Source organism: Salvelinus sp. IW2-2015, linkage group LG11, assembly GCF_002910315.2.
Source record: "Salvelinus sp. IW2-2015 linkage group LG11, ASM291031v2, whole genome shotgun sequence".
NCBI lineage: Eukaryota > Metazoa > Chordata > Actinopteri > Salmoniformes > Salmonidae > Salvelinus > Salvelinus sp. IW2-2015.
Genome location: NC_036851.1, coordinates 20911109 through 20981508, shown reverse-complemented (window position 1 = coordinate 20981508; position 70400 = coordinate 20911109). Strand labels below are relative to the sequence as shown.

General features: G+C 43.2%; 5 protein-coding genes and 5 non-coding genes across 14 annotated transcripts in view; 6 read left to right on the top strand and 4 right to left on the bottom strand.

The window, feature by feature from the left end:
- Window positions 1-3985, bottom strand: part of LOC111969964 (ankyrin repeat and SAM domain-containing protein 1A) — a 45973-nt gene extending 41988 nt beyond the window's left edge. For 2 of the 3 annotated variants that reach the window (XM_070445588.1, XM_070445591.1), the window contains exons 1-2: window positions 3802-3985; window positions 1663-2142 (exon numbers count right to left, since the gene is read on the bottom strand). In XM_070445588.1, coding sequence (XP_070301689.1) covers window positions 1663-1953 — 291 coding nt within the window. In that variant the 5' untranslated portion in view covers window positions 1954-2142; window positions 3802-3985. Of the gene's footprint in view, window positions 1-1662; window positions 2397-3801 lie in introns of those variants that run through there. The other variant, XM_070445589.1, reaches the window with a different exon arrangement.
- A 32537-nt stretch (window positions 3986-36522) lies between these two features.
- On the bottom strand, window positions 36523-36595 carry trnaa-ugc (transfer RNA alanine (anticodon UGC)). The gene has a single exon. It is a non-coding gene; the product is annotated as a tRNA-Ala (tRNA).
- A 3159-nt stretch (window positions 36596-39754) lies between these two features.
- On the top strand, window positions 39755-45389 carry gnl3 (G protein nucleolar 3). The gene is made up of 15 exons (XM_023996385.2): window positions 39755-40172; window positions 40382-40440; window positions 40780-40920; window positions 41044-41160; window positions 41240-41332; window positions 41501-41636; window positions 41743-41846; window positions 42037-42187; window positions 42582-42669; window positions 42950-43127; window positions 43443-43585; window positions 43790-43926; window positions 44019-44161; window positions 44402-44477; window positions 44758-45389. The coding sequence occupies exons 1-15, from the start codon at window positions 40160-40162 to the stop codon at window positions 44859-44861; spliced, it is 1683 nt and encodes a 560-aa protein (XP_023852153.1). The 5' UTR covers window positions 39755-40159; the 3' UTR covers window positions 44862-45389.
- On the top strand, window positions 42286-42360 carry LOC111970805 (small nucleolar RNA SNORD19). Its single transcript, XR_002878171.1, has one exon. It is a non-coding gene; the product is annotated as a small nucleolar RNA SNORD19 (small nucleolar RNA).
- On the top strand, window positions 42743-42818 carry LOC111970809 (small nucleolar RNA SNORD69). Its single transcript, XR_002878174.1, has one exon. It is a non-coding gene; the product is annotated as a small nucleolar RNA SNORD69 (small nucleolar RNA).
- On the top strand, window positions 43638-43714 carry LOC111970807 (small nucleolar RNA SNORD19). Its single transcript, XR_002878173.1, has one exon. It is a non-coding gene; the product is annotated as a small nucleolar RNA SNORD19 (small nucleolar RNA).
- LOC111970806 (small nucleolar RNA SNORD19) lies at window positions 44546-44621 on the top strand. Its single transcript, XR_002878172.1, has one exon. It is a non-coding gene; the product is annotated as a small nucleolar RNA SNORD19 (small nucleolar RNA).
- Window positions 45390-45805: 416 nt separating the features above from the next.
- Window positions 45806-59432, bottom strand: glt8d1 (glycosyltransferase 8 domain containing 1). 2 transcript variants are annotated; one of them, XM_023996390.2, is made up of 10 exons: window positions 59349-59432; window positions 59110-59156; window positions 48781-48879; window positions 48382-48598; window positions 48156-48273; window positions 47624-47708; window positions 47417-47529; window positions 47085-47251; window positions 46831-46943; window positions 45806-46432 (listed from the first exon to the last, which is right to left on the bottom strand). In XM_023996390.2, exons 2-10 carry the CDS (start codon window positions 59123-59125, stop codon window positions 46254-46256), a joined length of 1107 nt encoding a protein of 368 aa, XP_023852158.1. In that variant the 5' UTR covers window positions 59126-59156; window positions 59349-59432; the 3' UTR covers window positions 45806-46253. The 2 variants fall into 2 exon arrangements, with proteins under 2 accessions (XP_023852158.1, XP_023852156.1); XM_023996388.2 differs by having other exon boundaries at window positions 59338-59420.
- A 4499-nt stretch (window positions 59433-63931) lies between these two features.
- spcs1 (signal peptidase complex subunit 1) lies at window positions 63932-67264 on the top strand. Its single transcript, XM_023996396.2, has 4 exons — window positions 63932-64237; window positions 64787-64846; window positions 66563-66649; window positions 66882-67264. Exons 1-4 carry the CDS (start codon window positions 64202-64204, stop codon window positions 67005-67007), a joined length of 309 nt encoding a protein of 102 aa, XP_023852164.1. The 5' UTR covers window positions 63932-64201; the 3' UTR covers window positions 67008-67264.
- Window positions 67148-70400, bottom strand: part of nek4 (NIMA-related kinase 4) — a 9858-nt gene continuing 6605 nt past the window's right edge. For both annotated transcript variants that reach the window (XM_070445577.1, XM_023996373.2), the window contains exons 7-16: window positions 70325-70400; window positions 70150-70206; window positions 69894-70031; window positions 69637-69798; window positions 68857-68923; window positions 68607-68713; window positions 68422-68513; window positions 68065-68282; window positions 67787-67920; window positions 67148-67701 (exon numbers count right to left, since the gene is read on the bottom strand). The exon at window positions 70325-70400 is cut by the window's right edge and continues 584 nt beyond it. In XM_070445577.1, the coding sequence (XP_070301678.1) occupies window positions 67603-67701; window positions 67787-67920; window positions 68065-68282; window positions 68422-68513; window positions 68607-68713; window positions 68857-68923; window positions 69637-69798; window positions 69894-70031; window positions 70150-70206; window positions 70325-70400 (1150 nt within the window). In that variant the 3' untranslated portion in view covers window positions 67148-67602. The remainder of the gene's footprint in view (window positions 67702-67786; window positions 67921-68064; window positions 68283-68421; window positions 68514-68606; window positions 68714-68856; window positions 68924-69636; window positions 69799-69893; window positions 70032-70149; window positions 70207-70324) is intronic.

Below are 70400 nucleotides of genomic sequence, written 5' to 3'. Positions count from 1 at the left end.
GCAGACGCAATCTGTCAGGTGAGTTTGTCAAACTAGATATTATAAATAGATCTCTGCCCCAGCTAGCCACATTAATTATGAAACGACTTAAACCAGCATATGTGCTGAACATGTTAGTCTTTCCAAGCTGAAATTATTTTCAGCCAGCGCCCCAATAGGCTATAGCAATGTTAACACAATGAGGGAAATGGACGAGAGCATGCCACAACACACTTATACGCACGCACGAGCAAACACACACTACAACCACAATCATCTCTCTGATATAAAAAGATCATTTGAAGTACGCTCACTAATGAATGGAGATATTCAAAGTATCACTAATGAATGGAGATATTCAAAGTATCACTAATGAATGGAGATATTCAGAGCATCACTAATGAGTGGAGGTATGGAGATATGCAATCTTTAACATGTCTGGTTTGGCCACTTGTACCTTTAAAGAATTTAACAAATGTACTCAAGATGTAAAGCTGTTGATAATAGATGTCATCATACCTGTCATTAGCATACCGTGTGATAATCCCTTGCCTGTTAGAGTGTTTTCCCGCATGGAGGACCACTCTTATGCTTAAATGCCCTCAATATAACCCTTACATCACATCAAATAAATGGGACAAGCATAGGGCAGGCTAATGACAAGAAATTACAAATATACCGGTAAATGACTTCAGACAATTATGAACAGTGTGTGTGTGTGTGTGTGTGTGTGTGTGTGTGTGTGTGTGTGTGTGTGTGTGTGTGTGTGTGTGTGGTGTGTGGTTGTGTGGTGTGTGTTGTGGTGTGTGTGTGTGTGTGTGGGTGCGTGGCGCGTGTGTGTGTGTAATAGACCCGGGCTCTGGACTGTCTGAGGTGAATTGGCCGTTAAGCTCCTTATGAGTATGTCTGAGTAAGTATTTGTCCCTGCGTCCTCTCCCCCATCCTGCTCCAAATGAATCCCTAAAATCTACACAAGAAACAGACACACGGGGGCAGCTGCAAAACAGGATGCTCTTGAGAACAGGACACCCCACCCAGCAGGGCCTGAGTAAACAGTACTGTCAGGGAGCAGAGAAGAGAGGGGAGAGCAGAGAGAGGGCCGGGGAACTAGGGAATAACAGGGGGAATGGCCACGGGGGGAGACACTGCTGAGCCAAAAGAGGCAATAACCTCTATCTAGACTAGAGTTCAGCACAATGCATCTTTAGACCAGGATGGAATCTGTATACATACAGTAAGTGTTGAGGCTGGGGCTCTGTCCTATATTAGCCTTCCAGAGAGCAGGAGAAACAGTGGGAACAGGGGAGACATTGAACCATGCATGGGCTGACCCCTGGGAAGCAGTCTGGCTGTATCTGGAGTGACAGTCCAAGCCCAATTAGCCTTTTGTGCCAGGGCTGCTATGGGGTATCGGTGGGAGTGATCAGGCCACTCATGCATTCAGCACTTGCCTGCAGGCATTCTGCAGTGACTGTATAGGTAAAGTCAGCGCCACTGCTGCCCCTTCCCCTCCTGCCTCTCACTCTTCTTCCTTCCTCTCTTTATCCCTTATTACAATACTCCCCCTCCTTTCCCCCGAGCCCCTATAGGAGTTAAAAAGCGCAATTGGTAGCCTGTCTATGCATTAACTCTCCCAGTGCCAATCCCTGCCTCTCCTCCCACCCAGAGAGCCCAGAGTATTACCTCATCCCACTCTGAGGCGAAGGAGGGCGATCTCTCCATCCGTTTTTTCCCAGAGCTGCAGTTGGTCACAGACTCGCAGTGGCCGTTCAGACCCCCATCCTCTTCACTCAGGGAAGACACAAACAGGTCTGAGTCTGACTTGGAGAGGCTGCGGATCAGCTTCAGGTCCACCGGAGGCCTCAGCCTAACTGGAGGTACAGACACAGCACCTGGTGACTCCCATGCCTTGGCCTTGGCAGTGTGGACAACCGTGGCATAGATGGGATCAGCGTCCAGGAGGGAGGCTGACATGACTGTTGAGCTGCCTGTGTGGCAGTGTTAGAATCTTAGAATCCCTGTGTTAGAATCCCTGTTCTCAGGCCTCAGGCAGCAGGTTCTCCTCCTATTCCAGCGGCCACTGGTAAGAGTAGATAGTGCTGTAAAACACTGCAGGATCCAGGAGTCTCAGTCTGTGCCGAATTGTTGCTTTCTGGGTGAATTCTGAGAAAAAGCCAGACAGAAGGGATGATGTAAGAAACTGTGTGACAGAAAACCGCCTACTACATCCATTCCTGTTTAAAATATATAACATCTATTCCTGTTTAAAACATGACATCTATTCCTGTTTAGGGAAAGGGAGTATGTAAAAGAGAGGCTTGCTGCTATGTGTGTCCATGGCTCAGATACAATCATCAGTCGCCACCCACTAGTGGTATCCGGCTGCCCTCCCCTTAGTGACTGCTGCCTCAAAGAGTCTTTTTTTAACGTTTTCCTTCCCCTCCCTGCATGTCTTTCGCTTGCTTTCGCTCTCTCTCTTCCTCCTTTCTTATTCTTAACCAACATAGTATTGTTCAAATGGATTTTAAACAAACATGGCTAGAGAGACTATTCCCGACAGGACATACACAGAGTTTACAAAACATTAGGAACACTTTCCTAATATTGAGTTGCACGCCCTTTTGCCCTCAGAACAGCCTCAATTCGTCAGGGCAAGGTGTTGAAAGCATTCCACAGGGATGTTGGCCCATGATGACTCCAATGCTTCCCAAAGATGTGTCAAGTTGGCTGGATGTCCTTTGGGTGGACCATTCCTGATACACACAGGAAACTGTTGAGCGAGAAAAACCCAGCAGCGTTGCAGTCTTTTTGTCTTGCCCATCCACCCTCTGAATGACACACATACTGTACACAATCCATGACTCAGTTGTGTCAAGGCTTAAAAATCCTTCTTTAACCTGTCTCCTCCCCTTCGTCTACACTGATTAAAGTGGATTTAACAAGTGACATCAATAAGGGATCATAACTTTCACTTATATTCACCTGGTCAGTCTATGTCATGGTTCTTAATGTTTGTATTCTCAGTGTATGGCTGAAAGTAGACACTAGAGTGAAAAAACAGGAGGAAAATCCCAAAACGTGTGTGTGATACACACACACACACACACACACACACACACACACACACACACACACACACACACACACACACACACACACACACACACACACACACACACACATTGGTTTTACTATCCAAGTGGGCAAGAAAATATTTATTCCCATTCAAAATCTTATTTTCTCTAACCCCTAACCATAATCCTTAAACTAAAGCTAACCCTGACCCTAACTCCTAACCCTAACCCTAAACCTATCCCCTAACCCCTAACCCTAATTAGAACCCTAACCCTAAACCTTTAGCCTAAGCCTAAAATAGCCTTGTCAGAATCTTCCTTGTTTTACTATCCTTGTGAGGACTTTTGGGACCCAAAATGATAGTAAAGTTAGAACACACACACACACACACATATACATACACACACAGAGACAGAAAGAAAGAAAGAAAGAAAGAAAGAAAGAAAGAAAGAAAGAAAGAAAGAAAGAAAGAAAGAAAGAAAGAAAGAAAGAAAGAAAGAAAGAAAGAAAATGATCCCAATAAGGCACTAGAATAGAATCAGATTCCACATTTTTCAAGAACAGAGCTGCTTTTGACTGTTCTAGAAGGATGCTCTCTCTGTGCTTGTTATTCTAAAACTCATCAAACATAGCGACAGTTAGTAAGTCATTTGACAGTTAGTACTTCATTAAAAAACAGCTGCTTACAGGAACTGTAATAGCTTTCAAAATACCATGTGAAATCCCCATTCATAAGCTTTCCCATACCTGCAAACTTTGTCTTGACTGTATCCTGAGAGGAGCTGCCGTCCCGTTCTGCGCCTGTACTCTGACTCCCTATCGGAGGACTTAGTCTGTCCTGTCCTGATCCGTGGTGGGGATCTAAGGCCTGGCCTAATTCAGACTGACAGCTGGGGTGCCTGCCTGTTCAGAGGGAGGGTTGTCTGGGAGGATTCCTCCACCACAATGTGTGCTGTACCACTGGGTCTTGGATAAGCCCCTGCATGAATTAGTAGAGTATATTTTCTAGTCAAGATATTTTCTCCATTAGGCATTGCAATGGTTAAAATGGACAGACAGTCTTGATGACTTGAGAAGAATGCTGTACAGATCCCACACACTCTCAAATGCTGAGCAGTCTATTCATCAGGGGTGGATTCTGACAAAGGGCTCTCTTTAAAGGCGTGCTTAGCATTCAGCAGTGCCCGATGCTCTGCACTGTGTATGCCTGCCCTGTAGTGCCCTCAGCCAGCCAAGTCCCTGGCCTGCCCACCTCTTCCCTTTGGGTAGGGCTGGTATGTACAGTCGTGGCCAAAAGTGTTGAGAGTGACAGAAATATTAATTTCCACAAAGTTTGCTGCTTCACTGTCTTTAGTTATTTTTGTCAGATGTTACTATGGAATACTGAAGTATAATTACAAGCATTTCATAAGTGTCAAAGGCTTTTATTGACAATTACATGAAGTTGATGCAAAGAGTCAGTATTTGCAGTGGTGACCATTCTTCTTCAATAACTCTGCAATCCGCCCTGGCATGCTGTAAATGAACTTCTGGACCACATCCTGACTGATGGCAGCCCATTCTTGCATAATCAATGCTTGGAGTTTGTCAGAATTTGTGGGGTTTTGCCTTATGGTAGGGTGCTCCATCATGCTGGAAAAGGCATTGTTCGTCAGCAAACTGTTCCTGGAAGGTTGGGAGAAGTTGCTCTCTGAGGATGTGTGGGTACCATTCTTTATTCATGGCTGTGTTCTTAGGCAAAATTGTGAGTGAGCCCACTCCCTTGGCTGAGAAGCAACTCCACACATGAATGGTCTCAGGATGCTTTACTGTTGGCATGAGACAGGACTGATGGTAGCGCTCACTGTCTTCTCCGGACAAGCTTTTTTCTGGATGCCCCAAACAATCGGAAAGGGGATTCATCAGAGAAAATGACTTTACCCCAGTCCTCAGCAGTCCAATCCCTGTACCTTTCGCAGAATATCAGTCTGTCCCTGATGTTTTTTCTGGAGAGAAGTGGCTTCTTTGCTGCCCTTCTTGACACCAGGCCATCCTCCAAAAGTCTTCACCTCACTGTGCGTGCAGATGCACTCACACCTGCCTGRTGCCATTCCTGAGCAAGCTCTGTACTGGTGGTGCCCCGATCCCGCAGCTGAATCAACTTTAGGAGACGGTCCTGGCGCTTACTGGACTTTCTTGGGCGCCCTGAAGCCTTCTTCACAACAATTGAACCGCTCTCCTTGAAGTTCTTGATGATCCAATAAATGGTTGATTTAGGTGCAATCCTACTGGCAGCAATATCCTTGCCTGTGAAGCCCTTTTGTGCAAAGCAATGATGATGGCACGTGTTTCCTTGCAGGTAAACATGGTTGACAGAGGAAAAACAATGATTCCAAGCACCACCCTCCTTTTGAAGCTTCCAGTCTGTCATTCGAACTCAGTCAGCATGACAGAGTGATCTCCAGCCTTGTCCTCGTCAACACTCACACCTGTGTTAACAAGAGAATCACTGACATGATGTCAGCTGGTCCCTTTGTGGCAGGGCTGAAACGCAGTGGAAATGTTTTTGGGGGATTCAGTTCATTTCCATGGCAAAGAGGGACTTTGCAATAAATTGCAATTCGTCTGATCACTCTTCATAACATTCTGGAGTATATGCAAATTGCCATCATACAAACTGAGGCAGCAGACTCTGTGAAAATGGATATTTGGTTCATTCTCAAAACTTTTGGCCACAACTGTACAGTTGAAGTTGGAAGTTTACATACACCTTAGCCACATACAGTTTTTCACAATTCCTGACATTTAATCCTAGTAAAAAGTTCCTGTCTTAAGTCAGTTAGGATCACCACTTTATTTTAAGAATGTGAAATGTCAGAATAATAGTAGAGAGAATGATTTATTTCAGCTATTATTTCTTTCATCACATTCCCAGTGGGTCAGAAGTTCACATACACTCAATTAGTATTTGGTAGTATTGCCTTTAAATTGTTTAACTTGCGTCAAACATTTTGGGTAATATTCCACAACCGTCCCACAATAAGTTGGGTGAATTTTAGCCCATTCCTCCTGACAGAGCTGGTGTAACTGAGTCAGGTTTGTAGGCCTCCTTGCTCGCAAACGCTTTTTCAGTTCTTCCCACAAGTGTTCTATAAGATTGAGGTCYGGGCTTTGTGATGGCCACTCCAATACCTTGACTTTGTTGTCCTTAAGCCATTTTGCCACAACATTGGAAGTATGCTTGGGATCATTGTCCATTTGGAAGACCCATTTGCGATCAAGCTTTAACTTCCTGACTGATGTCTTGAGATGTTGCTTCAATATATCCACATAATTTTCCTGCCTCATGATGCCATCTATTTTGTGAAGTGCACCAGTCCCTCCTGCAGCAAAGCACCCCCACAACATGATGCTGCCACCCCCGTGCTTCACGGTTGGGATGGTGTTCTTCGCGCTGCAATGCCTCCTCTTTTTCCTCCAAACATAACGATGGTCATTATGGCCAAACAGTTCTATTTTTGTTTCATCAGACCAGAGGACATTTCTCCAAAAAGTACAATCTTTGTCCCCATGTGCAGTTGCAAACCATAGTCTGGCTTTTTTAATGGCGTTTTGGAGCAGTGGCTTCGTCCTTGCTGAGTGGCCTTCAGGTTATGTCGATATAGGACTCATTTCACTGTGGATATAGATACTTTTGTACTTGTTTCCTCCAGCATATTCAGAAGGTCCTTTGCTGTTGTTCTGGGATGATTTGCACTTTTCGCACCAAAGTACGTTCATCTCTAGGAGACAGAACGCATCTCCTTCCTGAGCGGTATGATGGCTGCGTGATCCCATGGTGTTTATACTTGCGTACTATGTGTACAGATGAAAGTGTTACCTTCAGGTGTTTGGAAATTGCTCCCAAGGATGAACCAGACTTGTGGAGGTCTACAATGTTTTTCTGAGGTCTTGGCTGATTTATTTTGATTTTCCAATGATGTCAAGCAAAGAGAAACTGAGTTTGAAGGTAGGCCTTGAAATACATCCACAGGTACACCTCCAATTGACTCAAATGATGTCAATTAGCCTATCAGATGCTTCAAAAGCCATGACATCATTTTCTGGAATTTTCCAAGCTGTTTAAAGGCACAGTCAACTTAGTGTATGTAAACTTCTGACCTGCTGGAATTGTGATACAGTGAATTATAAGTGAAATTATCTGTCTGTAAACAATTGTTGGAAAAATTACTTGTGTCATGCACAAAGTACATGTCCTATCCGACTTGCCAAAACTATAGTTTGCTAACAAGAAATTTGTGGAGTGGTTGAAAAACGAGTTTTAATGACTCCAATCTAAGTGTATGTAAACTTCCGACTTCAACTGTACATGACACAAGGGATAACATTCTAGCCAGAGAGAGAGAGAGAGAGCACAATGCTCAGCACTGAACACAACCACCCTCTACAGTATACCATAACACATACTGGGGTCTGACAACTTCAGACTAATGACAAAGAATCTGAGGTGTAAAAAGACAAATAATTCATAACCATTATATCAATTTGGAAAGGTTCCGAATGTATAATAAATGTTTACAGAGATGTAATGATGCCTCAACTGTATATTAGAGGAACTACAACAAGAATAAATACATCTGCTCCATCATCTGGCTGCAGAGCCCCAGGGCAGAGATGATGACTCATGAACACGGTCCTCCAACCAAGCAAAGCACTGCCAGCAAACACAGCAGCACCTTGTAGTAAACACGTGCAACGCAAGCACCTCTCCGTGTTTCAGTTATTTGTGTATGCTCTGACTCACAACTGCATTTTAGATTTTGGGGTTCCTAGGCATTTGGTCTCGAAGGTACGTTGCACCTATGTGTCCCCAGGCCCTCAATTTACATTTTCATAACACGCAGAAATTCCATTACTTCCCTCGTGCTTGAAATCATTACTTCTCTCTGCAAACCTCATGCTTTACATCATCTGGACAGGCCCCAGATGACCTGCATTCATTCTAAGAAGTGAAAGGGTGCCATTGTGTTCTAAAGATATTCAACCAGAGATGTTGTTGCCTTCTGTGAAGCAAGCTGTTTGGCTTGAATACAAATCTTAGAATCAAGCTAATTCATACTAGTGAAAAAAGAGGGGAAACAGGAAAAACACTGCCTAGTGCCTACCTCTCAGAGACGCCTTATATAAAATGAAACCACAGATTTCATCGCAGTTTATTAGAGGGTTATTATGCCTGTATGCTAAGGATGAGAAGTCCATCTTTTAGAATAATGAGAGAATTCCATGAACTCACATCAAGCCTCACTAGGGATTTGCCTGGGCCATGACACTGACTTTCAGCCTCTTAGAACTTAGAAGCTCTTACAAAGTCAACCTGTCACATGTACTGTATCTCAGCACTTTCATTTATAGCCCTGAATGTGGTGCATTTGAAAAGACATGTTCAAATGTGAAGCAGTAATTAAATTATGATCTGTAAGAGTTCTGTAGGCTTATAATTACTGTTTGAACTGAAACACATTTTTCAAATAATGTTAAATGATTCAACATTGTAAGGAAAATAGTAGGCCTATTGTCCATCAGGAAACAAGATCAAATTACTCTAATCTACAGCAACTCAGACACACACACAAAACATAAAAGATCATGGTAACTGACACTAAGACTATGAAGTCGGAGGTCGGCTCAGATACAAAACAAAAGACATCTACCAGCTCAGAGAGCTCATTCAAGATGGACAGGCAGTCTTGAAAGGCTCATAACCGTCACAAATGGAGCTGACCTCCCAGCAGAGGAATGTGAAGGAGAGCACGCATGGCTGACTGAAGACCCAGCACAGGATATCTTTCATCCCAGGGTAGAGACGAGAGACTACAACCCAACAGACCGAGACTGTGTACCATGCCACAAATGTCTTTCCTCTACGAACAGGGGCTGGTCACCTCTGAAAAACTTGTGAATATGTTCATAAACAAAGAGAAGTAAACTGTGGGAACTGTGGAAGAGACATACAGTACTAGAGAAAATTATATCCGATGTAAAGGTGGACACACATTGATCTTCACAAGGGTTTGTAAACCTTTGGTTTATTCCTCCTTCCAGTCATCAGAACCTGATAGGGATCCTGTTTAAGTGGCTTAACTGGACAGATATTGGAAGCAATCTCTTTCATTCAAATTGTACAGTAAAGCCAGATGGCCCATCAGACTGGCATGCCTGGAAACTACACCAAATACTGTATCAGTCTCAGACAATGAGATTCTTAGCCACAATCTCTTTCATTCAAATTGTACAGTAAAGCCAGATGGCCCATCAGACTGGCATGCCTGGAAACTACACCAAATACTGTATCAGTCTCAGACAATGAGATTCTTAGTCACAATAGCTACTTTAATTTTAATCGACTTGGATTCATGTACTGCTGTTATTGCTTCTGGCCAAATACCGATCTTTATTTTATTTATTTTTATTTAAACTTTATTTAACTAGGAAAGTCAATTAAGGACAAATTCTTATTTACAATCACGGCCTACCAAAAGGAAAAAGGCCTCCTGCGGGGACAGAGGCTGGGATTAAAAATGTAATTTTAAATTTTAAAATATATAAATATAGGACAAAACACACATCACGACGAGAGAGACAACACATCACTACATAAAGAGAGACCTAAGACAACAACATAGCAAGGCAGCAACACAACATGACAACAACATGGTAGCAACACAACATGGTAGCAGTACAAAACATGGTACAAACATTATTGGGCACAGACAACAGCACAAAGGGCAAGAAGGTAGAGACAACAATGCATCACGCAAAGCAGCCACAAATGTCAGTAAGAGTGTCCATGATTGAGTCTTTGAATGAAGAGATTGAGATAAAACTGTCCAGTTTGTAGAGTTAGCATGCAGCTCCTACTGCAAAATGGAATTCAAAGCGCAGCATGGCACCATACCATCATGCAGAAAGGGAATGAGAGGGATAAATACACTGCCGAGGGGGAGATCTTCGTGGGCTATACTCGGCCTTGTCTCAGGATGGTAAGTTGGTGGTTGAAGATATCCTTCTAGTGGTGTGGGGGCTGTGCTTTGGCAAAGTGGGTGGGGTTATATCCTGCCTGGTTGGCCCTGTCCGCGGGAATCGTCGGAAGGGGCCACAGTGTCTCCCGACCCCTCCTGTCTCAGCCTCCAGTATTTATGCTGCAATAGTGCATGTGTCGGGGGGCTAGGGTCAGCCTGTTATATCTGGAGTATTTCTCCTGTCTTATCCGGTGTCCTGTGTGAATTTAAGTTTGCTTCCTCTCTCTCTTTCTCTCTCTTTCGCTCTTTCTTTCTTTCTCTCTTCTCTCAGAGGTCCTGAGCCCTAGGACCATGCCTCAGGACTACCTGGCCTGATGACTCCTTGCTGTCCGCAGTCCACCTGGTCGTGCTGCTGCTCCATTATCAACTGTCCTGCCTGTGGCTATGGAACCTTGACATGTTCACTGGACGTGCTACCTTGTCCCGGACCTGCTGTTTTCAACTCTCTCTCTCTACCGCACCTGCTGTTTCTAACTCTGAATGATTGGCTATGAAAATCCAACTGACATTTACTACTGAGGTGCTGACCTGTTGCACCCTCTACAACCACTGTGATTATTATTATTTGACCCTGCTGGTCATCTATGAATGTTTGACCATCTTGGCCACTGTTATAATCTCCACCCGGCACTGTCAGAAGAGGACTGGCCACCCCTCAGTGCCTGGTTCCTGTCTAGGTTTCTTCCAAAGGTTCCTGCCTTTCTAGGGAGTTTTTCCTAGCCACCGCACTACTACATCTGCATTGCTTGCTGTTTGGGGATTTAGGCTGGGTTTCTGTATAGCACTTTGTGACATCGGCTGATGTAAAGAGGGCTTTATAAATACATTTGATTGATTAAGTATAGCAAACATAAGGAACTTCCTAACTTCCTAATATTGAGGGGCATGAACTCTACAAGGTGTCGAAAGTATTCCACAGGGATGCTGGCCCATGTTGACTCCAATGCTTTATACAGTTGTGTCAAGTTGGTTGGATGTCCGTTGGGTTGTGGACCATTCTTGGTACACGCAGGAAACTGTTGAGCGTGAAAAACCCAGCAGCGTTGCAGTTCTTGACACAAACCGATGCACCTGGCACCTACTGCCATACCCCATTCAAAGGCACTTAAATATTTTGTCTTGCTCATTCACCCTCTGAATGGCACACATACACAATCCATGTCTCAATTGTCTCAAGGCTTAAGAATCCTTCTTTAACCTGTCTCCTCCCCTTCATCTACACTGAGTGAAATTGATTTAACATGTGACATCAATAAGGGATCATAGATTTGACCTGGATTCACCTAGTTAGTCTATGTCTGTCACGCCTTGGCCATAGAGAGGCTTTTATTCTCTATTTTGGTTAGGCAAGGGTGTGACTAGGGTGGGCATTCTAGTTTCTTTATTTCTATGTTTTCTATTTCTTTGTGTTTGGCCGGGTGTGGTTCTCAATCAGAGGCAGCTGTCCATCGTTGTCTCTGATTGAGAACCATACTTAGGTAGCTCTTTTTTCCACCTGTCTTTGTGGGAAGTTGACTTTGTTTAGGGCACATAGCCTTTGAGCTTCACGGTTTGTTTTGTAGTGTTTATTGTTTTGTTCGGCGTCATTTTGATTTAATAAAGAAAATGTACGCTCACCACGCTGCACCTTGGTCCTCATCGTTCAACAGCTGTGACAATGTCATAGAAAGAGCAGGTGTTCTTAATGTTTTGTATTCTCAGTGTATGTTATGTGAATGTATGACTGTGACTGTGTGTTTGTGTTTATGTGTGAAAGGGCCAGCAAAGAGTTTCCAGTGTAAATTCATGCATTATTCTGTGCCCTAAGAAAACAATACTAGGCACAGTTTCTTGTTTGTGGATTTCCCATTAGGAGCCAGTGATGACAATGACTAGTGACAGATTCCAGGGCTCTCCAACCCTGTTCCTGGATAGCTACCATTCTGTAGGTTTTTACTCTAACCCTAATATAGCACACCTGATTCTAAAAATTAGCTGGTTGATAAGCTGAATCGGGTTAGTAACAACTGGGGTTGGAGCGAAAACCGACAGAACAGTGTCACGATCGTTTGTAGAAACGGACCAAGGCGCAGCGTGATTACAGTTCCACATTTATTAATAGTGAAACTTAACATAAACAATAAATGAACAACGAACCGTGACTACAGAGGTGCTACATACACTTACAAAATTCAATATCCCACAAAACACAGGTGGAAAAAAGGCTACCTAAATATGATCCCCAATTAGAGACAACGATTACCAGCTGCCTCTAATTGGAAACCATATCAAGCACACCAACATAGAAATATGAAAACTAGAACTCCACAAAGAAATAATAAACTAGAACACCACATAGAAATAATAGCCTAGAACACCCCAGTCACGCCCTGACCTACTATACCATAGAGAAACAATGGCTCTCTATGGTCAGGGTGTGACAAACGGTAGCTTTCCAGGAACAGGGTTGGAGATCCCTGGATTAAACACGTTCCCTTTTATATTGCACTTGGCGCAGGATTTGAGGAACAACACCACAAAAATGAAAGAAATCTAAAACAGTGAAAAATGTTAAAAAAAAGAAAAAGAGAAACAAATCGGATTAACTATTCTCTTTGTTGTCCTGTCAAATGCTCTTCCTCTGAGCTTTTTTTCAGAACAATGCCAGGTCCACCCTCAACACATTATGCTGAAATCTATATTGAACAAACTGCACCGCACAATCCCAATTTAGTTTAATGGTAGTTTCATTGGTGGTATATTTGAGATAGAAAGGACAGATCTAAATCCAGATAGAAGTAAAGAGAGATGTAGCGAAACCAGTGAAGAGACTAAATGAAGCGCTTGAAGGTATGAGTGATAAAGCAGGGTAATGAATCCATACATATTGCTGACGGTTGACGGTGAGGTCACTTTACAGTGATAGACGCCCTTGACAACATGTCATTGATCAAGTGCCTGGAGGAGATATTAAAATGGTGATAATGATATTGGCCACCTTGCATCACTATCACTAAGGTGGTTGCTACATATTGCTGCAGAGATCCTCTCCCTTGCACAGCTCTAGAAAATGTCGATGAGCAAAGTGCCTGTATTTTCAATTTCACTCCAAACGGGTATTGATTGACAGAGAAGTAAAAATGTACATGCTCTGTAGAACAGAGAATAAATGTCGCTTGACTGAGAATAAGTGTCAGTCATTTAACAGGGAAACTCAGGCAAATCTCAGGCAAAAATGGTGTTTACGATGCGTTTTTCTTTTCTTTTTATCTGGTCAATGCTAATGTGACAGAGGGTTTGGAATTTTATAACCAGTAACAACCAGAATAATGAAGACTGTACCATCTAGAGATGATGTGAAGGTACAGTATCCCTGTTGATCCATGAATGAGTGAGAAGGGTAGGGCTAACCAGATCCTCTCTAGTGCTTATGAAGAGAGGAGCTAGGAGACATTGAGAGCATGTGAACTGGGTCAGAGGGAAGAGGCCCAAATCCCACTGCACTCACATTCTAACCCCCCAGTCCCAGGCGCTGTGGGCTAGGCTAAAAAAAGGAGTATATGTGTGCGTGACTATGATCACAATCAATTGGATTGTGTGCTTGTCATTGTGGCCAATTCAATGTATTTCCGCTGAGGAAAACCCAAATGTGAAGTCATGAAAAGTCTTCAAATACAGGCCAAGTTCAAAAGGAAAGAATGGTTCAGAATAGATGGGGAAGAGAGCACAGGAGAGGAAGGATGGGGTTGAAAACTTAAAAACAGCCATTTCCTGGATTTGCTGGTAAGAATGTGATAAGAGTGAATAGGAAGTATCTGTGTGATGGATCAGGCTGGCCATTTCGCAAGGCAGGAATTCACACACAGGAAGAAACTCGTCATAGCTACTTGTATACAGAGAGGACAAAAAAACATATGGCACGATGTGATAAGGACCTTGATAAAAAATTCAGGTCCTACCATATGACGTGAGTTCACATGAACATTTTATTAAGTTAAGTTGTTCAAAATAACAGTGACACTTTTGAATTGAGAACAGCAAAACACTTACAAAGCACTTACAATTGTATGAGAAGCAGGCTTGGGCGGTATACCATACATACCGTATACCGAGATATTTTCGAATACCGATGGTATGATTTTCAATACCGTCAATTTTGTAACAAAAACATATTATGGTTTGGGGCGCAATAAAGCTAGGGGGGTGCTTGCCACACCACTGCTTATAACTATCAAATCAAATCAAATCAAATGTATTTATATAGCCCTTCTTACATCAGCTGATATCTCAAAGTGCTGTACAGAACCAGCCTAAACCCCAAACAGCAAGCAATGCAGGTGTAGAAGCACGGTGGCTAGGAAAACTCCCTAGAAAGGCAAAAACTAGGAAGAAACCTAGAGAGGAACCAGGCTATGAGGGTGGCCAGTCCTCTTCTGGCTGTGCCGGGTGGAGATTATAACAGGACAATGGCCAAGATGTTCAAATGTTCATAAAAGGACCAGCATGGTCCTAGGGCTCAGGTCCTCCGAGAAGAGAAAAGAAAGAGAGAAAGGAGAATTAGAGAGAGCATACTTAAATTCACACAGGACACCGGATAAGCAGGAAGTACTCCAGATATAACAAACTGACCCTAGCCCCCCGACACATAACTACTGCAGCCATAAATACTGGAGGCTGAGACAGGAGGGGTCAGGAGACACTGTGGCCCATCCGATGATACCCCGGACAGGGCCAAACAGGAAGGATATAACCCCACCCACTTTGCCAAAGCACAGCCCCCCAACCACTAGAGGGATATCTTCAACCACCAACTTACAATCCTGAGACAAGGCCGAGTATAGCCCACAAAGCTCTCGCCGCCAGGCACAACCCAAGGGGGAGCGCCACCCAGACAAGAAGATTACGTTAGTGACTCAACCCACTCAAGTGACGCAAGTGACGCATGCACGACCTAGGGACGGCATGAAAGAGCACCAGTAAGCCGTGACTCAGCCCCTGTAATAGGTTAGAGGCAGAGAATCCCATGGTGGAGAGGGGGACCGGCCAGGCAGAGACAGCAAGGCGGTTTCGTTGCTCCAGAGCCTTTCCGTTCACTCTCACACTCCTGGGCCAGACTACACTCAATCATATGACCCACTGAGAGATAAACTTTTAAGTCAGTATTTAAGTCAGTAAAGACTTAAAAGTTGAGACCATTCCATAAAAATTGAGATCTATAGGAGAAAGCCCTGCCTCCAGCGGTTTGCTTAGAAATTCTAGGGACAATTAGGAGGCCTGCGTCTTGTGACCCGTAGCGTACGTGTAGTATGTATCGGCAGGACCAAATCGGAAAGATAGGTAGGAGCAAGCCCATGTAATGCTTTGTAGGTTAGCAGATAAAACCTTGAATCAGCCCTTGCCTTAACAGAAAGCCAGTGTAGGGAGGCTAGCACTGGAGTAATATGATCAAATTTTTTGGTTTAGTCAGGATTCTAGCAGCCGTATTTAGCACTAACTGAAGTTTATTTAGTGCTTTATCCGGGTAGCCGGAAAGTAGAGCATTGCAGTGTCTAACCTAGAAGTAACAAAAGCATGGATAAATTTTTCTGCATCATTTTTGGACAGAAAGTTTCTGATTTTTGCATATGTTACGTAGATGGAAACTATAAGCTAACTACCTAAGATGTGGCAAATAATCTCCAGGTCAGGTCTTCAGCTATGCTTTGGTTTGCTAACTTGCTAGCTGAGTGGCTAGATGTCAAGATCAAGCTTCTTGGTTACAGGGATCAAGATCCCTGCTGCTACATGAATTGAATTTCTTATTTTCGAAAGAAATAGCTCCCTTGGGTGCACTGACAGCAATAGAGTATACAGTACCGGTCGGATGGTACAGGAACTGTGTGAAGGTAAGAAAATCTGGATACCGCGCCATCCTAAAGAGAAGTCAATTACCCTACAATACATTTGCCTTTTGGATGCCCACGGGCTGTTTATAGCAATCACAAGATCATTAACACACTATACTAGGCTTACAGATTCAATGAGAAGTATCAAAATTATAAAATCATCATCATTATTCTTCACTGTGTTCATACCAACATAATATATCACCAAAAATGTTCCTCCACATCGACTGCACTGGGTCTTTAAAGTCATTCTCTGTGACTCCAATGGCAAACATCTACGGGAAAGAGACCTGCTACCTGGCATGGAGGTGAGAAAAAATATGGTCCCCCATGACTTAGCCCAGCACTCCTCCCAGAGAGCCCATCACCTCACCCAGAGAGCCCCAACACTCCGACCGAAAGTGTCCATGCACTAAGCACCCAGAGTGGCCAGTAACTGCCTGTTCCACCCAGAGAGACCATCACCTCACTCAGAATGGCCAGTATGCCGCCCAGAGAGACCATCACCGTCACCAGAGTGGCCAGTACTCGACGCCCAGAGAGACCATCACTTCACCCAGATGGCCAGTACTTCCGCCAAGAGAGCCCAATCACCTCACCCAGAGTGGCCAGTACTCACCGAGAGACCATCACCTCACCCAGAATGGCCAGTACCCGCGCCAGAGAGCCATCACCTCACCCAGAGTGGCCAGTACTGCCACCCAGAGAGACCATCACTCACCCAGAATGGCAGTTACTGACCGCAGCCAGAGAGCCCATCACCTCACCCAGAGTGGCCAGTACTCCGCCCAGAGAGACCATCACTTCACCCAGAGTGGCCAGTACTCCGCCCAGAGAGACCATCACCTCACCCAGAAATTACCAGCTTCATGAGGTAGTCACCTGGAATGCATTTCAATTAAAAATATAAAATATATTTAGATTTCTTGAAATGCATTCCAGGTGACTACCTCATGAAGCTGGTTTAAGAGAATGCCAAGAGTGTGCAAAGCTGTCATAAAGGCAAAGGGTGGCTACTTTGAAGAAACTCAGATATAAAATATATTCTGATTTGTTTAACACTGTTTTGGTTACTGCATGATTCCATATGTGTAGAACGACGCAGGAGGGGATGGCTGACGTTTTACGTGCTCCTAACCAACTGTGCTATGTTAGTTTTTTTCCGTTGTTTGTAACTTATTTTGTAACTTATTTTGTACACAATGTTGCTGCTACCGTCTCTTATGACCAAAAAGATCTTCTGGACATCAGAACAGCGATTACCCTCGGGAATGGGCCCAAATCCTGGTCATTTGGGTGAAGAAAAGACTGAGAAAAAGGGGGCGGAGGTTGGGCTGCCTTCTGAGAATTCGTAGGCGAGTGAGAACTCCCACTGCCATCCATTCTATTGGCCAATGTGCAATCATTGGAAAATAAAATGGATTACCTAGGATTAAGATTATACTACCAATGGAACATTAATTAACAACTGTAATATCTTATATTTCAGAGTCGTGGCTGAACGACGACATGGATAATATAGCGCTGGCGGGATTTTACATGCACCGGCAGGACAGAGAAGCTACGTCTGGTAAGACGAGGGGGTGTGTGTCTATTTGTCGATAACAGCTGGTGCACGATGTCTAGTATTAAAGAAGTCTCAAGTTATTGCTCACCTGAGGTAGAGTACCTTATGATAAGCTGTAGACCACACTACCTACCAAGAGTTCTCTTCTATATTATTCGTAGCCATCTATTTACCACCACAAACCAATGCTGGCACTAAGACCGCACTCAACCAAATGTATAAGGCCATAAGCAAACAAGAACATGCTCATCCAGAAGCGGCGCTCCTAGTGGCCGGGGACTTTAATGCAGGCAAACTTAAATTCGTTTTACCTCATTTCTACCAGCATGTCACATGTGCAACCAGAGGGAAAAAAACTATAGACGGCCTTTACTCCACACACAGAGATGCATACAAAGATCTCCCTTGCTTTCCATTTGGCAAATCTGACCATAATTCTATCCTCCTGATTCCTGCTTACAAGCAAAAGCATAAAGTACCAGTGACTCGCTCATTACGGAAGTGGTCAGATGACGTGGATGCTACGATACAGGACTGTTTTGCTAGCACAGACTGGAATATGTTCCGGGATTCATAAAAAGGCATTGAGGAGTATAACACCTCAGCCATCGGATTCATCAATAAGTGCATCGACAACGTCGTCCCCACAGTGACCGGACGTACATATCCCAACCAGAAGCCATGGATTACAGGCAACATCCGCATCAAGCTAAAGGCTAGAGCTGCTGCTTTCAAGGAGCGGGACACTAATCCGGATGCTTGTAAGAAATCCTGCTATGCCCTCCGACAAACCATCAAACAAGCAAAGCATCAATACAGGATTATGATTGAATCGTACTACACCGACTCTGATGCTTGTCGGATGTGGCAGGATTTGAAAGATTTACGGACTACAAAGGGAATCCCAGCCGCGAGCTGCTCAGTGACACGAGTTTACCAGATGAGCTAAATGCCTTTTATGCTCGCTTCGAGGCAAGCAACACTGAAGCATGCATGAGAGAACCAGCTGTTCTGGACGACTGTGTGATAACGCTTTCGGTAGCCGATGTGAGCTAGACCTTTAATACAGGTCAACATTCACAAAGCCACGGGGCCAGACGGATTACTAGGACGTGTACTCAAAGCATGCGTGGACCAACTAGCAAGTGACTTCAATGACATTTTCAACCTCTCCCTGACCGAGTCTGTAATACCTACATATTTCAAGCAGACAACCATAGTCCCTGTACCCAAGGAAGCGAAGGTAACCTGCCTAAATGATTACCGCCCCATAGCACTCACATCGGTAGCCATGAAGTGCTTTGAAACGCTGGTCATGGCTCACATCAACAGCATCCTCCCGGATACCCACTCCAATTTGCAAACCGCCCCAACAGATCCACAGATGATGCAATCTCAGTCGCACTCCACACTGCCCTCTCCCACCTGGACAAAAGGAACGCCTATGTGAGAATGCTGTTCATTGACTGCAGCTCAGCGTTCAACACTATAGTGCCCACAAAGTGCATCACTAAGCTAAGGACCCTGTGACTAAACACCTCCCTCTGCAACTGGATCCTGGACTATCTAACTGGCCGCCCCCAGGTGGTAAGGGTAGGCAACAACATGTCTTCTACACTGATCCTCAACACTGGGGCCCATCAGGGGTGTGTGCTTAGTCCCCTCCTGTACTCCCTGTACTATCAAGGTCCAAACACATTAAGACAGAGGGTAGTGCGTACGGCCCAGTACATCACTATGGCCAAGCTTCCTGCCATCCAGGACCTACACTAACATTAAAAAGTTTGGGGTCACTTAGAAATGTCCTTGTTTTTGAAAGAAAAGCAATTATTTTTGTCCATTTTAAAATAACATTGATCAGAAATACAATGTAGACATTGTTAATTTTGTAAATTACTATTGTAGCTGGAAACGGCTTTTTAATAAATAAAAAATATTATATCTACATAGGCGTACAGAGGCCCATTATCAGCAACCATTACTCCTGTGTTCCAATGGCACGTTGTGTTAGCTAATCCAAGTGTATCATTTTAAAAGGCTAATTGATCATTAGAAAACCCTTTCGCAATGATGTTAGCACAGCTGAAAACTGTCAGAGTTGCAAAGAAAAAGCCATATCTCAGACTGGCCAATGAAAATAAAATATTAAGAATGGCAAAAGAACACAGACACTGGACAGAGGAACTCTGCCTAGAATTCCAACATCCCGGAGTCGCCTCTTCACTGTTGACCGTGAGACTGGGAATTGCAAATAAATAGTTTTTCTTTCAAAAACAATGAAATTTCGAAGTGACCCCAAACTTTTGAACGGTAGAGTTAACCTTCATTAAATATATATTTTTTAATTTAAACAGGATTTGTAGGCCATATTGCCCAGTCCCATCTCGATTTTTTCTAAATGATGAGCAATTCACGATATACAGTACTCGTCAAAAGTTTTTCTATATTGTAAAATAATTGCGAAGACATCAAAACTATGAAATCAAATCAAACTTTATTTGTCACCTGCGCCGGTGTGAACGTAAATAATCCGGTGGCCATTTCATTCATTGTTCAGCAGTCTTATGGCTTGGGGGTAGAAGCTGTTAAGGAGCCTTTTCGTCCTAGACTTAGTGCTCCTGTACCGCTTGCCGTGCGGTAGTGGAGAAAACAGTCTATGACTTGGGTGACTGGAGTCTTTGACAATTTTTGGGGCTTTCTTCTGACACCGCCTAGTATAGAAAGACCTAGCAAAGTTGCAGTTGGCTCAAAACAAAGCAGCATGCCTTGCCCTTAACAGCACACATAGAACTAACATCAACAAACATGTTTTAAGAAACATTTGTGTGTTGAACATGCCTAACCACTTGTATAATCTATTTATTGACTCAGACAAAAAGCAAGTTTAGCTTTAAAAAACAGATACAATATATTTCTTTTTCACAGTGCCTCTTCTCTTTCTAAAGATCAAATTTAGTGAAATATATATATATATATCAAATTTAGTGAAATATATATATTCACTAAATTTACTTTTTGTCTGAGTCACCTCTGGTGGCAGAGCATTCCACGATGACATGGCTCTATGGTTTGGGTACAGTGAAGAAACCCATAGTGGTGTGTATGGTGGGGTATGCATGTCTGTTTGAAGTGTACGTAAATAGATTATACAAGTGGTTAGGCATATATATGAATAGTGAATAAATATAATTTTAGTTGTCTCGGTGTCTTTCCAATATAACTCTTATTTTTTCATTTATTTTTTATGTTAACTTGTTTTGTGGGGGAATTTGTCCTTGTCTATAACTGTTCTGTACTTTGTCTTGTCGTTGTCAGTTTTATGTGGACCCCAGGAAAGAGTCATGTGGATCCTAATAAACTAAACTAAACCTAACCATATCAGGCACAACCCATTTAATCTACCTCTTTGGGTAGTTACAGTTGTTCAATATTTGTGCTATAAAAGCACACTGTTAACCTGTCCCTTTGACTTTTCTAAAAAAGGGCTGAGGTAGAAAATCAGTTTCATGCAAATTTTGACTCTGTATGTTTAATAAGCCCATCTATAATACATGGAGATGCACAAGGCAAAGGAGCAGGTGTAAGAGAATCACTTTCCCCATAAAGTGGCACTGTCGGTGCACACGTATATTCCATCAACTCCGAGAGAGGAGAGCTAGCAAAGTGCTGTCATCACTTTACTGGATGACATTGATTGTTCCCCCTTTGGTGATCAGATACTGTTTAAGCATTCTGATTTTGAATCAATGAGAGCGGAAGATGAGAAAAATCAGTTTTTAATGGCCCACTACTAATTTGTTCTGCCTTAATCAAATCAACCTTGATGTCATTCAAATGCTAAATGGATACAATACAAGTAGAAAGGCCTATATGCATTGGACATCTACGTGAAAGAGATCCTGCTGTAATCGAATGCCCAGCCCTATGTAAACTTCTGGACAAAATTGTGTTTGACCAGATACAATGCCATTTCACAGTAAACAAATTGACAACAGACTTTCAGCACACATAAAGGGACAGACACTTCACAAGCACGGCACTTACATAAATGACTGATGAATGGCTGAGAGAAAATTGATGATAAAATGATTGTGGGGCTGTCTTGTTAGACTTCAGTGCAGCTTTTGACATTATCAATCATAGTATGCTGCTGGAAAAACATACGTGTTATGGCTTTACATCCCCTGCTATAATGTGGATAAAGAGTTACATGTCTAACAGAACACAGGTGTTCTTTAATGGAAGCCTCTCAAACATAACCCAGGTAGAAGCAGGAATTCCCCAGGGTAGCTGTTTAGGCCCCTTGCTTTTTTCAATCTTTTCTAACGACATGCCACTGGCTTTGAGTAAGGCCAGTGTGTCTATTTATGCAGATGACTCAACACTTGTAATGAGTACAATGGGAGACAGAGTGCTGGTTTCAAGCGCAGGGCGCAGCAGGTGTTTATTAGTAAAGGACCACAGGAGGAGGCAGGTAGCTGGGTCCAGGGGCATGCAGAAGGTCATACACAGGGACTCCGAAAAGGTAACAGTACAGGCAGGGAAATGGCTAATAACGTAGTCCAGGACATCAAGCAAGAGGTTGACAGGAAATCTGAGTACAGGCAGGGAATAAGCAAAAAAGCATTGTTATTGAGGATGGCCAAAAAACTACGATACACGGGAGGACTAATATGGAAATAAACAGAGCTCCGAATAGAAAGTGTATCAAAACAAACAATACCTCACAATGATGGGGTGCAAAGAACTGAACTAAATAGTGTGTTTAAATGACATACAGGTGATCAGAATTCAGGTGATTGGGATCTGGAGAGGGAGGGGATCTATGTGTTTGAGAGTGTGGGCTGGAAAGTGAGCTGCGTTCAGGGGATCGATGTGTTTGAGAGTGTGAGTTGGAAGCAGATGTTACACAGCTATTACTGCAACTGAAATGACTGAAACACTGAAGAGCTGCAGTTAGTTTCGGAATGGGTAGCAAGGAATAAGTTAGTCCTAAATATTTCCAAAACTAAAAGCATTGTATTTGGGACAAATCATTCACTAAACCCTAAACCTCAACTACATCTCGTAATGAATAATGTGGAAATTGAGCAAGTTGAGGTGACTAAACTAACATGCATGTCAATCTCTCATGGCTCAAAGTGAAAGAGATTGACTTCCTCGTTACTTGTTTATGTAAGAGGTGTTGACAAGCTGTTGGTTCCGAGCTGTCTGTTTTAAAATACTAGCACACAGCTCAGACACCCATGCATACCCACAAGACATTCCACCAGAGGTCTCTTCACAGTCCCCAAGCCCAGAACAGACTATGGGAGGCGCACAGTACTACACAGAGCCATGACTACATGTAACTGATGCTTTTTAAATCTGATTCTACTGCTTGCAAGGAAAAATACACCTTATAGAACAGCTGGGACTGTGAAATAACACAAACATAGGCACAGACACATGCATACAAACACGATACCATACGCGCTATACACACATGTACACATGATATTGCATTGTAGATATGTGGTAGCGGAGTATGGGCCTGAGGTCACACACTTATTGTGTTGTGAATTCTGTAATTAATGTATTGTAAGGTTTGTAAAATTGTATAACTGCCTTAATTTTTCCGGTCCCCAGGAAGAGTAGCTGCGGCCTTGGCAGCAGCTAATGGGAATCCATAGTAAATACAAATACCAACTCACTGAATTACATTATTATATGAAGAATACCAGTATGTGGCATTCAAATGTGATTATATACACATTATAAACCGGCTTCAGAGTTCAGACAACTTCACATCCATGTTTGTGTAATCCAGTAACACACACGAGAGGTCACACAACGCAGAGTGTGTGAGCGTCAAATGTAAGCTACGTGTTCTCCTCTCATGCTCTGTGTAGCCCTGCTGGCCCAGGGGAGACGGATGTTGCAGGCTCATTGGCTGCTAATCCTGCCACTGTGAAAGAACAGCAAATCAAGAGGCCCTCCCCAAGGCCCAGGAAAATGGATATTGATCCCGAGCCATGACAAAATGGATTAAATTACAGAGTAGTGCTGGTAGTAGCAAGGATGGAGAGGGAGGGATGGAGAAGGAGGGAGGGAGGGGGAGAGAGGTGGGGAGGAAGGGAGGTGTGGGGGGATTGGAGGGGACTCTGCCAAGACTTTGGCTGCCCATGTCTGGCAATGGTAGACAGCTCACTCCCTCTTCTCCCTGTAATCAATACTATAATCAATCGTTCCCTCCAACTTCCTCCTGCATGAAAAAAGTTCCTAGAACACGCTCAATCTCTATAACATTTGATTGAGACTGAGTGTGAAAGTGTGATGAAGGTATCGACTACATATTGGAGGGAGAAGATACATCACAGACACATTAGGGGAGACTTGACTAACACTGTGCAAACGTTAGTGGGTAAAGCTGGGTGGGAGAAGTCATTCACTAGCCTACAGTCACTAGTCTTCTTGTATGAGCAGTGATCTGTGCATGGAGTACTCCAGGGTCTTCCCCCCTTTGTCTCATTCACACCCTTTTTGTTCATGGCTTGAAGAGAAGAGAGGGAGAAGGGTCTGGGTCTGGAGAGGATATCTAACAGAATACTTTCCCTGCATGTTCTAAGCTTTAATATTCTGCATATTAATGTGTCCAATGCCACGACAGGAATATCAAAGAGTGGAGTGCTCAAGAGTAGCTCTGTCATACTTTTGGGCCCATAGCCTTATGGTTTGGCCCCTTAAATCTTTTATGGACGGTTTCCCAGGCACAACGATGGTCATATGACACAAAAATAGAGCTCTTTGGCCATGCACACCAACTGTGGGTTTGGCCTTCGAAAGAACAATGCTTACTGTATGCAGAAATGACCTAATCTCTACTGTAAAATATGATGTTGGATCTATCATGTAATGGGGCAATTTTTCTTCCAATGGTCCTGGGGCTCTTGTCAGGTCAACAGAATCATGAACTTTTTCCAAGTACCAGGACATTTCAGCCAAACACCTGGTTGCCTCTGCCAGAAGGCTGAAACTTGGCTGCAAGTGGATCTTCCAGCAAGACAATAACCCCAAGCACATATCGAAATCCACAAAGAAATGGTTAATTGACCACAAACAAAAAGAGAAAGATTATTTTACATTTAACATTTAAGTCATTTAGCAGACGCTCTTATCCAGAGCGACTTACAAATTGGAAAGTTCATACATATTCATCCTGGTCCCCCCGTGGGGAATGAACCCACAACCCTGGCGTTGCAAGCGCCATGCTCTACCAACTGAGCCACACGGGACCATTATGATTAAGATCCCTTCCAATGTGTTCTCCTGTCTCATAAAACATTTTTGAAAAATGCTTAGTGTCATTATTCTTGCAAATTGAGTGTGCTGGAGTATTGAAAACAAGGGAGGGGATCCAATCATTTTGAGAATTTTGTTTGTTACTTTTTACCCCCTTTTTCTCCCCAATTGGTAGTTAGTCTTGTCCCATCGCTGCAACTCCTGTACAGACTCGGGAGAGGTGAAGGTCGAGAGCCATGCATCCTCCGAAACACAACACTGCTAAGCCGCAGTGCTTCTTGACACACTGCTTGCTTAACCCAGAAGCCAGCCGCACCAATGTGTTGGAGGAAACACTGTACAACTGGCAACCGAAGTCAGACTGCATGTGCCCAGGCCGCCACAAGTAGTCGCTAGAGTGCGATGGGACAAGGACATCCCAGCCGTCCAAATCCTCTCCTAACGACGCCAATTGTGTGCTGCCTCATGGGTCTTCCGGTCGCGGCCGGCTGCAACACAGCCTGGGATCGAACCCGGGTCTGTAGTGATGCTTCAGGCACTGCGATGAGCTTTTCTATGTATTACTTGTTAAACAAAATATATTTCTCTGAGCAATTGTATTAGTATAAAATATACTTTTCCCCCCAAAAAAATTGCATCCAATATAGCTCAGTATTTGTATTTATTTTATACAGGCTTTTTTGCTCATTTTTATCAAGGTATCCAATAATTCTGGATCCCCACTGTATGTAAATGTACATTAAAACGCTGTGCATTTCAGTGCAGTGATGTTCAAATCCCTTTGAGGAAGAGAGTGCATCATGGGTCCTTAGATTGACAGTCAAGTACTATAAGGAAAAGTGACGTGGTTTTATTACCTCATTTGATGCAAGAAAATAGTATACATTTTTAGGGCAATACTGCCATGCTAAATCCATAAAATATATATTGGCATACAACCGGTAGTCTAAGCCAATTTTGCCAGTTTTGTAGACAGATCAGTCATCCAAGAAATGTTAAGAAATGGAAGCTCATTTACTGCATTTCTATACAGTAAAATGTAAAATGATATTAGTAGAACAGGAAAAACAAGCTAAAATAACCCCAGCCATTATCATATTGGTTGCTGTATTTTAAATTCACCTCAGCCGATCTACAAACACATAGCCTATTAGCTATACAGTTAGCCGCTACACACGTTAATTCTACAGATTTTGCCATGACTTATGCCATGTTAATATGTTAGCTGAGTGAGAGTGGCTAACAAAATCAATGGGGGCCCCCTAGAGGTTAGGGCCCCTGTGCACTTGCCCAGTTGGTAATTCGGCCATGATTACTACAAGTTTAGATAGGTGTCTAGACTAATTTACTAATTTATCAATAAATAACTAAATTACTGACATGGGCTAATGTAGTGACTGTCAGTGAGTGACATATAAAAAGAGAAAAACTGCTGATGACAACCAAGTTTCGAAATTCCTCCTTGTGTATTGTACAGACGTGGGATCTTAAATAATCCTGCAGCAACAGGAAATATGAATTATGTGGATTTAATTATTGGACATTTTTGTAGTGGTTTCTTTAGGGCAAATTTTTCAAGTTTTTCTTTAGGGCAAATCAAGTCTGACTTTTTTAAGTGGAAATGACAAACTTTCGAAGTCTTTTTAGAACTCAAATACACTACAAGTTAGCATTTCCTGCAATGCAAGAAAATTCTCAGCAAAAAAAGAGTGATTTAAGATCCTACATTTGTACTATTCTAACTGTCAACAGTAAATTGAGACCCAGACTGAGTTCCTAAATATATACAGTATCAATCAAATTTTCAGACACACCTACTCATTCAAGGGTTTTTCTTTATTTTTAATATTTTCTACATTGTAGAATAATAGTGAAGACATCAAAACCATGAAATAACACATATGGAATCAGGTAGTAACCAAAGAAGTGTTAAACAAATCAAAAAATATGTATTATTTGAGATTCTTCAAGCCACCCTTTGCATTGATGACAGCTTTGTACACTCTTGGCATTCTCTCAACCAGGTTCACGATGAATGCTTTTCCAACAGTCTTGAAGGAGTTCCCACAAATGCTGAGCACTTGTTGGCTGCTTTTCCTTCACTCTGCAGTCTGGGGTGGCAGGTAGCCTAGTGGATAGAGTGTTGGGCCAGTAACCGAAAGGTTGCTGGATCAAATCCCTGAGCTGACAAAGTAAAAATCTGTTGTTCTGAGCAAGACAGTTAACCCACTGTTCCCCAGGTGCTGAAGATGTGGATGTTGATTATGGCAGCCCCCCGCACCTCTCTGATTCAGAAGGGTTGGGTTAAATGCAGAAGACACAGACACAGTTGAATGCATTCAGTACAACTGACTAGGTACCCCTGTTTCCCAAACCATCTCAATTGGGTGGAGGCCAGGTCATCACTCCATCAGTCTCCTGCTTGGTCAAATAGCTCTTACACAGCCTGACAGCTTTGCACACTCTAGGCATTCTGTCAACCATCTTCACCTGGTATGCTTTTCCTCAGTCCTTAAGGAGTTTCCACATATGCTGAGCACTTGTTGGCTGCTTTTCCTTCACTCTGCGGTCCAACTCATTCCAAACCATCTCAATTGGGTTGAGTTCAGATGATTGTGGACGCCAGGTGCTTCTACACCTGCATTGCTTGCTGTTTGGGGTTTTAGGCTGGGTTTCTGTACAGCACTTTGTGACATCAGCTGATGTAAGAAGGGCTCTATAAATACATTTGATTGATAGATTTGATTGATTGATTGATTGATGCAGCACTCCATCACTCTCCTTCTTAGTCAAATAGCCCTTACACAGCCTGGAGGTGTGTTTGGTCATTGTCCTGTTGAAAAACAAATGATAGTCCCACAAAGCGCAAACCAGATGGGATGGAGTATCGCTGCAGAATGCTGTGGTAGCCATGCTGGTTAAGTGTGCCTTGAATTTTAAATAAATCACAGACATTGTCACCAGCAATGCACCCCCACACAATCACACCTCCTCCTCCATGCTTCACGGTGGGAACCACACATGCGGAAATAATCCGTTCACCTACTCTACGTCTCACAAAGACGCAGTGATGGGAACCAAAAATCTCAAATTTGGACTCATCAGACCAATGGACAGATTTCCACCGGTCTAATGTTCATTGCTCGTGTTTCTTGGCCCAAGCAATATTCTTCTTCTTATTGGTGTCCTTTAGTAGTAGTTTCTTTACAGAAATTCAACCATGATGGCTTGATTCTTACTTGAACTCTGTGAAGCATTTATTTGGGCTGCAATCTGAGGCTGGTAAGTCTAATGAACTTATCCTCTGCAGCAGAGGTAATTCTGTGTCTTCCTTTCCCCACGAGAGCCAGTTTCATCATGGAGCTTGATGGTTTTAGCCGTATTGATTGACCTTCATGTCTTATAGTAATGACAGACTGTTGTTTCTCTTTGCTTATTTGAGCTGTTCTTGCCATAATATGGACTTGGTCTTTTACCAAATAGGGCTATCTTCTGTATACCGCCCCTACATTGTCATAGCACAACTGATTGGCTCAAACACATTAAGAAGGAAAGAAATTCCACAATTGTATTTTTAACAAGGCACACCTGTTAATTGAAATGCATTCCAGGTGACTACCTCATAAAGCTGGTTGAGAGAATACAAATAGTGTGCAAAGCTGTCAAGACAAAGAGTGGCTACTTTAAAGAATCTCACATAAAATATATTTCAATTTGTTTAAAACTTTTTTTTGGTTACTACATGATTCATATGTGTTATTTCATAGTTTTGATGTCTTCACTATTATTCTACAATGTATAAAATAGTAAAAATAAAGAAAACCCTTGAATGAATAGGTGTGTCCAAACTTTTGACTGGTACTGTAAGTATATAAAAGGTTGAGCTCCGGACCTCTGTGTCCTCATATGTACTGTAGTTACGGCCCAGGTCATGTTGCAGCAGTGTGTATGAGGGAGATTCCTAGATGTGCAGGAGTGCAAGAGACAATCAAATGTGTCGTATCGGTGGAAAACGTTGTGTGTGTTAACTGTAAGGGTACCCATGGTGATGGAAATCAGAAGTTTCCGGTGAGAGAAAGGCAGGTCGAGGTTGCCAGGATCAGAGTAGTACAGAAGGTGTTGTATGCTGAGGCAGTGACGAGAGTAGTAGAGAAAGATGGGTCCAGGGTGAGGGATCCTAAGAGGCTCCCTGTGAGAAGGCCGAGGCCAATAGAGTGTGATAGGAATAACGTGTTTCAGTAAGGTTGGATTTTTAGCGTTCATAGCCATAATTATCAACAGAAATGGAACATAAATCACAGAAAATAGATGTTGTTTTGGCAGCTGCAGAGATGTACATGGGTGTATGAGATTTTACTGCAGAGTTACAAGGTGTGTTGAGCGATAGTGTCCTGTCCGCCCAGGCTGCCGGCTTGGTGTAGGATCAGATAGGACCAAGTAGTGGAATAGGTTTTAATGGGTGTATGGTTAGTTGGTAGGGACATTTTTCTTCCATTTTCCCTGTCCTCTTTCCCTTCCCTTTTGTGTCACAAAGTGTAATGAATTCACACTCCAGAACAGTAGGCGGATACTAGATAAGAGAAATAGATAGGTATAGGGAGGCTGTATCTGGCCTCACACTCTAGTACAGTAGGTGGCAGTGTATGTACCTTTCAGTTGGATGCGATCCGCCAATACAAATGTATTTCAAGAAACGTGTAGGCTAGTGGTTAGCTCAATGATGTATATAAACCATTAAGTTAGCTAGCTGATTAGCTTCACGGTAAAAACATTAGCGTCCGGTCAGCAACATTAACATCGATTTTCTCTTCAAAATAAAAGGCTGCAGTAAAACTCTATGTGTCTGATACAAAATCCATATTTTTTGCAGTTTTGAATAGTGCAGAATAGTACAGTTACGTTACAAAATTATAACTACATCGGGAGAAAAAACTAAAGAGAATGATTGCTTTATATAAGATACATGAACGATAGAAGCACCAGTTAGCCTGGAGTTAGCCTCTCCCGGCTAGCCGAATAAATCAATCAGATAATCCCTGGGCTTCAATACCTCTTTCGCCAAATGGCCTGGACCCTTTGCTGCCGACACAGAGCCCTGCCGATTCATCATGACTGGTCTGCCGACGTAACCATCCGAGGGGGTTTCAACAGGCTCCCCCGTAGCGATGTCCCCCTGAGGCCCATCTGCTAGCCTGCTGCTATCCATCGGCCTGCTAGCTGTCTGAATCTCCTCCAGCTCACCTAGCTACTCACTGGACCCTATGATTACTCGGCTACACATGCCTCTCCCTAATGTCAATATGCATTGTCTATTGCTGTTTTGGTTAGTAATTATTGTCTTATTTCACTGTAGAGCCTCCAGTCGTGCTCAATATGCCTTAGCTAGCCCTGTTGTTCCACCCCCCACACATGCGGTGACTGCACCTGGCTTAAATGGTGCTTCTAGAGACAATACCTCTCTAATCGTCACTCAATGCCTAGGCTTACCTCCACTGTACTCACATCCTACTATATGCCTTGAATCTATCCTTCCGTGCCCAGAAACCTGCCCCCTTTACTCTGTTCCGAATGTATTAGACGACCAGTTATTTTAGCCTTTAGCCGTACTCTTATCCTACTCCTCCTCTGTTCCTCTAGTGATGTAGAGGTTAACCCAGGCCCTGCAGCCCCCAGCATCACTCCCATTCCCCAGGCGCTCTCATTTCTTAGTCATGGCCTCTAAACCTTCAAGCTGCATACTGGACCCTATTCCAACTAAACTACTGAAAGAGCTGCTTCCTGTGCTTGGCCCTCCTCATGTTGAACATAACAAACGGCTCTCTATCCACCGGATGTGTACCAAACTCACTAAAAGTGGCAGTAATATAGTCTCTCTTGAAAAAGCCAAACCTTGACCCAGAAAATATAAAAAATTATCGGCCTATATTGAATCTCCCATTCCTCTCAAAATGTTTAGAAAAAGCTGTTGCGCAGCAACTCACTGCCTTTCTGAAGACAATCAATGTATGCGAAACACTTCAGTCTGGTTTTAGACCCCATCATTTACATTTACATTTAAGTCATTTAGCAGACGCTCTTATCCAGAGCGACTTACAAATTGGTGCATTCACCTTATGATATCCAGTGGAACAACCACTTTACAATAGTGCATCTAACTCTTTTAAGGGGGGGGGGTTAGAAGGATTACTTTATCCTATCCTAGGTATTCCTTAAAGAGGTGGGGTTTCAGGTGTCTCCGGAAGGTGGTGATGAATCCGCTGACCTGGCGTCGTGAGGGAGTTTGTTCCACCATTGGGGTGCCAGAGCAGCGACACAGTTTTGACTGGGCTAGCGGAAACTGTACTTCCTCAGAGGTTGGGAGGCGAGCAGGCCAGAGGTGGATGAACGCAGTGCCCTTGTTTGGGTGTAGGCCTGATCAGAGCCTGAAGGTACGGAGGTGCCGTTCCCCTCACAGCTCCGTAGGCAAGCACCATGGTCTGTAGCGGATGCGAGCTTCAACTGGAAGCCAGTGGAGAGAGCGGAGGAGCGGGGTGACGTGAGAGAACTTGGGAAAGTTGAACACCAGACGGCGCTGCGGCGTTCTGGATGAGTTGTAGGGGTTTAATGGCACAGGCAGGGAGCCCAGCCAACAGCGAGTTGCAGTAATCCAGACGGGAGATGACAAGTGCCTGGATTAGGACCTGCCCGCTTCCCTGCGTGAGGCAGGGTCGTACTCTGCGAATGTTGTAGAGCATGAACCTACAGGAAGGGTCACCGCCTTGATGTTGTTGAGAACGACAGGGTGTTGTCCAGGATCACGCAAGGTTCTAGCACTCTGGGAGAGGACACAATGGAGTTGTCAACCGTGATGGCGAGATCATGGAACGGGCAGTCCTTCCCCGGGAGGAAGAGCAGCTCCGTCTTGCCGAGGTTCAGCTTGAGGTGGTGATCCGTCATCCACACTGATATGTCTGCCAGACATGCAGAGATGCGATTCACCACCTGGTTATCAGAGGGGGAAGGAGAAGATTAAGTGTGTTCGTCTGCATAGCAATGATAGGAGAGACCATGTGAGGATATGACAGAGCCAAGTGACTTGGTGTATAGCGAGAATAGGAGAGGGCCTAGAACAGAGCCCTGGGGGACACCAGTGGTGAGAGCATCATAGCACTGAGACTGCACTTGTGTAGGTGGTAAATTACCTTTTAATGGCGTCAGACCAGTTCTGGCATGGTTTAGATCTTCTCTGTCGGAAAGATATCAGTTTGTCTCTGTGGATGGTTTGTCCTCTGACAAATCAACTGTAAATTCCGGTGTTCCTCAAGGCTCCGTTTTAGGACCACTATTGTTTTCACTATATATTTTACCTCTTGGTGATGTCATTCGGAAACATAATGTTAACTTTCACTGCTATGTGGATGACACACCTGTACATTTCGATGAAACATGGTGAAGCCCCAAAATGTCCCTCCGTGGAAGCCTGTGTTTCAGACATAAGGAAGTGGATGGCAGCAAATGTTCTACTTTTAAACTTGGACAAAACAGAGATGCTTGTTCTAAGTCCCAAGAAACAAATAGATCTTCTGTTGAATCTGAGAATTAATCTTGATGGTTGTACAGTCGTCTCAAATAAAACTGTGAAGGACCTTGGCGTTACTCTGGACCCTGATCTCTCTTTTGACGAACATATCAAGCCTGTTTCAAGGACAGCTTTTTTCCATCCACGTAACATTGCAAAAATCTGAAACTTTCTGTCCAAAAATTATGCTGAAAAATGTATTCATGCTTTTGTCACTTCTAGGTTAGACTACTGCAATGCTCTACTTTCCGGCTACCCGGATAAAGAACAAAATAAACTACAATTAGTGGTAAACAAGGCTGCTAGAATCTTGACTAGAACCAAAAAATGTGATCATATTACTCCAGTGCTAGCCTCTCTACACTGGCTTCCTGTGAAGGCAAGGGCTGATTTCAAGGTTTTACTGCCCATTACATGGGCTTGCTCCTACCTATCTTTCCGATTTGGTCCTGCCGTACATACCTACACGTATGCTACGGTCACATAACGCAGGCCTCCTTACTCTCCCTAGAATTTCTAAGCAAATAGCTGGAGGCAGGTTTTCTCCTATAGAGATCCATTTTTATGGAATGGTCTGCCTACCCATGTGAGAGACGCAAACTCAGTCTCAACCTTTAAGTCTTTATTGAAGATTCATCTCTTCAGAAGGTCCTATGATTGAGTGTAGTCTGGCCCAGGAGTGTGTAGGTGAACGTAAAGTCACAGGAGCAACGAACCACCCTTGCTGTCTCTGCCTGGCTGGTTCCCCTCTCTCCACTGGGATTCTCTGCCTCTAATATATTACAGGGGTTGACTGGCTTACTGGTGCTCTTCCATGCCGTCCCTAGGAGAGGTGAGTGGGTTGAGTCACTGACATGATCTTCCTGTCCGGGTTGGCACCCCCCCTTGGGATGTGCCGTGGCGGGGATCTTTGTGGGCTATACTCGGCCTTGTCTCAGGATGGTAAGTTGGTGGTTGAAGAAATCCTTCTAGTGGTGTGGGGGCTTTGCTTTGGCAAAGTGGGTGAGGTTATATCCTGCCTGGTTGGCCCTGTCCGGGGGTATAGTCGGACAGGGCCACAGTGTCTCCCGACCCCTCCTGTCTCAGCCTCCAGTATTTATGCTGCAGTAGTTTATTTGTTGGGGGGCTAGGGTCAGTCAGTTATATCTGGAGTACTTTGCCTGTCTTATCCGGTGTCCTGTGTGAATTTAAGTATTCTCTCTCTAATTCTCTCTTTCTCTCGTTTTCTCTCTTTCTTGATTTCTTTCTTTCTCTCTCTCAGGGGGCCTGAGCCCTAGGACCATGCCTCAGGACTACCTGGCCTGATAACTCCTTGCTGTCCCTAGTCCACCTGGCCGTGCTGCTGCTCCAGTTACAACTGTTCTGCCTGCGGCTATGGAAGCCTGACCTGTTCACCGGACGTGCTATCTGTCCCAGACCTGCTGTTTTCAACTCTCTAGAGACAGCAAGAGTGAAAAGGCTATGAAAAGACAACTGACATTTACTCCTGCGGTGCTGACCTGTTGCTCACTCGACAACCACTGTGATTATTATTATTTGACCCTGCTGGTCATCTATGAACATTCGAACATCTTTGCCATGTTCTGTTATAATCTCCACCCGGCACAGCCAGAAGAGGACTGGCCACCCCTCATAGCCTGGTTCCTCTCTAGGTTTCTTCCTAGGTTCTGGCCTTTCTAGGGAGTTTTTCCTAGCCACCGTGCTTCTACACCTGCATTGCTTGCTGCTTGGGGTTTTAGGCTGGGTTTCTGTACAGCACTTTGTGACATCAGCTGATGTAAGAAGGGCTTTAAAAATAAATTTGATTGCAATTTGATTGATTTGTTGACTAATTTAACCGTAAAAGCATTGGTTTCATGCATGTTAACATTAGAAGCCTCCTCCCTAAGTTTGTTTTATTCACTGCTTTAGCACACTCCATCAACCTGGATGTCCTAGCCATGTCTGAATCCTGGCTTAGGAAGGCCAACAAATATCCAGAAATTTCCATCCCTAACTATAACATTTTCTGACAAGATAGAACTGCCAAAGGGGGTGGTGTTGCAATCTACTGCAGAGAGAGCCTACAGAGTTCTGTCATACTATACAGGTCTGTGCCCAAACAATTTGAGTTTCTTCTTTAAAAATCCACCTTTCCAGAAACAAGTCTCTCATCATTGCCGCTTGTTATAGACGCCCTTCAGCCCCCAGCTGTGCCCTGGACACCATATGTGAATTGATCGCCCCCCATCTATCTTCAGAGTTCGTACTGTTAGGTGACTTAAACTGGGACTTGCTTAACACCCCGGCCGACCTACAATCTAAGCTTGATGCCCTCAATCTCACACAAATTATCAAGGAACCTACCAGGTACAACCCAAAATCCGTAACCATGGGCACCCTCTTAAATATCATCCTGACCAACTTGCCCTCTAAATACACCTCTGCTGTCTTCAACCAGGATCTCCGCGATCACTGCCTCATTGCCTGCATGCGTAATGGGTCCGCGGGCAAACGACCACCCCTCATCACTGTCAAACGCTCCCTAAAACACTTCAGCGAGCAGGCCTTTCTTTTTTCACCCCCTTTTTCTCCACAATTTCGTGGTATCCAATTGTTAGTAGTTACTGTCTTGTCTCATCGCTGCAACTCCCGTATGGACTCAGGAGAGGCGAAGTTCGGGAGCCATGCGTACTCCGAAACACAACCCAACCAAGCTGCACTGCTTCTTAACACAGTGCGCATCCAACCCGGAAGTCAGCCGCACCAATGTGTCGGAGGAAACACTGTACACCTAGCGACCTGGTCAGCGTGCACTGCGCTCGGCCCGCCACAGGAGTCGCTAGTGCGCGATGAGACAAGGATATCACAGCCGGCCAAACCCTGCCTAACCCGGACGACACTAGGCCAATTGTGCGCCGCCCTATGGGCCTCCCGGTCGCGGCCGGCTGCGACAGAGCATGGGCTCGAACCCAGAGTCTCTGGTGGCACAGCTAGCACTGCGATGCAGTGCCTTAGACCACTACGCCACCTGGGAGGCCTGCGAGCAGGACTTTCTAACTGACCTGGCCCGGGTATCCTGGAAGGATATTGACCTCATCCCATCAGTAGAGGATGCCTGGTTGCTCTTCAAAAGTGCTCTCCTCTCCATCTTAAATAAGCATGCCCCGTTCAAAAAATGTAGAACTAAGAACAGATATAGCCCTTGGTTCACCCCAGACTTGACTGCCATTGACCAGCACAAGAACATCCTGTGGCGTTCTGCATTAGCATCGAATAGCCCCCGCGATATGCAATTCTTCAGGGAAGTATGGAACCAATATACTCAGTTAGGAAAGCTAAGGCTAGCTTTTTCAAACAGAAATTTGCATCCTGTAGGACTAATTCCAAAATGTTTTGGGACACTGTAAAGTCCATGGAGAATAAGAGCACCTCCTCCCAGCTGCCCACTGCACTGAGGATAGGAAACACTGTCACCACTGATAAATCTATGATAATACATAATTTCAATAAGCTTTTTTCCACGGGTGGCCATGCTTTCCACCTGGCTACCCCTACCACAGCCAACACCTCAGCACCCCCCCCCCCCCCCCCCCCAGCTTCTCCTTCACCCAAATTCGAACAGCTGATGTTCTGAAAGAGCTGCAAAATCTGGATCCCTACAAATCAGCTGGGGTAGACAATCTGGACCCTCTATTTATTAAATTATCCGCCAAAATTGTTGCAACCCCTATTACTAGCCTTTTCAACCTCTCTTTCGTATCGTCTGACATCCCCAAAGATTGGAAAGCTGCTGCGGTCATCCCCGTCTTCAAAGGGGGAGACACCTTAGACACAAACTGTTATAGACCTATATATATCCTACCATGCCTTTCTAAAATCTTCAAAAGCCAAGTTAATAAACAGTTCACCGACCATTTCGAATCACACCGTACTTTCTCCACTATGCAATCTGGTTTCCGAGCTGGTCATGGGTGCACCTCAGCCATGCTCAAGGTCCTAAACGATATCATAACCGCCATAGATAAAGGACAGTACTGTGCAGCAGTCTTCATCGACCTGACTAAGGCTTTCGACTCTTACATTTACATTTAAGTCATTTAGCAGACGCTCTGGATAAGAGCGACTTACAAATTGGAAAGTTCATACATATTCATCCTGGTCCCCCAGTGGGGATTGAACCCACAACCCTGGCGTTGCAAGCGCCATGCTCTACCAACTGAGCCACACGGGACTCTGTCAATCACCGCATTCTTATCGGCAGACTCAATAGCCTTGGCTTCTCAAATGACTGCCTCGCCTGGTTCACCAACTACTTCTCAGATAGAGTTCAGTGTGTCAAATCGGAGGGCCTGTTGTCCGGACCTCTGGCAGTCTCTATGGGGGTGGCAGAGGGCTCAATTCTCGGGCCGACTCTTTTCTCTGTATATATCAATGATGTCGCTCTTGCTGCTGGTGATACTCTGATCCACCTCTACGCAGACGACACCATTCTGTATACATCTGGCCCTTCTTTGGACACTGTGCTAACAAACGAGCTTCAACGCCATACAACACTCCTTCCGTGCCATCCAACTGCTCTTAAATGCTAGTACAACTAAGTGCATGCTCTTCAACCGATTGCTGCCCGCACCCTCCCGCCCGACTAGCATCACTACTCTGGACGGTTCTGATTTAGAATATGTGGACAACTATAAATACCTAAGTGTCTGGTTAGACTGTAAACTCTCCTTCCAGACTCACATTAAACATCTCCAATCCAAAATGAAATCTAGAATCGGCTTCCTATTTCGCAACAAAGCCTATTTCACTCATGCCGCCAAACATACCCTCGTAAAACTGAACATCCTAAAGGTCCTTGACTTCGACGATGTCATTTACAAAATAGCCCCCAACACTCTACTCAGTAAACTGGATGTAGTCACAGTGCCATCCGTTTTGTCACCAAAGCCCCATATACTACCCAGCACTGCAACCTCTATGCTCTCATCCTCTATGGCTGGCCCTCACTACATATCCGTTGCCAAACCAACTGGCTCCAGGTCATCTATAAGTCTTTGCTAGGTTAAGCCCCGCCTTATCTCAGCTCACTGGTCACCATAGCAACACCCACCCGCAGCACGCGCTCCAGCAGGTATATTGCACTGGTCATCCCCAAAGCCAACACTTCCTTTGGCCGCCTTTCCTTCCAGTTCTCTGCTTCCAATGACTGGAACGAATTGCAAAAATCTCTGAAGCAGGAGTCTTATATCGCCTTCTCTAACTTAAAGCATCAGTTGTCAGAGCAGCTTACCAATCATTGTACCTGTACACAGCCAATCTGTAAATAGCACACCCGACTACCTCATCCCCATATTATTACTTACCCTCTTGCTCTTTTGCACCCCAGTATCTTTACTTACACATCATCATCTGCACATATATCACTCCAGTATTAATGCTAAATTGTAATTATTTTCGCCTCTATGGCCTATTTATTGCCTACCTCCCTACTCTTCTACATTTGCACACACTGTACATAGATCTTCCTGTTTTTATTTTCTTTTGTGTTATGGACTGTATGTTTGTTTGTGTAACTATATTGTTTTTGTCGCACTGCTATGCTTTATCTTGCTTGGCAAGGTCACAGTTGTAAATGAGAACTTGTTCTCAACTGGCCTACCTGGTTAAATAAAGGTGAAATAAATAAATAAAATAAATCAATAATATTATAAGGTGGAGCACATTGAGAAGCTTAAGTAAATGAACGTAAAGAACATAATATTCTACAGACCGTACTGATCTAGCACTAGTCTTAATTCACCGCAGCACTTTCTACTCCACCCACTCCATTCAATGCAATACACTATAGGCCTATAAATTACATACTGGTTTATAGAGAACAAACTATTCTAGGTGCTGAAGTAAAAGTGGGGTTGGGATTACTCAGTAGGGTGTGCAGAATCTATATATGGTGTTATTTCATGGAGGACTGAGATATAAATACCAAGCAACACGTTCTACTCTAGGCATTATATTGGTCCCAATGCAATACACTGTAGACCTATACATTTCATATTGGCTTATATAGAAAAAAGTATTCTATGTGCCGATGTAAAAGTGGGTCAATTGACCGGTGTGTCAATCTAAGTAAGATAATACAAAAATTCCCATAAAAATCCGTCAATTTAAACTAGATATATCAGGTTGCATGTGCTGCGTCTCAATCCACCTATGGTTGTCTACCGCATCTGCGGTGGAAGGTGGCTGAGCTACAGCGGTGTTTGTCACACCATGAGACATCCCGGAAATCGGTCTTCTCACAAAAACGTCTATTTGCTCTACGACCACCACAAGTGTCACTGGACTCGTCTGAAGTCAATAACGCTGATGTGCCAACTTCTGTTAATAGCGTCGGTACCGTTTGGGATTTTCCACTGTGGAAATGGGAGATAATCTCCGTTTTGCTCTACAACCCCAACAAGTGTCACGGGACTCCAAACAGTGTCGCCAACTAATTTTCAGGGTAGATTGCTAGAGGCAGGTTGATTTGTTGCTAAATTACGTTGTGATGTCATTGCGTGATAACGTAAAACCACGTCATTACGTAGAATACACAATAACGTTACTCAAATTGACTGGCCATGTCTGCAAAAAATATGATTTGACATTTCTGTACATTTTCTGTACAATTTTGATTGAAACTTGTTAATTGATGTTGTAAGTTCTGTTCAAGATCAAACATTCGTTACCAACTATATTCATTGGGTTTGGCTCGTCGAATCCGTGCTACTGCAGTCAGCCAACAATGATTTGCAATTTGCTGCTGACGTCACTCAATGCACTTTTGCAGCCAGGCACGTGTGTTGTAACTGAGTGTGTGACAGAAAAAAATAGTTTTTGTGTCATTTAGAGGGGAAATGCGTGCATTTTAGCGTTTGAGTCACTTTTCAAAAGTTGCTAAAAGTTCCAAATACATTTTTAAAATCAGTTAAATTTGTTGCTAGGTGCTGTTTGAAAAAAAAGTTGCCAGGGTAGTCTGAAAAGTTGCTAGGGTAGTCTGAAAAGTTGCTAAATCTAGCAACAAAATGTCTAAATTGGCATCATTGGGTACAAAATCTATTGATTGAGGAGAGTTTAACCTTCAATCGAGAGGTACCTGAGCCTAATTTACATTCTCTGTTTGTACCCTTTTGTTTCATTTCACCTTGTTGTCACTATCAACATAATGTATAAATGTGTCACAGTCCCTTTTAAGACATAATCAATTTTGCAATGGTGGTATCTTGATCTCTACATGATTCTGAGTTGCATAGAATAGTAGCGGAGTCTACATCCTTTTTACAACACAATCAAAGTGATACCAAATTGCACCGATTTCACATTCTAGCATTGCACATTTACTGTTATGGAGTAGGACATATTGGGTATATAGACCTCATTCCCTCATAAAATAACACCATACATCGAGATTCTACAGACCCTACCCACTGGGCACATACATCAATTCAATGTCTATTTCACATTGGTTCAATGTAATTTCATTGAAAGGACGTGGAAACAACGTTGATTCAACTAGTGTGTACCCAGTGGGATAGTGAATAATACCAACCCCACTTTTATTTTGGCACCTAGAATAGTTTATAGGCCAATATGTAATTGATATGCCTATAGTGTATTACGTGGGGTACTTTTATTTAGGAAATGCCGTGACCCGGAACTACTTTTTTTGGTGTTGCTGACGAGATTCCGACAGCTAGCTCCTGGTTCCACGTGCAGCAGAATTTTGTAGTCGCATTGTCAGACCTATAGCACTGCAATGAAGCGTCCAGGTAAGTGTAGCTAAAGTCTTTATATTTGGCTTGAACATTGTTTTTTTCTGTATTAATTACAATTAATGTAGTATTTGTTGTGGTTCAGTTGAATACATTTTCATTGCCAGTTAGCCAATGCTGGCTATACAGTCATAACGTTAGCTCTCTAGCTAGCATTAGGTTGTTAGGAAGGCAACCCTGGCTAGAATTTCGTTAATGTTTTTCAGGGTTAAAGAAAGCAAGTAAACGCGTGTCTTGCTCCAAACGTTACAAAATACAGAAAAAGGTAAACATTGTGAATTGCACTCATTACTGTCACCACTCTCTTTAAGGCGACTCCTAGCTGATGTCATACATTGCTAACGTAAAAAAAAAAAACATTGTTAACGGTAGGTAGTAAACGTTAACTCAGTTGGAGATAGTGTCAAAATCAGATTGTATTGGTCGCATACAAATATTTAGCAGATGTTATTGCGGGTGTAGCAAAAGCTTGTAAATGGAGATAGAGGCAAAGCTGCCATGTCTGTCGGCGCCATCTTGTTGAATGATAGATGTGCATATATAATGTATGTATGAAAGCGATTTTGTCTTGCCATGATTTCTAATCTAATTTTTTTGTTTTTAGGTCCGGGAACACAACAAAAAACTAAGAAAAGATGCAAAAAAGAAAGGAGTTGGCAAAAAAGTGAAAAAGGATATTGGAGTTCCCAACAAAGCACCATTCAAAGAGGATATTCTGAGGGAAGCAGAACAGAGGAGGTCAAAGGTGAGGCCATTAACTGTTTTTGGGATAACATCCAGGTACATGTGTGGGCTCATCACTTTCATATTTTAGGGGGCAAAACAATTAGGTCTATGATTATTTTTTTTTACCTTCTCTCCAACCCAGCTTGAAGAAGAAAAGGAGAAAAAGAAGCTTGCCAAGCAACAAGAACGGGCCCAGAAGAGGAAGAAGGAAAACGCTGCCGGCAGGGATGCAGACCCTAAAGCAAAGAAAGCTAGAAAGGTAAAGAAAATGGGTGCGTCAAAGATCATGCCCTCCGTGTAGCTTGACACTATTTTAACTCCACTTTTTAACTCCACAGGAGTTACCGTCACAGGAGGACCTTGTGAAACAGATGGTGAAGCAAAGTGACCCAAGGAATTCGAAGAAGCACCTTTGTTCAGAATTAAACAAGGTGAGATTATTACATCCACATGTCTGTTGGCATTAAGTCCTAGTTAAGGAAAGGATAGCCCTTGTCTGGCTGAGTTGCTCTGCAAGACAGAAGCTATCATGAAAACATGCCCTACCTGAGTGTCCCAATGAATCAATATTCATTAGGCTACTCTCATATTTACTCCAGGTGATCGATGCCTCTGACATCATAGTTGAAATCCTAGATGCAAGAGATCCCCTTGGCTGCAGATGCCCACAGCTAGAGGAAGCTGTGCTGAAGGGGGAAGGAAACAAGAAGCTACTATTCCTGTTGAACAAAATAGGTAATAACCTTATGGGATAACATTCTTTCATGTCAATTATATTTTAAGTTTAACTTCAAAAAGTAGTTAAACTTTAATACCATAAATTACATTTTCCATCCTTCAGATCTTGTCCCTAAAGATAATGTGGAGAAGTGGCTACAGTGTCTTCAGCTTGAGTTCCCTGCTGTGGCGTTCAAGGCATCCACACAACTACAGGACAAAACAGTGGTATGTAAATGCAGTACCAAATATTTTAATGCGATTAATTTCACTGACTACTTGGGGGGGGGGGTTCCATATTGATGACCAGCTTCAGTCACCTGCACAGAATGTAGAATATGGGTCATTACTGTGTAGACTATTAGAATATTGATAATTAATGCATTTACATGTTTATTTTTTGTTTGTTTTTAAACAGCAAGAGAAGAAGGCCAGGTTTGCAACTCTTAACGGAGTAGTAGACCAGACAAAAGGAGTGGCCTGTTATGGCAGCAGCAGTCTTCTCCAGCTCCTGGGGGACTATGCAAATGCAACAGGGAGAGAGGGCTCACTAAAAGTGGGCTTAGTTGGTAAGTAAATTACTCCCCTAACCATTACTCAAACATGAACAGCATCTTTTCCCTTGATTAGTATGGCTCTCAAGTGGTGTTATTAAAGGGTTGTGGATGAGAAATGATGAGGATTTATGTGAACTACTGATGTCTGTGAAGACTAATAATCCAACTCTGATCTCATACATAGCAATCACAGTGCCCTGTTGGGTACCCTATGTCTGATCTCTTATTTGTGTTCTTTCAGTTTATTTGATCAATTATATCATGACTGCATGCACAAATTAGCACATTATGTCTGCTATATCAGGACCCCTTGACAATATGATCAATCTTTAAGGGTTTATCCTGCACAGTATAAATACCCGTTGTCTATGACTTCCACCTCTGATGCCCTCCTCTGTCCCCTCAGGGTTCCCAAATGTGGGGAAGAGCAGTCTGATCAACAGCCTGAAGGGGATGAGGGCCTGTAATGCAGGAGTTCAGAGAGGGATCACCAAGTGAGTGAAGCTGAACCATTTTAATAATTCATGATAGTGATGGGGTCTGTTTTATTCGCAGATGGTGAGGAATTGTATGAAGCGTGATGAAGTTGAAGATCTGACAAAACCGTGGAGTCTATATTCAATCCAACACTGAGCTTCATACACTTCATCTGGGTCTTGCCACTTAGGGCAAAACAGTCAAACATTTGGCTATGTCTCTTTTCCTGAATTTGCTCAAAGCATGACTGTCATTTGAAGCTTCCCACCTAACACACCTGATGTCTGACCCTTGCAGGTGCTTCCAAGACGTCCACATATCTAAGAATGTCAAAATGATTGACAGCCCAGGGATATTGGCATCCCAGTCTAACCCAAAAGCTGCCATGGCGCTGAGGAGTCTCCAGGTGGAGGATAAGCAGGAGACTGTTCTAGAGGCCGTCAGGACCCTGCTCAAACAGTGCAACAAGCAACAGGTGAGATCCCTGCCACTCACTTGGGCTCCCGAGTGGCGCAGCATCTCAGTGCTAGAGGTGTCACTACTGACCCTGGTTCGATCCCAGGCTGTATCACAACCGGCTGTGATTGGGAGTCCCATAGGGCGGTGCACAATTGGCCCAGCGTCGTTAGGGTTTGGCCTGGGGTAGACCGTCATTGTAAATAAGAATTTGTTCTTAACGGACTTGCCTAGTTAAATAAAACTGGTGTAAGGACATTTTACTGCCAAGTTTAAGATCAAGCCCTAGCTCTGCTGAGCATACTGATAGGTAATCATGGACTTTGTCTTTCAGGTAATGCTTCAGTACAATGTTCCAGACTTTAGAAACTCCCTGGAGTTTTTAACCTTTTTTGCCAAGAAGCGTGGGTTTTTGCAGAAGGGTGGAGTCCCCAACACAGAACTGGCTGCCTCTACCTTCCTCAATGATTGGACAGGGTAAGTGTTGTCATCGTAACAATTTATTACCCATTTATATTCAGGCTAGCATGGGAAATGAGGATAATTAACGCAATTCTTGAATTTAAGTGAAGACTTCTAATCCAACTCTGATCCCGCTGCTGAGCCAGACAGTACCTTGCCTGGAAACTAGAATGATATTTATATTTTTATATATATTATACTAATAAATTATATTTTTAGTGCAAAGCTGAGTTACCACTGCAAATCCCCTGAGAAGCCAAGCCTTCCCCCATACCTCTCTGAAGACATTGTAAGAGAGATGCAGAAGGGGTGGGACTTGGACAAGTTGCGGAAAGGCAACGAGGAGACTCTAAGAAGTATGTTAATTCTATTAGAGAAAATACTCAATTGTTTCATTTTACAGTAATGAGTGTGTTGTGTGATGATGACTGACCCACTCTCCTCCCAGGTGTAAAGTTCCCAAACCAGGCCAGCAGCATTGTCCTCCTGTCTAAAGGCCCCACCGCCGGAGTGCTGAGTGACGTTGTTGAGGACAAACCTGCTCCAGAGCCCACTGAGGAAGATATGGAGGGTAGCTGTGAAAACCAAGAGGTAGCTGAACATTTTTAGCTTATGTTTCTAACCTGATGAATCAGATAAAAGTAGGGTCAGTCTGTGCTATCATGGAAATGAGGACAAAAACGCAAGTCTGATTTTAAAGTGAAGACTTCTAATCCAACTCTGATCTCCTGCAGTCAATAATCAAATGCATTTTTTGGTAAACACCTAAACCAAATGTCTTTTCAGGGCAAACGCTGAGTTACTACTGCAATATCTTCCTCTTAATTTCAGGCTGGTGGGGTTAAAGAGATGTCTGAGGAAGTGACTGCGGAAACAGATGAACCACAAATAAAGACACCAGTCACAAGTAAATCAATATAAAAGAAAACCAGCTTCATTCCTGTTACATGCCTAGTTAATGTAGAGTCAGTCTGTGTGGAAATGAGGACAATAACGCAAGTCTGAATTTCAAGTGAAGACTTCTAATCCAACTCTGATCCACTGCTGAGCCAGACAGAGTACCTTGTCTGGAATCTATTATGAAATTGGATATTTTTTTTTGTATTTCAGGGCAAAGCTTGATTCCTGTTACATTCCCAAACAAATGTGTTGTCAATGTCACTTAAGAAATGATTTATGCTTTGCAGACAAACAAGCCACGGTGAGGTTACAGGTTCCTGTCCCAGTCAACATTGACATCTCCTCAGTCCACACAGATGACACCTATGACTTCAACACAGATTTTAAATGAACATCTGTCCTTTTTGTTTCTTAAGTCTTTTCCTCGTCATGTCTAAACCATACTGGCACCATCTGTTCTGTAAACCTGTGTGATGGAAAATCCTATTTTAGTGGCTTAAATAATCCTTGGTTCTTGCCTGGTAAAGATATGGGGGGGAGGTGACATGACCCTCTCCTAAAACACCCAGAATATGTTCTTTAAGTTAAGATGGATGTTGCCGGAACTAACCCATTGAATTATGCAACGTGTCTGTAACCAGTATGAGATCTAACAGGACTGCCCCGAGAGTTCCTGACAGACGTGTACGATGATGCATCAAGTTTGTTAGAACATCTCCAGTTTAATTGTTTATTAAGAGTAAAGATTGACTTAATGTCCCTGTGTAGCATTTCCATGACACCTGGTTACAGGCTATTAGAATCAACTGACTAACCTGTATAATGAGTTGGTAAATGTTTTGCCTAAAGGTCCATGATCTGTACAATGTGAATTATTGTGTATATAGCCTCAAAACAAATACATTTATCCATAATTTGCCCCAGGTTGTGCTTTCATTCCAGTAATTCTGTTAAAATGGGGTTGATAATTTAACCAAGACTCCAGGTAGTTGACTTGGTTTTATTAAGCTTCTTTTACAAAAGGATGACACAATATTTATATCTGCTAGAATAATCCTTTGTACAGAGTAGAAAAATAAGCCCTGATTTGTAACAGCTGTAAGCAATCACCACATTATCAGGAGGCATGTAGCGCTTGAGAACTTTAAAATAAAAACCATAGGAGTTGGTCCCATGTGACTCTGTTGGTAGAGCATAGTGGGTTTGATACCCACGGGCAACCAGTACGAGAATGTATGCACTCTAGATAAGTGTCAATGATGTAAATAAGCTATTCGACACCATAGTGGTTTGTGTATACCATCCTTTGTCAAATGCAATCAAGAGAAAGGATAGTAGGCTTCAAGCTTGTTTATAACTATTTGTGTAAAGTTTAGTGTTGTGGTAGTGATATACAAAAGAGTTAAAGTGCGAGACAACCGGCAGTAACAAACATTGATCCGACAGAATAATGAATCAAAGTAAAAGTCTAAGGAAAGAGGCAATCTTGGCATTGTTAGAGGGATCGTTCCTGAACACAGGCACATGATTATTTTTGTCTTATGAAGCTAAGCATCATTGGTGCATCTGCATTGATGTGAAAAAATACGACAAGACCACTACTAGACTATTGAGATGTATCGTATGGAACATGCCCCTGTCTCTGCCTGAGATCTACAACACCACTGCATGGTAAACAGACATTTCACTGGAATGGGCTTGCATCACGTTAGGGTTCCTGAGAAGTCACTCGGAGGACAGACAGGTAGAGGCAGACTAGCTGTCGTCTGGTCACATCCCTGCTTTAGTCTGCATGTTTCCGAACTGGATGGAATTTACGCATGGGGTCCTGAATATACCACTTGTCCCAGACTTCGGTGAATGAAGAGGTCCTGGACCATGGTTTGTAATGTCCGTTCCAATGGAGGAGTTTGGCAGCTTTCACAAACTGGGGAGAATAGCGGTTTCCAGCACCAGTGGCCCCTGAAAATAGAGCAATACTGAGTGTTTTATGCAAACAAAGGCCAATAGCTCGCTAGTTTATAGGACTATAAACTGTACAAGCCAATAAATTAGGCTGCCAGTCAGAAAGGGCAATGATGATACTGTAACAATAACCTTTGTACTTTATTATACAACATCACTAAGTGTGCCAGGGCTGTTTGCAGCTCATTGTTAGGGAGACAGACAGCAAAGCACCCCTCAGCGAGCTTAACTTCCCTTACCCCCGCACGTGTGCTCTCTCCACTGCAAGTGCAAAAACATTGGTGGGAAAACAGCTGTTGGCTCAGTGGGGAAACTCGCTACATTATATGAAATCTGATATGAAGGCTATCTAATCAAATACACATTTCTCGACAGACCATAGTAACAGTTCTTACCTAGGTGTCTGACGTGCCACATGGGGTCGATGCTGGAGTGGTGTTTGTAGAAGACAATGAGCAGGGGAGGTGTGGTGATACTCTCTGCCAGGGTCTTACTGTAGAGGTCCTCTCTGACAATGGAATAAAATAAAAGCAAATAAACTCAAACAGAGTACTTTACAATAGTCTACAATCTGTGGGAGGTTTTTTTCATCTCTGGAGGGCTGTGGGAATTCTGCCACTGTGGCTGTGTGGCCCTCCAGGTGACTTACTGTGCGTTGAGCTCCATCCAGTGTTCCAGTTGGTTGGTGATGTTCTGACGCTTCCACTCCGTCAGGTTGGCCACGATCACTCCGGGATTAAAGGAACACGTGTTAGCCCTCATGCCCAGCTTCTTGATGGCGTCTTTTTTAAAGTCCAGGAAGCCAATGTAATTGTTCTAAAGGAAAACATACTTGAGATGATTAAATCATTGCCAATATTTGATATATGACACAAAGTACAAAACAATATGCTTTCACATCATTAGTTTTTATACAAGGCTTTAATCACTCTTTTAAATTTATTTGTAATTTTTTAAGAGTCTACAGCTGGCGTTGTGTACCTGGTTCCCGGCCCCTCGAACGATGCCCTTTGCGGATGCAGAATCACAGTCGTCTGAGAACGCAGCTGCGTGACCTGACTTTAGGCTTGTGTCAAAAAGCTCTTGGATGTCCCCTGCAAACATATGTTTACTTCTCATTCTTTATTCTCTTTCAGTTAAGAAATATTCTTACTGTGCCAAACATTATCATGTTCAGTTAAGAGCTACCTTGTACAATGATGTCATCATCCAAATAAATGGCCTTTTCTGCATCTGGTATGAATACCGGCATGTAAAATCTGGCAAAGGTCAACTAAAACAAAACAAATAAAGCAAACGAGTAGTATTAATATTAACAGCAGTATGTATATTGTGTCATTTTGGAGTAACTTTTATTGTAAATAAGAATAGAATAAACAGTTCTCCCGATATGGATGAAAATACCCTAAAATTGAAATAAAACTGTTTGTCACATACCATGAAATGCTTACTTACAAGCCCTTAACCAACAATAAGGTTCAAGAAAGAGTTAAGAAAATATTTACCAAATAAATTAAAGTAAAAAAATAGTAATAATTAAAGATGACAGTCTGCACTTAACCTCATAGTCATTGTATCATTTCAAATTCAAAGTGGTAGAATACAGAGCCAAAATAAATTGTCACACAAAATTGTCACTGTCCCAATACTTTAGGAGCTCACTGTATTATCTATGAATATCAACATCTATAACACTGATAATACATGTGGTCTGCCTCACCGGTTTCACAGAGTCAAGCTTCTGAGGATTTTTGGTAATCTTCCCATTGAGAAGTTGGGGCTCAAATATGATGATCTTGTGCTTGACATTGTTAAGCTGGGTCTTAGTCATCCACACCCTGGGGATTGAAATGGGCATTAAAAACGCTAACATCATTCAGCCTCAAACAAGTCTCTGTTGTGCTTTTTATTAACAGCATGGCAGAGGTAACGTGTTAATCACTCACTTGAGGTGATCCACAGTGTCATTCATGGTCACAATGTTGAACACAATGTTGGATTTGCTGTTCTGGTAGACACTGTTCATGGCAGCCACCACAGCTCCCAGTCTCTCCTCTGCAGCAGTAATGACCACTGGGATCTTCTCCCCAGTTCTCACAAGGTCTGGTCTGAGCTCAGGAGAAAACTCAGACTCAAATGGCAGAATCATACCTGGCACTGCATCTGTAAGAAGAACATTCAGTTCAATTCACTTCAGTTTAGATCAGGGTGATCTGTAATGCCGTCAGTGGTATAAAAACCACACAATGCAGAACACTACACATTATCCATCAGCACCATAAATGTTATTTGAGAAAACAGAGTGTTGAAAAATTACCCCCACTACCAGATATGGAAACATTTACCTGGATTCTCACTTCTAAGGAAGTCATTGAGATTCAGGAGATTCCGTTGCACGATGATCAGAAATGCTACAGCCAGCAGCACAAGGACGGCCACATTTACTGAAAAATACAGAGCAGGGAGAAGAAAGGATGAGAACATCTTAAGAGACAGCCTTAAGGCCAGAAAATGGCGATATTGAGTCGTTTCATCTTCATCTTTTGGACAGTAAGATGAAACAACTCAATATCGCCATCTGCCGGCCTTTGGACTTACTCTTTAGATGTTCTCATCCTACTGAAGAAAAGTGTTCCCTACAGTTCAGTCAAGGATCCCTTTCCTGACAACACTGAACACTAATTATAGCACCATAGAAATAAAAACAAAAATATATTTTAAGCTCCTTCAATTGTTCGCCCCCTCATGTAATTCTCACAGAAGCCACTTTGTCACAAAAAATTATCCCAACACTTTCTTTGACTGCTATAGGATGACTTGGACATGATTTGGCGTGAAAATTAAAAGAGGGTCCTCACAAACCACATTTTTATCCACAGGTTTTAAGAGAGTAAAATCATACCATATAAAAAAAATCACAACAGCTGTGATGGAAACAGTAATTTTCTTTACAATTTAAAATATGCCAACAGATCATTTGTTCGTTCAACATAGTGGGATCTTTTTGTGTCTGTAAAATTAATTATGCGAGAAATGGCAGTGGAAACACTATGCGCAAATAATGATATACTGTAACAACCATTATATCGAAGTAAACTTGGAGTGATGCAATGACATGGTGTGTAATCCTCCCACTTTGACTCGGGAAACCATGCAGTTTATTAGGTGGTGGTGAAAGTGCACGGTGATCTTGATGCTCCTTTTCAATAAATCTTGAGTCATATTCTGGTGACATCATTGGTGGGAAAAAGTACTCAAACTTAGTAAAGATACCTTAATAGAAAATGACTCCCAGTAAAAAAAAAAGTAAACTAGTAAAATACTACTTGAGTAAAAGTATTTGGTTTTAAATATACTTAAGTGTCACAAGTAAATGGAATTGGTAAAATGTACTTAAGTATCAAATGTAAAAGTATAAACCATTTCAAATTCCTTATATTAAGCAAACCAGAGACGGCACAATTTTCCTATTATTTTTTATTGACTTGGGGTGGCAGGTAGCTAGCTAGTGGTTAGAGCGTTGGGCCTGTAACTGAAAGGTTGCTGGATCGAATCCCCGAGCGGACAAGGTAAAAATGATTTGTTCTGCCACTGAACAAGGCAGTTAACCCACTGTTCCCTGGTAGGCTGTCATTGTAAATAAGATTATTTCTTAACTGACTTGCCTAGTTAAATAAAGGTAAAAAAAATAAAAATTCGGACAAAATTGACAAACGAAGCATTTGTGTTTAGTGAGTCCGCCAGATCAGAGACAGTAGGGATGACAAGAGGTGTTCTCTTGATAAGTGAGTGAATTGGATAATTTTCCTTTCAAAATATAACGAGCACCTTTGGGTGTCAGGGAAAAAGTATGGAGTAAAAAAGTAAATTATTTTCTTTAGGAATGTAGTGAAGTAAAAGTAAAAGTTGACAAAAATATAAATAGTAAAGTACAGATAACCCCAAAACAACTCCTTAAGTAGTACTTTAAAGTATTTTTACACCACTGGGTGACATGATTATCTTGAATCCAAGATGGCGTAGCAGTCAGACGTCTTTGTCCTTCGTCTTGTCGTGTCCCATGTATATATCATTTTATATATTTTTCTTTGCATATCTTTTGTATATTTTTCTAATCCTCAACTTCAAAATACTCTCCTTCAACCCGCCTCACCCAATGTGGTGTGGATCTGTTTTTTCTAAAGTATTTTTATTTACCTCGGAACCGGAATCCCCCAACAGAAGCTAGCCAGCTCACTAGCTACTAGCCAGCTAACCACTGCTAGCGGTCATCAGCTAACCTTTAGCTCGGAAAGCTCTCACCAGTTTGTACAACGCGATTCATACCGGACCTATTTTCTTTCCATATACCCGGATTCCTACCGCAAGCTCTGAATCTTTTCACCTGGATCATCGCAGCTAGCTAGCTGCAATCCGAGTGACTCCTGGCTAATGTCTGTCCCGAAGCAAGCACCAATTAGCCTGGAGCTAGCCAATGCTAGGCCCATATCCCGGCTAGCTGAAGAGGCCCATCAGCCACTCCTGGGCTACAATACCCGGACCCCTTCTTCTGCCGGTACGGGGCACGGAACCCCGCCGATTCTTCACGACTGGACAACCGACAATCTGCTCGAGGGGGTTCTCAACTGGCCCCTCCGTCGCGACGTCCCCTGAATGCCATCTGCTAGCTGTCTAGAGCATATTGGACTGTTAGCTGAATAGATCCATCGGCCAATTTCTTGGGCCACTATACCTATTTTCCCAATTGGACTTGGACCCCTCTGCTACTCAGAACCCTACTAATCCATCACGACTGGTCTATCGACGTCACCGCACGTGGAGGCTAAAAGAGACTTTCCTCCATCGCGACGTCCCTCTAAGGCCCATCTGCTAGACCCAGCCTGCTAGCTGTGTGAGTCGCCGTGTCTCCAGCCAGCCCAACCACTCACTGGACCCCTATGATCACTCGGCTACACATGCCTCTCCCTAATATCAATATGTCTTCTCCATTACTGTCCTGGTTAGTGATTGTCTTATTTCACTGTAGAGCCTCTAGCCCTGCTCAACATGCCTTAACCTACCATTTAGTTCCACCTCCCACATATGCGGTTTAAACGTCTCTAGAGACAATATCTCTCTCATCATTATTCAATCCCTAGGTTTACCTCCACTGTACTCACATCCTACCATACCTGTCTGTACAGTCGTGGCCAAAAGTTTTGAGAATGACACAAATATTATTTTCCACAAAGTTTGCTGCTTCAGTGTCTTTAGATATTTTTGTCAGATGTTACTATGGAATACTGAAGTATAATTACATGCGTTTCATAAGTGTTAAAGGCTTTTATTCACAATTACGTGAAGTTGAAGCAAAAATTCGATATTTGCAGTGTTGCCCCTTTTTCAAGACCTCTGCAATCCGCCCTCGCATGCTGTCAATTAACTTCTGGGCCACATCCTGACTGATAGCAGCCCATTCTTCCATAATCAATACTTGGAGTTTGTCAGAATGTGGGTTTTTGGTTTGTCCACCCGCCTCTTGGGGATTGACAACAAGTTCTCAATGGGATTAAGGTCTGGGGAGTTTCCTGGCCATGGACCCAAAATATCAATGTTTTTTTCCCTGAGCCACTTAGTTATCACTTTTGCCTAATGGCAAGGTGCTCCATCATGCTGGAAAACGCATTGTTCGTCACCAAACTCTTCCTGGATGGTTGAGAGAAGTTGCTCTCTGAGGATGTGTTGGTACCATTCTTTATTCATGGCTGTGTTCTTAGGCAAAATTGTGCGTGAGCCCACTCCCTTGGCTGAGAAGCAACCCCACACATGAATGGTCTCAGGATGCTTTACTGTTGGCATGACACAGGATTGATGGTAGCGCTCACCTTGTCTTCTCCAGACAAGCTTTTTTCCGGATGTCCCAAACAATCGAAAAGGGGATTCATAAGAGAAAATTACTTTACCCCAGTCCTCAGCAGTCCAATCCCTGTACCTTTTGCAGAATATCAGTCTGTCCCTGATGTTTTTCCTGGAGAGAAGTGGCTTCTTTGCTGCCCTTCTTGACACCAGGCCATTCTCCAAAAGTCTTAACCTCATTGTGTGTGCAGATGCACTCACACCTGCCTGCTGCCATTCCTGAGCAAGCTCTGTACTGGTGGTGCCCCGATCCTGCAGCTGAATCAACTTTAGGAGACGGTCCCGGCGCTTGCTGGACTTTCTTGGGCGCACTGAAGCCTTCTTCACAACAATTGAACCGCTCTCCTTGAAGTTCTTGATGATCCGATAAATGGTTGATTTAGGTGCAATCTTACTGGCAGCAATATCCTTGCCTGTGAATCCCTTTTTGTGAAAAGCAATGATGACGGCACGTGTTTCCTTGCAGGTAGCCATGGTTGACAGAGGAAGAACAATGCATCACCCTCTTTTTGAAGCTTCCAGTCTGTTATTCAAACTCAAATCAGCATGACAGAGTGATCTCCAGCCTTGTCCTCGTCAACACGCACACCTGTGTTAACAAGATAATCACTGGTCCCTTTGTGGCAGGACTGAAATGCAGTGGAAATGTTTTTGGGGGATTCAGTTCATTTGCAATTAATTGCAATTCATCTGATCACTCTTCATAACATTCTGGAGTATATGCAAATTGCCATCATACAAACTGAGGCAGCAGACTTTGTGAAAATTAATATTTGTGTCATTCTCAAAGCTTTTGGCCACGACTGTACATTATGCCTTGAATCTATTCTATCGCAGCCAGAAACCTGCTCCTTTTACTCTGTTCCGAACGTACTAGATGACCAGTTCTGATAGCCTTTAGCCGTACCCTTATCCTACTCCTCCTCTGTTCTTCTGGTGATGTAGAGGTTAATCCAGGCCCTGCAGTGCCTAGCTCCACTGCTACTCCCCAGGTAATCTCATTTGTTGACTTCTGTAACCGTAAAAGCCTTGGTTTCATGCATGTTAACATTAGAAGCTTCCTCCCTAAGTTTGTTTTATCCACTGCTTTAGCACACTGCCAACCCGGATGTCCTAGCCGTGTCTGAATCCTGGCTTAGGAAGGCCACCAGAAACCCTGAAATTTCCATCCCTAACTATAAAATGTTCCAACAAGATAGAACTGCCAAAGGGGGCGGTGTTGCAATCTACTGCAGAGATAGCCTGCAGAGATTTGTCTTACTATCCAGGTCTGTACCCAAACAATTCGAGCTTCTACTTTTAAAAATCCACCTTTCCAGAAACAAGTCTCATCGTTGCCGCTTGCTATAGACCACCCTCTGCCACCAGCTGTGCCCTGGACACCAAATGTGAATTGAATGCCCCCATCTATCTTCAGAGCTTGTGCTGCTAGGTGACCTAAACTGGGACATGCTTAACACCCCGGCCATCCTACAATCTAAGCTTGATGCGCTCAACCTCACACAAATTTTCAATGAACGCACCAGGTACAACCCCAAATTCATAAATACGGGCACCCTCATAGATATCATCCTAACCAACTTGCCCTCCAAATACACCTCTGCTGTTTTCAACCAAGATCTCAGTGATCACTGTCTCATTGCCTGCATCTGTAATGGGTCTGACCAACTCTCATCACAAACACTCCCTAAAACACTTCAGCGAGCAGGCCTTTCAAATCGACCTGGATCATATTGGAAGGATATTGACCTCATCCCGTCAGTAGAGGATGCCTGGTTATTCTTTAAATAAGCATGCCCCATTCAAAAAAATGTAGAACCAGAAACAGATATAGCCCCTGGTTCTCTCCAGACCTGACTGCCCTTGACCAGCACAAAAACATCCTGTGGCGTTCTAAATTAGCATCGAATAGCCCCCATGATATGCAACTTTCAGGGAAGATAGGAACCAATATACAGTGGGGAGAACAAGTATTTGATACACTGCCGATTTTGCAGGTTTTCCTACTTACAAAGCATGTAGAGGTCTGTAATCTTTATCATAGGTACACTTCAACTGTGAGAGACGGAATCTAAAACAAAAATCCAGAAAATCACATTGTATGATTTTTAAGTAATTCATTTGCATTTTATTGCATGACATAAGTATTTGATCACCTACCAACCAGGAAGAATTTCCGGCTCTCACAGACCTGTTAGTTTTTCTTTAAGAAGCCCTCCTGTTCTCCACTCATTACCTGTATTAACTGCACCTGTTTGAACTCGTTACCTGTATAAAAGACACCTGCCACACACTCAATCAAACAGATTCCAACCTCTCCACAATGCCAAGACCAGAGAGCTGTGTTAAGGACATCAGGGATAAAATTGTAGACCGCACAAGGCTGGGATGGGCTACAGGACAATAGGCAAGCAGCTTGGTGAGAAGGCAACAACTGTTGGCGCAATTATTAGAAGATAGAAGAAAATAGAAGAAGTTCAAGATGATGGTCAATCACCCTCGGTCTGGGGCTCCATGCAAGATCTCACCTCGTGGGCATCAATATCATGAGGAAGGTGAGGGATCAGCCCAGAACTACACGGCAGGACCTGGTCAATGACCTGAAGAGAGCTGGGACCACAGTCTCAAAGAAAACCATTAGTAACACACTACGCCGTCATGGATTAAAATCCTGCAGCGCACACAAGGTCCCCCTGCTCAAGCAGGCGCATGTCCAGGCCCGTCTGAAGTTTGCCAATGACCATCTGGATGATCCAGAGGAGGAATGGGAGAAGGTCATGTGGTCTGATGATTCAAAAATAGAGCTTTTTGGTCTAAACTCCACTCGCCGTGTTGGAGGAAGAAGAAGGATGAGTACAACCCCAAGAACACCATCCCAACCGTGAAGCATGGAGGTGGAAACATCATTCTTTGGGGATGCTTTTCTGCAAAGGGGACAGGACGACTGCACCGTATTGAGGGGAGGATGGATGGGGCCATGTATTGCGAGATCTTAGCCAACAACCTCCTTCCCTCAGTAAGAGCATTGATGATGGGTCGTGGCTGGGTCTTCCAGCATGACAACGACCCGAAACACACAGCCAGGGCAACTAAGAGTGGCTCCGTAAGAAGTATCTCAAGGTCCTGGAGTGGCCTAGCCAGTCTCCAGACCTAAACCCAATAGAAAATCTTTGGAGGGAGCTGAAAGTCCGTATTGCCCAGCGACAGCCCCGAAACCTGAAGGATCTGGAGAAGGTCTGTATGGAGGAGTGGGCCAAAATCCCTGCTGCAGTGTGGTGCAACCTGGTCAAGAACTACAGGAAACGTATGATCTCTGTAATTGCAAACAAAGGATTCTGTACCAAATATTAAGTTCTGCTTTCTGATGTATCAAATACTTATGTCATGCAATAAAATGCTAATTAATTACTTAAAAATCATACAATGTGATTTCTGGATTTTTGTTTTAGATTCCGTCTCTCACAGTTGAAGTGTACCTATGATAAAAATTACAGACCTCTACATGCTTTAGTAGGAAAATCTGCAAAATCGGCAGTTATCAAATACTTGTTCTCCCCACTGTACACAGGCAGTTAGGAAAGCTAAGGCTAGCTTTTTCAAGCAGAAATTTGCATCCTGTGCACAAACTCAAAAAAGTTCTGGTACCTGTAAAGTCCATGGAGAATAAGAGCACCTCTCCCAGCTGCCCACTGCACTGAGGCTAGGAAACACTGTCACCACCGATAAATCCACTATAATTGAGAATTTCAATAAGCATTTTTCTACGGCTGGCCATGCTTTCCACCTGGCTACCCCTATCCCGGTCAACAGCACTGCACCCCCCACAGCAACTCGCCCAAGCCTTCCCCATGTCTCCTTCTCCCAAATCCAGATAACTGATGTTCTGAAAGAAATGCAAAATCTGGACCCCTACAAATCAGATGGGCTAGACAATCTGGACCCTCTCTTTCTAAAATTATCTTACGAAATTGTTGCAACCCCAATTACTAGCCTGTTCAACCTCTTTCGTATCGTCTGACATCCCCAAAGATTGGGAAGCTGCCGCGGTCATCCCCCTCTTCAAAGGGGGAGACAGTCTTGACCCAAACTGCTACAGACCTATATCTATCCTACCCTGCCTTTCTAAGGTATTCGAAAGCCAAGTTAACAAACAGATCACCGACCATTTCGAATCCCATCGTACCTTCTCCGCTATGCAATTTGGTTTCAGAGCTGGTCATGGGTGCACCTCAGCCACGCTCAAGGTCCTAAACGATATCATAACTGCCATTGATAAGAGACATTACTGTGCAGCCGTATTCATTAACCTGGCCAAGGCTTTCGACTCTGTCAATCACCACATTCTTATTGGCAGACTCAACGGCCTTGGTTTCTCAAATGACTGCCTCGCCTAGTTCACCAACTACTTCTCTGATAGAGTTCCGTGTGTCAAATCGGAGGGCCTGTTGTCCGGACCTCTGCGGGGGTGCCACAGGGTTCAATTCTCGGGCCGACTCTCTTCTCTGTATACATCAATGATGTCGCTCTTGCTGCCCTGTGATTCTCTGATCCACCTCTACGCAGACTACACCATTCTGTATACTTCTGGCCCTTCTTTGGACACTGTGTTAACTAACTTCCAGACGAGCTTCAATGCCATACAACTCTCCTTCCGTGGCCTCCAACTGCTCTTAAATGCCAGTAAAACTAAATGCATGCTCTTCAACCGATCACTGCATGCACCTGACCGCCCGTCCAGCATCACTACTCTGGACGGTTCAGACTTAGAATATGAGGACAACTACAAATACCCAGGTGTCTGGTTAGACTGTAATCTCTCCTTCCAGACTCACATTAAGCATCTCCAATCCAAAATTAAATTTAGAATTGGCTTCATATTTCGCAACAAAGCATCCTTCACTCATGCTGCCAAACATAACCTCGTAAAACTGACCCTCCTACCGATCCTCGACTTCGGCGATGTCATTTACAAAATAGCCTCCAACACTCTACTCAACAAATTGGATGCAGTCTATCACAGTGCCATCCGTTTTGTCACCAAAGCCCCATATACTACCCACTACTGCGACCTGTATGCTCTCGTTGGCTGGCCCTCGCGTCATACTCGTCACCAAACCCACTGGCTTCAGGTCATCTACAAGTCTCTGCTAGGTAAAGCCCTGCCTTATCTTAGCTCACTGGTCACCATAGCAGCACCCACCCGTAGCACGCCCTCCAGCAGGTATATCTCACTGGTCAGCCCCAAAGCCAATTCCTCCTTTGGCTGCATTTCCTTCCAGTTCTCTGCTGCCAATGACTGGAACAAACTGCAAAAATCACTGAAGCTGGAGACTCATATCTCCCTCACTAGCTTTAAGCACCAGCTGTCAGAGCAGCTCACAAATCACTGCACATAGCCCATCTGTAAATAGCCCATCCAACTACCTCATCCCCATACTGTATTTATTTATATAGCTCCTTTGCACCACCGTATCTCTACTTGCACATTCATCTTCTGCACATCTACCATTCCAGTGTTCAATTGCCATATTGTAATTACTTCGCCACCATTGCCTTTTTTTGCCTTTACCTCTATTAACTCACCTCATTTGCTCACATTGTATATGGACTTATTTTTCTACTGTATTATTGACTGTATGTTTGTTTTACTCCATGTGTAACTCTGTGTTGTTGTATGTGTCGAACTGCTTTGCTTTATCTTGCAGGTCGCATACCTGCACTGTATCTGAGAGCTGTTGGCTAGAGCGCATGTACCAAGACCAAAGTAGGCACAATTACTATTTAATGCAACGGTTTGTGACAAGTCGAAAATTCGATGACAAGTATATATATATATTTTTTTTTTTACTCCCCTTTTTCTCCACAATTTTGCCACATCCAATTGGTAGTTACAGTCTTGTATCATCGCTGCAACTCCCTTACGGACTCGGGAGAGGCGGAAGTCCAGAGCTGTGAGTCCCCCGAAAAAAAACCTGCCAAGCCGCACTGCTTCTTGACACAATGCACACTTAACCCGGAAGCCAGCCACACCAATGTGTCGGAGGAAACACCATACACCTGGCGACCATGTCAGCGTGCATGCGCTCGGCCCGCAACACAAGAGTCGCTAGAGCACGATGGGACAAGGACATCCCTGCCGGCCAAACCCTCCCCTAACCCGGAAGACGCTGGGCCAAGTGTGCGTCTCCTCACAGGTCCCCCAGTCGCGGCCAGCTGCGACACAGCCCGGTATCAAACCAGGATCTGTAGTAACACAGCTAGCACTGCCTTAAATTGCTGTGCCACTCGAGAGGCCCTCGGTATATGAAAACGTAAGCGAAAAAAATACATGTGCACTGCGTCATCCCACACTGATTTTATCTGCAACAAGTCAGTTCGGTGGAAACACCATGGTGGGAAAATGTACATATTCTCTTTATGCGGAGTTTTGAATATTCACATGAAAATTTGTCACCAATTGGAAGGAAACCTAGTTACTGTGAGGATATTAATAGTGAGATGTGCAATGCCATTTTGTTTCAATATTTGATTTATTTACTTGGGAAAAACTTCCTTTTCTAAAAGTGACATTTAATTAAATAACTAAAATAGTGTAAACTGTAGCCACTTATTTCCCTTCATAGTTTGTTTGCCTAAGCATGACCATCATACACACACCAGATTTGACCAAACATGGCTTTTTTTCTTCTTCAGTAAATTGAATTTTTTCTTGTGTGTGTGTGGGAGGGGGGATAGTTACCCCACATTGTTGCAAATGTATGTAATGTAACAACACTGACCTCTCCGTAATGACATCGCGTCGTCATCTGCTGCTCTCCTTGTTAGCCTGCACAGAAAGTAAACGAAGTAATGAAGCAGAATATGTAATAATGATCCATACAGAAAACGAAGTACTTTGATTTATAACGGAGAATTGACCACCGTCTCACAAATAAGCACATGCACAAGTGGGATGGATCCGCTATGAATAAGTCAAATTCGTTTTAAAATAATATATAAACACATGCCTCCTACTCACAGACATGAAAAAACAATCACATCAAAAGCCAAAGTGCCAACTCAACATCAACAAGTCTGTCGCCCGTTACTGGTTGTCACTAGTTAATACAGCCACAAAGTCATAAACCCCGCCCATTTCTACAATTTCTCTTCTTAAAATATTTTAAACCTAACCCAAACCTTAACCACACTGCTAACCTTATGCCTAACCCAAACCAAAAATTAAGACCAAAAACCTAATTTTAGTTTAATGAATTTTTAAAGGCAACTTTGACTTTGTAGCTGTGCTATCTAGTGGAAAACCCCGTTCCTTTGAATGGCCGGTAAAGATAGTTGCCTACGTATTTGCCTGTATTTAAATCGCGAAGTCTAACGTAGAATGATGATACATTCCAAAGGAGTTCACTGTCACAACATCAGTTTAACGTTGAATTTGATCAGTATTTAGATATTTGTATGTCGTATATGAAGTGGGATTGCTTGATAAACGGACGAGAAGCACAGTGTGAAGCTTTCAAAGCATCGCGCTTCAATTAGGGGAGAACGAATGCCCCCTCATTAAAGGCAACCGCATTACTGCAGGGTACTACAGGCATTGTTCGCAGAAAAGAGGATCCCCGGTTATAGTGAATGGACAAATATCGATCTTCTTTTTTTTTTTTTTTACAATCATGGTACCAATAATTGCTTCTAATAAACCAGATGTATGTCTTTGAACCGATTTTTTAAAATCCACACGTTCTGCTCGCTTGAGTTAGAATACCTCTTTAGAGTTTAATATATTTTTCGTGTCTATTTACCACGACAAACCATTGCTGGCACTAAGCCCACACTCAACAAGCTGTTAAGAGCCATAAGCAAATAAGAAAATGCTCCTAGTGGCCGGTGATTTTAATGCGATGCATTGAACGGATGTGGGTGCTAATTTAAAAAATAACTGACAAAAGCTCTGATGAAAGCCTTGAGGCCGATACGTCAAGCTTAATAAAGAGCAGTGATACTAGCAAGAGTAGTGTGCAGGTTTCTTATTTTTTCTTATCTAATGCAGGGAAACAGAAATCGTTTTAATTCATTTCTACCAGCATGTCACATGTGCAACAAGGAGACAAAACTCTAAATCACCTTTACTCCACACACAGGAATGCATAAAAAGCTCTCCCTCACCCTCCATTTGGCAAATCTGACCATAACTCTATCCTGATTCCTGCTTACAAGTAAAAACTCAAAAGGAAGTACTGTAGTAGCAGTGACTCGCTCAATAAGGAAGTGGTCCGATGAAGCAGTTGCGAAGCTACAGGACTGTTTTGCTAGCACAGACTGGAATATGTTCTGGGATTCATCCGATGGAATTGAGGAGTTTACCACATCAGTCACCGGCTTCATTAATAAGTGCATCAACGATGTTGTCCCCACAGTGACCGTACATATCCCAACCAGAAGCCATGGATTAGAGGCAACATCCGGATTGAGCTAAAGGCTAGAGCTGCCGCTTTTAAGGAGCGGGACACTAATCCGGATGCTGGCTCTAATCCGGATGCTGGCTCTGACGCTCGTCGGATGTGGCAGGACTTGAAAACTATCACAGATTACAAAGCGAAACCCAGTCACCAGCTGCACACTGACAGGAGCCTACCAGACGAGCTAAATGCCTTCAGTGCTCACTTCGAGGCAAGCAATACTGAACAATGCATGAGAGCACCAGCTGTTCCGGTTGACTGTGTGATCATGCTGTCCGTAGCCGATGTGAGTAAGACTTTTAAACAGGTTAAAATTCACAAGGCCACAGGGCCAGATGGATTACCAGAACGCGTACTCGGAGCATGCGCTGACCAGCTGCCAAGTGTCTTCACTGACATTTTCAACCTCTCCCTGACCCAGTCTGTATCCACCACGCTGACCCAATCCACCACGCTGACCCTCAACATGGGCTGCCTCAGGGGTGTGTGATTAGTCCTCTCCTGTACTCCCTGTTCACCCATGACAGCTTGGCCACGGACGACTCCAACACCATCATTAAGTCTGTTGACTAAACAGTATGGTGGAAGGACAACAACCTCTCCCTCAATGTCAGCAAGACAAGGAGCTGATCGCGGACTACAATCAACAAAGGGCCGAGCACACCTCAATTCACATCGACAGGGCTGTAGTGAAGCGAGTCGAGAGCTTCAAGATCCTCAGTGTCCAAATCCCTAAGGATCTATCTGTCACACCCTGATCTGTTTCACCTGTTCTCGTGATTGCCTCCACCCCAAACCCAGGTGTCGTCCATCATCCCCATTATCCCCTGTGTATTTATACCTGTGTTCTCTGTTTGTCCGTTGCCAGCTAGTCTTGTTTGTCAAGTCAACCAGCGTTTTTGTTCTCAGCTCCTGCTTTTCCCAGTCTCTCTTTTTCTCGCCGTCCTGGTTTTGACCCTGACCACTCTGCCTGCCCCTGACCCTGACTGCTATCCTGTACCTTTGCCCCATCTCTGGATTGTTGACCTCTGCTTAACCTGACCCTGAGCCTGCCTGCCGTCCGGTACCATTGCCCCACCTCTGGTTTACTGACCCCTGCTTGCCTTGACCTGTCTATTGCCTGCCCTTGTTGGAATATTAAATCATTGTCAATTCGATGTGTCTGCATCTGGGTCTTACCTTGATTCCTGATACTATCATGGTCCACACACACCAACACTCGCCGTGAAGAGGGCATGACCACGCCTCATCCCCTTCAGGATGCTGAAAAGATTTGGCATGGGCCCACAGACCTTAAAAAACAAATGTCGACAGGTTTTGACATTGAGAGCCTCTTGACTGGCTGCATCACTGCTTGGTATGGCACCTGCTTTACATTCGACCGCAAGGTGCTTCAGAGGTTAGTGCCTACGGCCCAGTATATCACTGGGGCCGAGCTCCCTGCCATTCAAGCGGTGTCAGAGGAAGTCCCGAAAAATGGTCAAAGACTCCAAACACACGTCATAGACTGTTCTCTCTGCTACCTCACAGTAAACAGAAATACCTTATTTAAATAAGTATTCAGACCCTTCGCTATGAGACTCGAAATTGAGCTCAGGTGCATCATGTTTCCATTGATCATCCTTGAGAGTCCACCTGTGGTAAATTCAATTGATTGGACATGATTTGGAAAGGCACACACCTGTCTATATAAGGTCTGACAGTTAACAGTGCATGTCAGAGGAAAAAACAAGCCATGAGGCCGAAGGAATTGTCCGTAGAGTTTCGATACAGGATTGGGTCGAGGCACAGATCTGGGGAAGGGTACCAAAACATTTCTGCAGCATTGAAGGTCCCCAAGAACACAGTGGCCTCCGTCATTCTTAAATGGAAGATGTTTGGAACCACCAAGACTCCTCCTAGAGCTGGCCGCCAGGCCAAACTGAACAATCGGGGGAGAAGTGCCTTGGTCGGGGTGGTGACCAAGAACCCATTGATCACTCTGACACAGCTCCAGAGTTCCTCTGTAGAGATGGGAGAACCTTCCAGAAGGACAACCATCTCTGCAGCACTCCACTAATCAGGCCTTTATGCTAGAGTGGCCAGACGGAAGCCACTCCTCAGTAAAATGCACATGACATCCTGCTTGGAGTTTGCCAAAAGGCACCGATAGACTATTGGACCATGAGAAACAAGATTTTCTGGTCTGATGAAACCAATATTGAACTCCTTTACCTGAATGACAAGCGTCACGTCTGCAGGAAACTTGGCACCATCCCTATGGGAAGCATGGTGGTGGCAGCATCATGCCGTGGGGATGTTTTTCAGTGGCAGGGACTGCGAGACTAGTCAAGATTGAGGGAAAGATGAACGGAGCAAAGTACAGAGAGATCCTTGATGAAAACATGCTCCAGAGTGCTCAGGACCTCAGACTGGGGCGAAGGTTCACCTTCCAACAGGACAACGACCCTAAGCACACAGCCAAGACAACGCAGGAGTGGCTTCGGGACAAGTCTTTGAATGTCCTTCAGTGGTCCAGCCAGAGCCGGACTTGAACCCGATCAAACATCTCTGGAGAGACCTGACAATAGCTGTGCAGCAACGCTCCCCATCCAACCTGACAGAGCTTGAGATGATTTGCAGCGAAGAATGGAAGAAACTCCCCAAATACAGGTGATCCAAGCTTGTAGCATCATACCCAAGAAGACTCGAGGCTGTAATCGCTGCCAAAGATGTTTTAACAAAGTACTGAGTAAAGGGTCTGAAAACTTATATAAATGTGATATTTCAGTTTTATATTTTTTATAAATATGCAAACATTTATAAAATCCTGGTTTGAGTTCATCATTATGGGGTATTGTGTGTAGATTGATGAGAAAAAAACAACAATTGAATCAATTTTACAATAAGGCTGTAAAGTAACAAAATGTGGGAAAAGTCAAGGGGTCTGAATACTTTCCGAATGCACTGTAGCTATATTCTTGTGTATTTTATTTTATTCCTTATCTTAGTATTTTATTTTAAAACTCTGCATTGTTGGGAAGGGGTAGTAAGCAAGCATGTCAATGTAAAGTATTCACCAGTTGTATTAAGCGCGTGTGACAAATACAATTTGATTTAGATTTGAATGGTGTCACGTGATCGAAGACTTTCCCCTTTCCTTTTACAGTCTATGGCTCAAAACAGCAATGTATCATGGGTAAATTGTGACTGACTGATCTACAAATAATAATAAGTAATTATTTATGATGCAAGTTGATTTGTAGATCAGTCAGTTGGCGGTCGTGTTGATGCTCTCTAATACGGCCATTGGCTTGAATGCATCAACAGTCTTAGGTCCTTCGAAATACTACGTATGCTTTTTGAAACCGGAAGTCTAACCAGACAAATTGTATGCAGTTTTACTTTAAGCTGATTAGCTATCTGACGTAGAAAGATGTTGTCAATATTTAACTCCATTCCAACACACATGGTAAGAATTTTAATTATTACTGAATTCACCAACTGTTGCAAATAGCTACAAATTAAAAAAGCATGAGTAGATTAATCAAAGGCTAGCTAACGTTTGCTACAATTTCAAGCAGTTGCAGTAAGCTAGCTAGGGAGCAATAACGTATAAACTAGTTCGAAGCAAAAATAATATTGAACATTGTTAAGAGTATAATAATTAGCTAATTATTCATCCAACCATAAATCCATGTCATATTGTTGGAATCAAACATTGATCATTGTTTGGATGCTAGCCAGCTAGATGCCAATATGGCACATTTATGAACCGCTAGATCCCATGTGTTATTGTGGATGCCCTAGAGTTCTAGTAGTTATAACCAAATGTATAAATGCATCCCCAATCACAAAACCTATAATAATACTACTCTTCAAGGTACCACTTCTGATGAACCTTCTTGATCTGTCTTGATTATTGATTGACACGTCAGATATTAGTGTTCCAGTTGTGATGTAACAATCTACCAGTTTTTCCTCAAAAATGATAAACTTTGCAAATGGCTTGATGTTTTAGGATTATAAAGGACAAAAGCTGGCGGAGCAGATCTTCCAAGGAATCATACTTGCCTCAGCGGTGAGTGGCCTGACAAACATGCCTATTAAAATGTACTTTTCAGTGTGTTCTTTTTACACTAGGTTTAACCCTAGCCGTTGATCACGACTCCCAGTTCCATATGGTTAGGGTTCCCACGTGGCCATATTTCCCAGCCTGGTCTCAGACTAGACGTAGCATAGTAAACGTAAATCCAAGACACTCATTAGTATGATATGTTACGTTTGGTTACACAAGACAGATGGTTACTTAAGGAAAAATAACGTGAACATCTAGCAACCCAAAGGTTGAATCTCAGACAACTTTAGTATTTTAGCTAATTAGCTACTTTTCAACTACACTGAAGAAAAATATAAACGCAACAGTTAACGATTTTACTGAGTTACATTTCTTATAAGGAAATCAGTCAATTTAAATAAATTAATAAGGCCCTAATCTATAGATTTCACATGACATGTAGGCCCACCCACTTAGGAGCCAGGCCCAGCCAATCAGAATTTGTTTTTCCCCCACGAGAGGGCTTTATTACAAACAGAAATAGTTGTCATTTTCATCAGCTGTCTGGGTAGCTGGTCTCAGACGATCCCGCAGGTAAAGAAGCCGGATGTGGAGGTCCTAGCTTGGCATGGTTACACGAGGTCTGTGGTTGTGAGGCCGATTGGACGTCTCTAAAACATAATGGTAGAGAAATTAACATTAAATTCTATGGCAACAGGTCGGGTGGTCATTCCTGCTGTCAGCATGCCAATTACATGCTTCCTCAACTTGAGACATCTGTGGCGTTGTGTGACAAAACTGCACATTTTAGGATGGCCTTTTATTGTCCCAAGTACAAGGTGCACCTGTGTAATGATCATGCTGTTTAATCAGCTTCTTGATATGCTACACCTGTAAGGTGGATGGATTATCTTGGCAAATGAGAAAATGCTCACTAACAGGGATGTAAACAAAAACATTTGAGAGAAGCTTTTTGTGCATATGGAACATTTCTGGGATCTTTTATTTCAGCTCATGACACCGGCACTTTACATGTTGCGTTAATATTTTTGTTCAGTGTTCTTACTACTTTTTAGCTCATTTGCAACTACTTAGCATGTTAGCTAACACTATCCCTTTAACCTAACTCCTAAACTTAACCTTAAAACCAACCCCTAGCCTAGCTAATGTTAGCCACCTAGCTAGAATTCATAAGTATTTACAAATTTGTAACATTGTACTTTTTGCAAATTCATAACATATACGGAATCGGTGATGGAGATCCACAAATTAATACACACCATACGAAATGTAACGTATAATTCTAAATTGGATTCTTAGATTTACATACAGAATAATAGAAAATGCTCTGAGACCAGGTTGCATTTCCATGCTACAGTGCTTGTTTATCTAAGACAGAGTGGACTACCTGTGCTAATTTGCCATCTGTCTCTGAACACCTGTTTGTAACGGAAGATGAACGCCACAAACATGTCACATGTCATGTCAAAATACTGTCGGCTGCAGCTGTGTTAAAACAGTGTACAGTAAGTGTGTATCCTCCATTTTTAAAATTGAAAGTAGAGGGATTTATGTTTCTAGAACCTACTTGACAATCGATTCACATTTATATGTATTTGGCTGTTTTGGCTTCCAAAGCCAGTTTGTCTTTTAACAGAACATGTAATATCTTGGAATGGAAGGAGTAACATTAGGCTCCTTTAGTCCATTATTAGGCTAACCCCTTGCATTACCCTCCAGGTGATCGGATTCGCTTATGGCCTCATCATTGAACAGTTTGGGTGGACTGTGTACATAGTGTTAGGAGGTTTTGCTGTGTCTTGTTTGGTGAGTTAAGTTTCATTCCATCCTCCCTGAATATGTGTATTTGACGTTGTGCCAAGCAGAAAATGTTGCACCTGTGCAAAGAGTGCACCCACAGACCAACCTTGACTCAGGTTTATTCAAAATGTAAACTCTGTTCTGAAATGTAAAACATTTTACGGGACCAAACTAACCCTCTTCTCAACATCTCTCCCTCATCCCATGTCTCCACCTTCTCTCCCCTTATCTGTCTCAGCTGACCCTGCCCCCCTGGCCCATGTACAGACAGAACCCCCTCTCCTGGCAGCCAGCCCTACCAGAGACTACAGGAGAAACCCTGCAAAAGCCTCAGGAGAATCTGAAGAAGAAGAAGCACAAGTAGATCATGACTGTTTGTACCAGTTTGCCCAATACACGTTTTGACTTAAAATAACCATATGTCTGTACAATAAATCCTTGTTTGAAGGAAGCCTTTGTTACAGGGTATTATGCCAAACAGTGGTGGAATGTCAATGTACAATAAACAGATTTGCTACTGTGGATACTTTGTAGACTGCACTCATGTTGTCATCCCAACTGTTTAATAATGCGGATATAAGAATCATTGTAATGTAAGGATAAATAAAGAACTTTAAATTATTTATTATAAAGTCAAAGGGGATGGAAATATCTACAATACAGTACTTCTATGTCCTGCAACTTATATTCAATCAGGAAATTAAGAATTTACTATGTAGTGTTTATAGGTACAATTATTGTCGCACTAGTTTTATTGTAATTAAATATTTATAATGCAATCTACCTGACAGGTAGAAAAAGAGTAACAGAAGACTCATTGCATATTGTAACCTTTATGGAAAATTAGATTATGTATTTATATTTAAAGTGAGGTTTAAAAATAGTCTACATGAACTTGTATATAGGATATGGAGATGCGATTGTCTATACAAATGTATTGCATTGTTCATTAGCTGAACTTAACCCTTGAACGAAACATCCTCAAAGAACTTTAGCTGCCGCACCATCAGAGCATATGACTGGTACTTGTCCTCTCCCATCTGCTCCCGAAGACACCGCTGTGTGGAGAAAGAATAAAACTGAGATTACAGCCATGTCTAGCTGGAAGCACTCTGTATCATGGATGTCATTTTGAATCCTAACCTCTCGTTTGTCCTCGTCATCGTCCTCCATTATGTCCAGGACTCTGTTCAACAGCTTCACCCCCAGTCCCTTCACCACATCTGTTCTCAGGTGCTCAATGGCTCTGCGGACCTTCGCCGGTCCAGATGTGGTGCCTTGTAAGAGGTGGGTTGAATATAAAAAATTTGAATCCACTTATTTCTTATGTAGAAATAAATTGATTTCTCAGTGATAAACCGGGCAATATTGCATTGAATCTGCTAAGGATGCTCAGGGAGACTGTTTTGGCTGAGACTGACCGTTGGGTAATTCACCGAAGTGGAACTCCTGCTCCTCTCTAGCTTTCCCATGCAGCACCAGGGTGTCCCTGTACTTCCTGTTCAACTTAAACTCAGCCAGTGGAGTAGAGCCAGATCTACTACCACCATCCAGCTCACTAACAGCATCTCTGCCATCCATTCGCAATGTATGGGCCATCATCTGAACCAGGTCCTGCATATCACCGGATTCACTCTTTCTGCAAAAAATTATAATTAAAAACCCAAAAAAACGTGTCAGATTTAAATGTGCATATTACCAGCAACACTTAAAGGGCTTTGTGCTTCTATGGGTGGGGGTGGCACTGCTACCAAAGAGCCAGAACAAGTTGTTTTTACCCCTCTTTGCAGTCCCTCTCTGAGTGATCGGTTGAGCTGGTGGAGGAGCTGTATTCATCGTCGTCAGACGGTCGCCCCAGCAACCTGTCTTGCTAGAGAATACACCACTGTCATAGACTGAAGCCATATATAAACCGATTTATCTTACTCTAACAGTAAAACAATGGAGATCAACCTATAGTTACCTTGTTTGTTTCCTTGCCCATGTCAGATACAGAGCGAGTGACAGTGGGGTTCTGGAACTCTGGCTGCTTATTATGTAACGAGGCAACATCATTCGACGCCCTTCTTACTGTATTGACAACCGCAGGAAAGAATACTACAGTGAGCAATACAAAGCATAGCTACCACTTTATTGTTTAATATGACAAAATGGCCCTTGCCAATTCTGTCTGGTCATATGATATATTGACAACACAGGGCAGAGGAGTTAACCTGGTTGGCTTGGGTTCTCCTGGGACTGCCTCAGTCTTCTCCTCTCCCTGGCGGACAGAGGACGCTCCTGGAAGCAGTAGAGATATTAAACTTCACCTGCCTATGCAATTACCATCTAAATACATGGGCATTAAACTTACTGTAAAGTTGGACCAACTTTATTTCAACAAAAAGGAAACATAATTGACAATATAAAATTAGCAGTATACACCGAGTATACCAAACATTAGGAACACCTTCATAATATTGAGTTGCACCCCTCCCTTTTACCCTCAATTAGTCAGGAGCATGGACTCTACAAGGTGTTAAAAGCGTTCCATAGGGATGCTGGCCCATGACTCCAATGCCTCCCACAGTTGTGTCAAGTTGGCTGGATGTCTTTTGGGTGGTGGACCATTCTTGATACACGGTGAAAACGGTTTTGTTTTTGCAGTTCTTGACACAAACCGGTGCGCCTGGAACCTACTACCATACCCCATTCAAAGGCACTTACATATTTTGTCTTGCCCATTCACCCTCTATGGCACACATGCACAATCCATGCCTCAACGGTCTCAAGGCTTTAACAAAATAATTATTTAACCTGTCTCCTCCCCTTCACCTACGCTGATTGAAGTGGATTTAACAGGTGACATCAATAAGGGATCATAGCTTTCACCTGGATTCACCTGGTCAGTTTATGTGATGAAAAGAGGTGTCCTTAATATTCTGTGCACTCAGTGTATATTCAAGACCTCAACCCTATGTTTGAGCAGTAGCTGTTTAGTGCATTGACCTCACTTGTGTCAGTGGAATGTTGCTGTCCTTGGAGGAGCTGATGGTTGTTGAAGAGTTTGTTGTGGCAGCCCTCTTCTTCTCTGTGTTTGCCGTGCTCCTCTTCTCTTCCACTACCATTGCATCAACAGGAGGAGGCGGTAGAGGTCTAGGACCTGCCACTTTACACTGGGAAAGAACAAGCAAGGGTTGAAGAGCCTTTAGGTTCCAAAGCACTTTGACAGCTCAAAGCCATGATAAAGTCCCCCAGTCACTGTCCTCACCTTGCCCGGATCACTCTGTATCCACCTTCTGTCCTTTTGCCTGCGTTGCCGGGAGACAAATGGCTCTGAGGAGGGCGTACACAGAGGGAGTGTGTCCTGGTCTGGGACTGGAGAGAGGGGCTCCATGTGACAGGGTTCCTACATACACAGATAAAACATAACTAGCATCAATGACCTCTAAAGGATGTGCTATATGGAGTGTGGTAGCCTACATAATAAACTAATTCCCACAATTTGAGAACAAACTGGTTCTTACCAGTGTTATAACAGGAGGAAGGGGCTCTAGGAGCTTTTCTGTGGATTCCAAGCTCTCCTTTAAAGACAAGACAATAACACAGAAGCTTACAACTACTACAACTCTCATTCACAGAATTTACTAATGTATGTGCAGCACATGACTATCATTCCCTATCCACAAACCAGGCACTTACTCTGACATCTGCAGGATGTTTTTGTGTGGGATCCTCCTTCAGAAGATTCATGGTGTCATCTTTGTTATTGATATTT

Bases quoted from the DNA above. Each gene is read 5' to 3' on its own strand.
- gnl3 (XM_023996385.2), top strand. The intron at 40,921-41,043 runs GTGAGGCCATTA...TCTCCAACCCAG, and splicing joins CAGAACAGAGGAGGTCAAAG to CTTGAAGAAGAAAAGGAGAA. The intron at 43,586-43,789 runs GTAAGTGTTGTC...TTATATTTTTAG, and splicing joins TTCCTCAATGATTGGACAGG to TGCAAAGCTGAGTTACCACT.
- glt8d1 (XM_023996388.2), bottom strand. The intron at 48,599-48,780 runs GTAAATGTTTCC...TTCTTCTTACAG, and splicing joins CCTTAGAAGTGAGAATCCAG to ATGCAGTGCCAGGTATGATT. The intron at 48,274-48,381 runs GTGAGTGATTAA...TTCAATCCCCAG, and splicing joins GACACTGTGGATCACCTCAA to GGTGTGGATGACTAAGACCC.
- spcs1 (XM_023996396.2), top strand. From the start codon at position 64,202: ATGTTGTCAATATTTAACTCCATTCCAACACACATG. The intron at 64,847-66,562 runs GTGAGTGGCCTG...ATTACCCTCCAG, and splicing joins GAATCATACTTGCCTCAGCG to GTGATCGGATTCGCTTATGG. The intron at 66,650-66,881 runs GTGAGTTAAGTT...TATCTGTCTCAG, and splicing joins GTTTTGCTGTGTCTTGTTTG to CTGACCCTGCCCCCCTGGCC.